General features: G+C 46.2%; 1 long non-coding RNA gene across 1 annotated transcript; it reads right to left on the bottom strand.

The window, feature by feature from the left end:
• Window positions 1-38,827: 38,827 nt before the first annotated feature.
• On the bottom strand, window positions 38,828-39,700 carry LOC138674124 (uncharacterized). The gene is made up of 3 exons (XR_011320497.1): window positions 39,539-39,700; window positions 38,972-39,044; window positions 38,828-38,892 (listed from the first exon to the last, which is right to left on the bottom strand). It is a non-coding gene; the product is annotated as an uncharacterized lncRNA (long non-coding RNA).
• Between the last annotated feature and the right edge of the window lie 32,389 nt (window positions 39,701-72,089).

Raw genomic sequence — 72,089 nt, 5'->3', positions numbered from 1 at the left:
AATCCTATACGGACCAATGAAACGAGGCTTAAACTTAGGAGAGGAAACTTTCATAGGAATATAACGAGACGACAACCAAACCAAATCCCCAACTGTTATGAAAGGCAATTCAGTACTACAATGGACATAGCGGTCAGAGCACATACAGTGATCTGACAATAACCCAAAATCATAGAACGAGCTCTGAGACGTGGTAACTCTGCAGACCGCAATCCCTAATCCTCTCCAAACAACACTAGAGGCAGCCGTGGATTGCGCCTAACTCTGCCTATGCAACTCGGCACAGCCTGAGAAACTAACTAGCCTGAAGATAGAAAATAAGCCTACCTTGCCTCAGAGAAATACCCCAAAGGAAAAGGCAGCCCCCCACATATAATGACTGAGTTAAGATGAAAAAACAAACGTAGAGATGAAATAAATTCAGCAAAGTGAGGCCCGACTTTCTTAACAGATCGAGGATAGAAAAGGTAACTTTGCGGTCTACACAAAACCCTAAAGAACACCACGCAAAGGGGGCAAAAAGACCCTCCGTACCGGACTAACGGCACGGAGGTACACCCTTTGCGTCCCAGAGCTTCCAGCAACAAATTAGACAAGCTGGACAGAAAAAATAGCAAACAAATAGCAAAGAAGAACTTAGCTATGCAGAGCAGCAGGCCACAGGAATGATCCAGGGAAAAGCAAGTCCAACACTGGAACATTGACAGGAAGCCAGGATCAAAGCATTAGGTGGAGTTAGGTAGAGAAGGACCTAACGACCTCACCAGATCACCTGAGGGAGGAAACTCAGAAGCCGCAGTACCACTTCCCTCCACCAACAGAAGCTCACAGAGAGAATCAGCCGAAGTACCACTTGTGACCACAGGAGGGAGCTCTGCCACAGAATTCACAACACCCAACACGAAGTCGGGGACCCACACAGCATCTGCGGTTAGCGAAACGTTGAGCCTTCTCCTGGGACAATGTCAAATTGTCCACTACATGAGTCCAAATCTGCTGCAACCTATCCACCACAGTATCCACACCAGGACAGTCTGAAGACTCAACCTGCCCTGAAGAGAAACGAGGATGGAAACCAGAATTGCAGAAAAAAGGCGAAACCAGAGTAGCCGAGCTGGCCCGATTATTAAGGGCGAACTCAGCCAAAGGCAAAAAGGGCACCCAATCATCCTGATCAGCAGAAACAAAACATCTCAGATATGTTTCCAAGGTCTGATTGGTTCGTTCAGTTTGGCCATTTGTCTGAGGATGGAAAGCCGAGGAAAAAGACAAATCAATGCCCATCCTAGCACAAAAGGCTCGCCAAAACCTCGAAACAAACTGGGAACCTCTGTCAGAAACGATGTTCTCCGGGAATGCCGTGTAAACGAACCACATGCTGGAAAAACAATGGCACCAAATCAGAGGAGGAAGGCAATTTAGACAAGGGTACCAAATGGACCATCTTAGAGAAGCGATCACGAACCACCCAAATGACCGACATCTTTTGAGAGATGGGGAGATCCGAAATAAAATCCATAGAGATATGTGTCCAGGGCCTCTTCGGGACCGGCAAGGGCAAAAGCAACCCACTGGCACGAGAACAGCAGGGCTTAGCCCGAGCACAAATCCCACAGGACTGCACAAACGAACGCACATCCCGCGACAGAGACGGCCACCAAAAGGATCTAGGCACCAAATCTCTGGTACCAAAGATTCCAGGATGACCAGCCAACACCGAACAATGAACCTCAGAGATAACTCTACTCGTCCATTTATCAGGGACAAACAGTTTCTCCGCTGGGCAACGGTCAGGTCTATTAGCCTGAAACTTTTGCAGCACCCGCCGCAAATCAGGGGAGATGGCAGACAAAATTACCCCCTCTTTGAGAATACCCGCCGGCTCAGGCAAACCCGGAGAGTCGGGCACAAAACTCCTAGACAGGGCATCCGCCTTCACATTTTTAGAGCCCGGAAGGTACAAAACCACAAAGTCAAAACGGGAGAAAAACAGCGACCAACGAGCCTGTCTAGGATTCAACCGTTTGGCAGACTCGAGATAAGTCAAGTTCTTGTGATCAGTCAAGACCACCACGTGATGCTTAGCTCCTTCAAGCCAATGACGCCACTCCTCGAATGCCCATTTCATGGCCAGCAACTCTCGATTGCCAACATCATAATTACGCTCAGCAGGCGAAAACTTCCTGGAAAAGAAGGCACATGGTTTCATCACCGAGCCATCAGAACTTCTTTGCGACAAAACAGCCCCTGCTCCAATCTCAGAAGCATCAACCTCGACCTGGAACGGGAGCGAAACATCTGGTTGGCACAACACAGGGGCAGAAGAAAAACGACGCTTCAACTCCTGAAAAGCTTCCACAGCAGCAGAAGACCAATTGACCACATCAGCACCCTTCTTGGTTAAATCAGTCAACGGTTTGGCAATACTAGAAAAATTATTGATGAAGCGACGATAAAAATTAGCAAAGCCCAGGAACTTTTGCAGACTCTTCAGAGATGTCGGCTGAGTCCAATCATAAATGGCCTGGACTTTAACAGGGTCCATCTCGATAGTAGAAGGGGAAAAAATGAAACCCAAAAATGAAACCTTCTGAACACCAAAGAGACACTTTGATCCCTTCACAAACAAAGAATTCGCACGCAGGACCTGGAACACCATTCTAACCTGCTTCACGTGAGACTCCCAATCATCCGAGAAGACCAAAATATCATCCAAGTATACAATCAGGAATTTATCCAGGTACTCTCGGAAGATGTCATGCATAAAGGACTGAAATACTGATGGAGCATTGGAAAGCCCGAATGGCATAACCAGGTATTCAAAATGGCCCTCGGGCGTATTAAATGCTGTTTTCCATTCATCGCCCTGTTTAATACGCACAAGATTATACGCACCACGAAGATCTATCTTGGTGAACCAACTAGCCCCCATAATCCGAGCAAACAAATCAGACAGCAGCGGCAAGGGGTACTGAAATTTGATTGTGATTTTATTTAGAAGGCGGTAATCAATACAAGGTCTCAACGAACCATCCTTCTTGGCCACAAAAAAGAACCCTGCTCCCAATGGCGACGACGACGGGCGAATATGACCCTTCTCCAAGGATTCCTTTACGTAACTCTGCATAGCGGCGTGCTCAGGCACAGACAAATTAAACAGTCGACCTTTAGGAAACTTACTACCAGGAATCAAATCGATAGCACAATCGCAATCCCTATGCGGAGGTAGGGCACTGGACTTGGGCTCATCAAATACATCCCGGTAATCCGACAAGAACTCTGGGACCTCAGAAGGGGTGGCTGATGAAATAGACAGAAATGGAACATCACCAGGTACCCCCTGACAACCCCAGCTGGACACAGACATAGACTTCCAATCCAATACTGGGTTATGGACTTGTAGCCATGGCAACCCCAACACGACCACATCATGCAGATTCTGCAACACCAGAAAGCGAATATCCTCCTGATGCGCAGGAGCCATGCACATGGTCAGTTGGGTCCAATACTGAGGCTTATTCTTGGCCAAAGGCGTAGCATCAATTCCTCTCAATGGAATAGGATACTGCAAGGGCTCCAAGAAAAACCCACAGCACCTAGCAAACTCCAAGTCCATCAAATTCAGGGCAGCGCCTGAATCCACAAATGCCATGACAGAATAGGATGACAAAGAGCAGATCAAAGTAACGGACAAAAGAGATTTCGACTGTACCGTACCAATGGTGGCAGACCTAGCGAACCGCTTAGTGCGCTTTGGACAATCGGAAATAGCATGAGTGGAATCACCACAGTAAAAACACAGCCCATTCCGACGTCTGTGTTCTTGCCGTTCAGCTCTGGTCAAAGTCCTATCACATTGCATAGGTTCAGGTTTATACTCAGATAATACCGTCAAATGGTGCACAGTTTTACGCTCACGTAAGCGTCGATCGATCTGAATGGCCAAAGACATAGACTCATTCAGACCAGCAGGCATAGGAAATCCCACCATGACATCCTTAAGGGCTTCAGAGAGACCCTTTCTGAAAATTGCTGCCAGCGCACATTCATTCCATTGAGTGAGCACAGACCACTTCCTAAACTTCTGACAAAATATCTCTACCTCATCCTGACCCTGACACAGAGCCAGCAAATTTTTCTCTGCCTGATCCACTGAATAAGGCCGGGGACACACACAACGTATAAAAAAACGGTCCGTTTTTGACGGACGAGAATCGCACAAATGTTACCAAAACAATGATCCGTGTGCAGTGCGAGGATGCGATTTTCTCGCATTAAATGATCCGTGTGACATCCGTGTGACATCCGTATGGCATCCGTATGGTGAGATTTTCTCACACACTTGCAAAATGAGCAAATAATGGCTGAGCCTTTCCTGTCACCTGCCCAATGCCTGAGAATTTCTCGCAAGTCACACTGATGGTCCGTGTGCTGTGCTATTTTTTCTCACCCCCATAGACTTTCATTGGCGATTCTCGGCCGAGAAACGCTGACAATCGCAGCATGCTGCGATTTCACTCGGATCCTGAATACGGCCGAGAAAATATCGGATGATGGGAGCTGCCCCATTGATTAACATTGGGACGAGTGCTATGCGATTTTTTATCGCCTTGCACTCGTCCGTATTACGGTCTAGTGTGACCCCGGCCTTAGGTTCATCATAAAGCAATCCGAGCGCCAGAAAAAAATGCATCAATATTACATAATGCAGGATCTCCTGGCGCAAGGGAAAATGCCCAGTCTTGAGGGTCGCCACGTAATAAAGAAATAATGATCTTAACTTGTTGTACTGGGTCACCAGAGGAGCGGGGTTTCAAAGCCAGAAACAGTTTGCAATTATTTTTGAAATTCAGAAACTTAGCTCTATCTCCAGAAAATAACTCAGGAATAGGAATTCTAGGTTCTAACATAGATTTCTGAACCATAATGTCTTGAATTTTTTGTACTCTTGCAGTGAGATTATCCACACAAGAAGACAGACCTTTAATGTCCATCACTACACCTGTGTCCTGAACCACCCAAATGTCTAGGGGAAAAGAAAGACAAAACACAGTGCAGAGAAGAAAAAAATGGTCTCAGAACTTCTCTTTTCCCTCTATTGAGAAGCATTAGTACTTTGGGCCTCCAGTACTGTTATGAACTGGTGATTCAGAAACACAATGAACCTGGTGGTTAAGAGCACACAAGTGACCTGATAGTTACTAATAACATAGGACAAGCTCTGAGACGTTGGAACTCTGCTGACCGCAATCCCTAATCCTATCACACCACACTAGAGGTAGCCGTGGAGCGCTCCTGACCAGACCTAGGCGCCTCGGGCACAGCCTGAGAAACTAGCTAGCCCTGAAGATAGAAAAATAAGCCTACCTTGCCTCAGAGAAATTCCCCAAAGGAAAAGGCAGCCCCCCACATATAATGACTGTGTTATGTTTGCTAATGACAGGTGTTATGAAGGCAATCCAGAAACACAGTGTGCTTAGCGATCAGAGCGCACACAGTGATCTGACAAATACCCAAAAATACAAGAACGAGCTCTGAGACGTGGAAACTCTGTAGACTGCACACCTGATCCTATCCTAAACACAACTAAAAGCGGCTGTGGATTGCGCCTAACAACTACCTAGGCAACTCGGCACAGCCTAAGAAACTAGCTAGCCTGAAGATAGAAAAATAGGCCTGACTTGCCCCAGAGAAATTCCCCAAAGGAAAAGGCAGCCCCCTGTTGTGAATTCTGTGGCTGAATTCACTCCTGTGGTCACAAGTGGTATTGCAGCCTCTGGGCTTCCTCCCTCAGGTGTTTTGGTGAGCTCGTTGGCTGCCTTGCTATTTAACTCCACCTGAGTCTGTCTTCCTTGCTCCTTGTCAATGTTCCAGTGTTGGATCTGAGCTACTGCATCTTTCCTGTGGCCTGCTGCTCTGCTAGATAAGTGTTACTTTGTTTTTGTTTCCGTTTTTTCTGTCCAGCTGTGCTATTCTCTTTTGCTGGAAGGTTTGAGACGCAAAGGGTGCACCGCCGTGCCGTTAGTTCGGCACGGTGGGTCTTTTTGCCCCCCTTTGCGTGGTTCTGCTTTAGGGTTTTTTGTAGACTGCATAGTTCTCTTTGCTATCCTTGCTCTGTCTAGAATATCGGGCCTCACTTTGCTGAATCTATTTCATTCCTACGTTTTGTCTTTTCATCTTGCTAACAGTCATTATATGTGGGGGGCTGCCTATTCCTTTGGGGTATTTCTCTGAGGCATGTCAGGCTTGTATTTCTATCTTCAGGCTAGTCAGCTCCTCAGGCAGTGCCGAGTTGCATAGGTAGTGTTAGGCGCAATCCACTGCTGCTTTTAGTTGTGTGAGGATAGGTTCAGGTATTGCAGTCTGCAGAGATTCCACGTCTCAGAGCTTGTTCTATTGTTTTTGGGTTATTGCCATATCACTGTATGTGCGCTGATTACTGCACACTGTGTTGCCTGATAGCACAGCATAACAGTACAAGGAGCCATAACCAATGATTCTCAATAGAGGGAAAAAAGAAGTCCTGACATCATTTTTTTTTTCCTCAGCTCTGTCTTCAGTTTTTTTTTTTTTTTCCCCTAGACATTAGAGTGCTTCAGGACACAGCTGTGGACATGGATATTCAGGCTCTGTGCTCCTCAATGGATAATCTCGTTATAAATGTACAAAAGATTCAAGATACAATTGATCAGAAATCTATGCTAGAACCAAGAATTCCTATTCCTGATTTGTTTTTTGGTGACAGAACTAAGTTCCTGAGCTTCAAAAATAATTGTAAGCTATTTCTGGCCTTGAAACCTCATTCTTCTGGTAATCCTATTCAACAGGTTTTGATTATTATTTCTTTTTTGCGCGGCGACCCACAGGACTGGGCGTTTTCTCTTGCGCCAGGAGACCCTGCATTGAGTAATGTTGATGCGTTTTTCCAGGCGCTTGGATTACTTTACGATGAGCCTAATTCAGTGGATCAGGCTGAGAAAAATTTGCTGGCTTTATGCCAGGGTCAGGATGATGTAGAAGTATATTGTCAGAAATTTAGGAAGTGGTCAGTACTCACTCTGTGGAATGAATCTGCACTGGCGGCTTGGTTCAGAAAGGGTCTCTCTGAAGCTCTTAAGGATGTCATGGTGGGATTTCCTATGCCTGCTGGTTTGAATGAGTCTATGTCCTTGGCTATTCAGATCGGTCGTCGCTTGCGCGAGCGTAAATCTGTGCACCATCTGGCGGTATTGTCTGAGAGTAAACCTGAGCCTATGCAGTGCGACAGGACTATGACTAAAGTTGAACGGCAAGAACACAGACGTCTGAACAGGCTGTGTTTCTACTGTGGTGATTCCACTCATGCTATTTCTAATTGTCCTAAGCGCACTAGGCGGTTCGATAGCTCTGCCGTCATTGGTACTGTACAGTCCAAATTCCTTCTGTCCATTACCTTGATATGCTCTTTGTCATCGTATTCTGTCATGGCGTTTGTGGATTCGGGCGCTGCCCTGAATCTGATGGATTTGGATTATGCTAAACGTTGTGGGTTTTTCTTGGAGCCTTTACGGTGTCCTATTCCGTTGAGAGGAATTGATGCTACACCTTTGGCCAAGAATAAACCTCAATACTGGGCCCAGCTGACCATGTGCATGGCTCCTGCACATCAGGAAGTTATTCGCTTTCTGGTACTGCATAATCTGCATGATGTGGTCGTGTTGGGGTTGCCATGGCTACAAACCCATAATCCAGTATTAGATTGGAACTCTATGTCGGTAACCAGCTGGGGTTGTCAGGGAGTACATGGTGATGTTCCATTTTTGTCTATTTCGTCATCCATTCCTTCTGATGTCCCAGAGTTCTTGTCTGATTATCAGGATGTATTTGAAGAGCCCAAGTCTGATGCCCTACCTCCGCATAGGGATTGTGATTGTGCTATCAATTTGATTCCTGGTAGTAAATTCCCTAAGGGTCGTTTATTTAATTTGTCCGTGCCTGAACACACCGCTATGCGCAGTTATGTGAAAGAATCCCTGGAGAAGGGACATATTCGCCCATCGTCATCACCATTGGGAGCAGGGTTCTTTTTTGTAGCCAAAAAGGATGGTTCGCTAAGACCGTGTATTGATTACCGCCTTCTTAATAAGATCACTGTTAAGTTTCAGTATCCCTTGCCATTGATATCTGACTTGTTTGCTCGGATTAAGGGGGCTAGTTGGTTTACTAAGATTGATCTTCGTGGTGCGTATAATCTGGTGAGAATCAGGCAAGGAGATGAATGGAAAACTGCATTCAATACGCCCGAGGGTCATTTTGAGTATCTGGTGATGCCGTTCGGACTTGCCAATGCTCCATCTGTTTTTCAGTCTTTTATGCATGACATTTTCCGTGAGTATCTGGATAAATTCCTGATTGTTTACTTGGATGACATTTTGATCTTCTCGGATGATTGGGAGTCTCATGTGAAGCAGGTCAGAATGGTTTTTCAGGTCCTGCGTGCTAATTCCTTGTTCGTGAAGGGATCAAAGTGTCTCTTCGGTGTGCAGAAAGTTTCATTTTTGGGGTTCATCTTTTCCCCTTCTACTATCGAGATGGATCCGGTTAAGGTCCAGGCCATCCAGGATTGGACTCAGCCGACATCTCTGAAAAGTCTGCAGAAATTCCTGGGCTTTGCTAATTTTTATCGTCGCTTCATCTGTAATTTTTCTAGCATTGCCAGACCATTGACCGATTTGACCAAGAAGGGTGCTGATTTGGTTAATTGGTCTTCTGCTGCCGTGGAAGCTTTTCAGGAGTTGAAGCGTCGTTTTTGCTGTGCCCCTGTGTTGTGTCAACCAGATGTTTCTCTTCCGTTCCAGGTCGAGGTTGATGCTTCTGAGATTGGAGCAGGGGCGGTTTTGTCACAGAGAGGTTCTGGTTGCTCAGTGTTGAAACCATGTGCTTTCTTTTCCAGGAAATTTTCTGCTGCTGAGCGTAATTATGATGTGGGCAACCGAGAGTTGCTGGCCATGAAGTGGGCATTCGAGGAGTGGCGTCATTGGCTTGAGGGAGCTAAGCATCGCGTGATGGTATTGACTGATCATAAGAATCTTACTTATCTCGAGTCTGCCAAGCGCTTGAATCCTAGACAGGCCCGTTGGTCATTATTTTTTGCTCGTTTTGATTTTGTGATTTCGTACCTTCCGGGCTCTAAAAATGTGAAGGCGGATGCTCTGTCTAGGAGTTTTGTGCCCGACTCTCCGGGGTTATCTGAGCCGGCGAGTATCCTCAAGGAAGGAGTCATTGTGTCTGCCATCTCTCCTGATTTGCGGAGAGTGTTGCAGAAATTTCAGGCTAATAAACCTGATCGTTGTCCGGCCGAGAAACTGTTCGTCCCTGATAGGTGGACTAGTAAAGTTATCTCTGAACTTCATTGTTCGGTGCTGGCTGGTCATCCAGGAATCTTTGGTACCACAGAGTTAGTGGCTAGATCCTTCTGGTGGCCATCTCTGTCACGGGATGTGCGTGCTTTTGTGCAGTCCTGTGGGATTTGTGCTAGGGCTAAGCCCTGCTGTTCACGTGCCAGTGGGTTGCTTTTGCCCTTGCCGGTCCCGAAGAGGCCTTGGACACATATTTCGATGGATTTCATTTCTGACCTTCCCGTTTCTCAAAAGATGTCGGTCATTTGGGTGGTCTGTGATCGCTTTTCTAAAATGGTCCATCTGGTGCCCTTGGTTAAATTGCCTTCCTCCTCTGATTTGGTGCCTTTGTTCTTCCAGCATGTGGTTCGTTTGCATGGCATTCCTGAGAATATTGTTTCTGACAGAGGTTCCCAGTTTGTCTCGAGGTTCTGGCGAGCCTTTTGTGGTAGGATGGGCATTGACCTATCTTTTTCCTCGGCCTTCCATCCTCAGACTAATGGCCAGACCGAACGAACCAATCAGACCTTGGAAACATATCTGAGATGTTTTGTTTCTGCTGACCAGGATGATTGGGTGTCATTTTTGCCGTTGGCTGAGTTCGCCCTTAATAATCGGGCCAGCTCGGCTACCTTGGTCTCTCCATTTTTCTGCAATTCTGGGTTCCATCCTCGTTTCTCTTCAGGACAGGTTGAGTCTTCGGACTGTCCTGGTGTGGATTTTGTGGTGGACAGGTTGCAGCAGATCTGGACTCAGGTAGTGGACAATTTGACCTTGTCCCAGGAGAAGGCTCAGCTTTTCGCTAATCGTAAACGCTGTGTGGGTCCCCGACTTCGTGTTGGGGATCTGGTTTGGTTATCTTCTCGTCATATTCCTATGAAGGTTTCCTCTCCTAAATTTAAACCTCGTTTTATTGGTCCGTATAGGATTTCTGAGATTCTCAATCCGGTGTCTTTTCGTCTGACCCTCCCAGACTCCTTTTCCATACATAATGTATTCCATAGGTCGTTGTTGAGAAGATACGTGGCACCTATGGTTCCATCTGTGGAGCCTCCTGCCCCTGTTTTGGTGGAGGGGGAATTGGAGTATATTGTGGAGAAAATTTTGGATTCTCGTGTCTCTAGACGGAAACTCCAGTATCTGGTCAAATGGAAGGGTTATGCTCAGGAGGATAATTCCTGGGTTTTTGCCTCTGATGTCCATGCCCCAGATCTTGTTCGTGCCTTTCATGTGGCTCATCCTGGTCGGCCTGGGGGTTCTGGTGAGGGTTCAGTGACCCCTCCTCAAGGGGGGGGTACTGTTGTGAATTCTGTGGCTGAATTCACTCCTGTGGTCACAAGTGGTATTGCAGCCTCTGGGCTTCCTCCCTCAGGTGTTTTGGTGAGCTCGTTGGCTGCCTTGCTATTTAACTCCACCTGAGTCTGTCTTCCTTGCTCCTTGTCAATGTTCCAGTGTTGGATCTGAGCTACTGCATCTTTCCTGTGGCCTGCTGCTCTGCTAGATAAGTGTTACTTTGTTTTTGTTTCCGTTTTTTCTGTCCAGCTGTGCTATTCTCTTTTGCTGGAAGCTCTGAGACGCAAAGGGTGCACCGCCGTGCCGTTAGTTCGGCACGGTGGGTCTTTTTGCCCCCCTTTGCGTGGTTCTGCTTTAGGGTTTTTTGTAGACTGCATAGTTCTCTTTGCTATCCTCGCTCTGTCTAGAATATCGGGCCTCACTTTGCTGAATCTATTTCATTCCTACGTTTTGTCTTTTCATCTTGCTAACAGTCATTATATGTGGGGGGCTGCCTATTCCTTTGGGGTATTTCTCTGAGGCAAGTCAGGCTTGTATTTCTATCTTCAGGCTAGTCAGCTCCTCAGGCAGTGCCGAGTTGCATAGGTAGTGTTAGGCGCAATCCACTGCTGCTTTTAGTTGTGTGAGGATAGGTTCAGGTATTGCAGTCTGCAGAGATTCCACGTCTCAGAGCTTGTTCTATTGTTTTTGGGTTATTGCCATATCACTGTATGTGCGCTGATTACTGCACACTGTGTTGCCTGATAGCACAGCATAACAGCCCCCCACATATAATGACTGTGAGTAAGATGAAAAGACAAAACGTAGGGATGAAATAGATTCAGCAAAGTGGGGCCCGATATTCTAGGACAGAGCGAGGACAGTAAAGCGAACTTTGCAGTCTGCAAAAAACCCTAAAGCAAAACCACGCAAAGGGGGCAAAAAAAAAAACCACCGTGCCGAACTAACGGCACGGCGGTACACCCTTTGCGTCTCAGAGCTTCCAGCAAAACAAAAGACAAGCTGGACAGAAAAAAGGCAACAAAAAAGCAAAAAGCACTTAGCTATACAGAGCAGCAGGTCACAGGAACAATCAGGAGAAGCTCAGATCCAACACTGAAACATAGACAAGGAGCAAGGATAGCAGCATCAGGCGGAGTTAAGTAATGAAGCAGTTAACGAGCTCACCAGAACACCTGAGGGAGGAAGGTCAGAAGCTGCAGTACCACTTGTGACCACAGGAGTGAATTCAGCCACAGAATTCACAACAGTACCCCCCCCTTGAGGAGGGGTCACCGAACCCTCACCAGAGCCCCCAGGCCGACCAGGATGAGCCGCATGAAAGGCACGAACAAGATCAGAAGCATGAACATCAGAGGCAAAAACCCAGGAATTATCTTCCTGAGCATAACCCTTCCATTTAACCAGATACTGGAGTTTCCGTCTAGAAACACGAGAATCCAAAATCTTCTCCACAATATACTCCAATTCCCCCTCCACCAAAACCGGGGCAGGAGGCTCAACAGATGGAACCATAGGTGCCACGTATCTCCGCAACAACGACCTATGGAATACATTATGTATGGAAAAGGAGTCTGGGAGGGTCAAACGAAAAGACACAGGATTGAGAACCTCAGAAATCCTATACGGACCAATAAAACGAGGTTTAAATTTAGGAGAGGAAACCTTCATAGGAATATGACGAGAAGATAACCAAACCAGATCCCCAACACGAAGTCGGGGACCCACACGGCGTCTGCGATTAGCGAAAAGTTGAGCTTTCTCCTGGGACAAGATCAAATTGTCCACTACCTGAGTCCAGATCTGCTGCAACCTATCCACCACAGAATCCACACCAGGACAGTCCGAAGACTCAACCTGTCCTGAAGAGAAACGAGGATGGAACCCAGAATTGCAAAAAAATGGAGAAACCAAGGTAGCCGAGCTGGCCCGATTATTAAGGGCGAACTCAGCCAACGGCAAAAAGGACACCCAATCATCCTGGTCTGCAGAAACAAAACATCTCAGATATGTTTCCAAGGTCTGATTGGTTCGTTCGGTCTGGCCATTAGTCTGAGGATGGAAAGCCGAGGAAAAGGATAGGTCAATGCCCATCCTACCACAAAAGGCTCGCCAAAACCTTGAAACAAACTGGGAACCTCTGTCAGAAACAATATTCTCAGGAATGCCATGCAACCGAACCACATGCTGAAAGAACAAAGGTACCAAATCAGAGGAGGAAGGCAATTTAGCCAAGGGCACCAGATGGACCATTTTAGAAAAGCGATCACAGACCACCCAAATGACTGACATCTTTTGAGAAACGGGAAGGTCAGAAATGAAATCCATCGAAATATGTGTCCAAGGCCTCTTTGGGACCGGCAAGGGCAAAAGCAACCCACTGGCACGAGAACAGCAGGGCTTAGCCCTAGCACAAATCCCACAGGACTGCACAAAAGTACGTACATCCCGTGACAGAGATGGCCACCAGAAGGATCTAGCCACTAACTCTCTGGTACCAAAGATTCCAGGATGACCAGCCAACACCGAACAATGAAGTTCAGAGATAAGTTTATTAGTCCACCTATCAGGGACGAACAGTTTCTCTGCTGGACAACGATCAGGTTTATTCGCCTGAAATTTTTGCAGCACCCGCCGCAAATCAGGGGAGATGGCAGACACAATGACTCCTTCCTTGAGGATACCCGCTGGCTCAGATAAACCCGGAGAGTCGGGCACAAAACTCCTAGACAGAGCATCCGCCTTCACATTTTTAGAGCCCGGAAGGTACGAAATCACAAAGTCGAAGCGGGCAAAAAATAACGACCAACGGGCCTGTCTAGGATTCAAGCGCTTAGCAGACTCGAGATAAGTCAAGTTCTTATGATCAGTCAATACCACCACGCGATGCTTAGCTCCTTCAAGCCAATGACGCCACTCCTCGAATGCCCACTTCATGGCCAGCAACTCTCGATTGCCCACATCATAATTACGCTCAGCGGGCGAAAACTTCCTGGAAAAGAAAGCACATGGTTTCATCACTGAGCAATCAGAACCTCTCTGTGACAAAACTGCCCCTGCTCCAATCTCAGAAGCATCAACCTCGACCTGGAACGGAAGAGAAACATCTGGCTGACACAACACAGGGGCAGAACAAAAACGACGCTTCAACTCCTGAAAAGCTTCCACAGCAGCAGAAGACCAATTAACCAAATCAGCACCCTTCTTGGTCAAATCGGTCAATGGTTTGGCAATGCTAGAAAAATTACAGATGAAGCGACGATAAAAATTAGCAAAGCCCAGGAACTTTTGCAGACTCTTCAGAGATGTCGGCTGAATCCAATCCTGGATGGCTTGGACCTTAACTGGATCCATCTCGATAGTAGAAGGGGTAAAGATGAACCCCAAAAATGAAACTTTCTGCACACCGAAGAGACACTTTGATCCCTTCACAAACAAAGAGTTAGCACGCAGGACCTGAAAAACCATTCTGACCTGCTTCACATGAGACTCCCAATCGTCTGAGAAGATCAAAATGTCATCCAAGTAAACAATCAGGAATTTATCCAGATACTCACGGAAGATGTCATGCATAAAAGACTGAAACACAGATGGAGCATTGGCAAGTCCGAACGGCATCACTAGATACTCAAAATGACCCTCGGGCGTATTGAATGCAGTTTTCCATTCATCTCCTTGCCTGATTCTCACCAGATTATACGCACCACGAAGATCTATCTTAGTGAACCAACTAGCCCCCTTAATCCGAGCAAACAAGTCAGATAACAATGGCAAGGGATACTGAAATTTAACAGTGATCTTATTAAGAAGGCGGTAATCAATACACGGTCTCAGCGAACCATCCTTCTTGGCTACAAAGAAGAACCCTGCTCCCAGTGGTGATGACGATGGGCGAATATGTCCCTTCTCCAGGGATTCCTTCACATAACTGCGCATAGCGGCGTGTTCGGGCACGGATAAATTAAATAATCGACCTTTAGGGAATTTACTACCAGGAATCAAATTGATAGCACAATCACAATCCCTATGCGGAGGTAGAGCATCGGACTTGGGCTCTTCAAATACATCCTGATAATCAGACAAGAACTCTGGGACCTCAGAAGGGGTGGATGACGAAATCGACAAAAATGGAACATCACCATGTACCCCCTGACAACCCCAGCTGGATACCGACATGGAATTCCAATCCAATACTGGATTATGGGTTTGTAGCCATGGCAACCCCAACACGACCACATCATGCAGATTATGCAACACCAGAAAGCGAATAACTTCCTGATGTGCAGGAGCCATGCACATGGTCAGCTGGGCCCAGTATTGAGGTTTATTCTTGGCCAAAGGTGTAGCATCAATTCCTCTCAATGGAATAGGACACCGCAAAGGCTCCAAGAAAAACCCACAACGTTTAGCATAATCCAAATCCATCAGATTCAGGGCAGCGCCCGAATCCACAAACGCCATGACAGAAAACGACGACAAAGAGCATATCAAGGTAATGGACAGAAGGAATTTGGACTGTACAGTACCAATGACGGCAGACCTAGCGGACCGCTTAGTGCGCTTAGGACAATCAGAAATAGCATGAGTGGAATCACCACAGTAGAAACACAGACCATTCAGACGTCTGTATTCCTGCCGTTCAACTCTAGTCATAGTCCTATCGCACTGCATAGGCTCAGGTTTAACCTCAGGCAGTACCGCCAAATGGTGCACAGATTTACGCTCGCGCAAGCGTCGACCGATCTGAATGGCCAAAGACAAAGACTCATTCAAACCAGTAGGCATAGGAAATCCCACCATGACATCCTTAAGAGCCTCAGAGAGACCCTTTCTGAACAAAGCTGCCAGCGCAGATTCATTCCACTGAGTGAGTACTGACCATTTCCTAAATTTCTGACAATATACTTCTATATCATCCTGACCCTGGCACAAAGCCAGCAAATTTTTCTCAGCCTGATCCACTGAATTAGGCTCATCGTACAGCAATCCGAGCGCCAGGAAAAACGCATCGACACTACTCAATGCAGGGTCTCCTGGCGCAAGAGAAAATGCCCAGTCTTGAGGGTCGCCGCGCAAAAAAGAAATAATAATCAAAACCTGTTGAATAGGATTACCAGAAGAATGAGGTTTCAAGGCCAGAAATAGCTTACAATTATTTTTGAAACTTAGAAACTTAGTTCTATCTCCAAAAAACAAATCAGGAATAGGAATTCTTGGTTCTAACATAGATTTCTGATCAATAGTATCTTGAATTTTTTGTACATTTATAACGAGATTATCCATTGAAGAGCACAGACCCTGAATATCCATGTCCACACCTGTGTCCAGAATCACCCAAATGTCTAGGGGGAAAAAAAAAAAGTGAACACAGAGCAGAAAAAAAAAAAAATGATGTCAGAACTTTTTCTTTCCCTCTATTGAGAATCATTAGTTGGGCTCCTTGTACTGTTATGTTTGCTAATGACAGGTGTTATGAAGGCAATCCAGAAACACAGTGTGCTTAGCAATCAGAGCGCACACAGTGATCTGACAAATACCCAAAAATACAAGAACGAGCTCTGAGACGTGGAAACTCTGTAGACTGCACACCTGATCCTATCCTAAACACAACTAAAAGCGGCTGTGGATTGCGCCTAACAACTACCTAGGCAACTCGGCACAGCCTAAGAAACTAGCTAGCCTGAAGATAGAAAAATAGGCCTGACTTGCCCCAGAGAAATTCCCCAAAGGAAAAGGCAGCCCCCCACATATAATGACTGTGAGTAAGATGAAAAGACAAAACGTAGGGATGAAATAGATTCAGCAAAGTGGGGCCCGATATTCTAGGACAGAGCGAGGACAGTAAAGCGAACTTTGCAGTCTGCAAAAAACCCTAAAGCAAAACCACGCAAAGGAGGCAAAAAAAAAACCCACCGTGCCGAACTAACGGCACGGCGGTACACCCTTTGCGTCTCAGAGCTTCCAGCAAAACAAAAGACAAGCTGGACAGAAAAAAGGCAACAAAAAAGCAAAAAGCACTTAGCTATACAGAGCAGCAGGTCACAGGAACAATCAGGAGAAGCTCAGATCCAACACTGAAACATAGACAAGGAGCAAGGATAGCAGCATCAGGCGGAGTTAAGTAATGAAGCAGTTAACGAGCTCACCAGAACACCTGAGGGAGGAAGGTCAGAAGCTGCAGTACCACTTGTGACCACAGGAGTGAATTCAGCCACAGAATTCACAACAGACTGTGAGTAAAGATGAAAACAGAAACACAGAGATGAAATAGGTTTTAGCAAAGTGAGGCCCGACTTACTGAATAGACCGAGGATAGGAAAGATAGCTTTGCGGACAGCACAAAAACCTACAAACAACCACGCAGAGGGCACAAAAAGACCCTCCGTACCGGCTAACGGCACAGAGGTGCTCCCTCTGCGTCCCAGAGCTTCCAGCAAGCAAGAAAAACCAATATAGCAAGCTGGACAGAAAAAATAGCAAACAAAAGTAACACAAGCAGAACTTAGCTTATGCAGGGCAGACAGGCCACAAGAACGATCCAGGAGAGAGCAAGACCAATACTGGAACATTGACTGGAGGCCAGGAACAAAGAACTAGGTGGAGTTAAATAGAGCAGCACCTAACGACTTAACCTCGTCACCTGAGGAAGGAAACTCAGAAGCCGCAGCCCCACTCACATCCACCAGAGGAAGCTCATAGACAGAACCAGCCGAAGTACCACTCATGACCACAGGAGGGAGCTTGACCACAGAATTCACAACACCTAACATGTTGATCCAGAGGAAGGCAAAAAAAACCCATGTGGCAAAGAGTAAGCTCCACATTGGGGAAAAAAATTCCTTCCCGACTCCACATACGGCAATCAGACTAGTTCCCTGGATTAACGCCCTATCAAGGAATCTAGTGTATATACCCTGTAACATTATACTTTTCCAGAAATGTATCCAGTCCCCTCTTAAATTTAAGTAATGAATCACTCATTACAACATCATACGGCAGAGAGTTCCATAGTCTCACTGCTCTTACAGTAAAGAATCCGCGTCTGTTATTATGCTTAAACCTTTTTTCCTCCAAACGTAGAGGATGCCCCCTTGTCCCTGTTTCAGGTCTATGATTAAAAAGATCATCAGAAAGGTCTTTGTACTGTCCCCTCATATATTTATACATTAACATAAGATCACCCCTTAGTCTTCGTTTTTCCAAACTAAATAGCCCCAAGTGTAATAACCTATCTTGGTATTGCAGATCCCCCAGTCCTCTAATAACCTTGGTCGCTCTTCTCTGCACCCGCTCCAGTTCAGCTATGTCTTTCTTATACACCGGAGACAAGAACTGTGCACAGTATTCTAAGTGTGGTCGAACAAGTGACTTGTATAGAGGTAAAATTATGTTCTCCTCATGAGCATCTATGCCTCTTTTAATGCATCCCATTATTTTATTTGCCTTTGTAGCAGCTGCCTGACACTGGCCACTAAATATGAGTTTGTCATCCACCCATACACCCAGGTCTTTTTCATTGACGGTTTTGCCCAGAGTTTTAGAATTAAGCACATAATTATACATCTTATTACTTCTACCCAAGTGCATGACCTTACATTTATCCCCATTAAAGCTCATTTGCCATTTATCAGCCCAAGCTTCTAGTTTACATAAATCATCCTGTAATATAAAATTGTCCTCCTCTGTATTGATTACCCTGCAGAGTTTAGTGTCATCTGCAAATATTGAAATTCTACTCTGAATGCCCCCTACAAGGTCATTAATAAATATGTTAAAAAGAAGAGGGCCCAATACTGACCCCTGTGGTACCCCACTGCTAACCGCTACCCAGTCCGAGCATGCTCCATTAATAACCACCCTTTGTTTCCTATCCCTGAGCCAGCTCTCAACCCACTTACACATATTTTCCCCTATCCCCATTATTCTCATTTTATGTATCAACCTTTTGTGTGGCACCGTATCAAAAGCTTTTGAAAAGTCCATATACACTACATCTACTGGGTTCCTTTGGTCCAGTCCGGAACTTACCTCTTCATAGAAACTGATCAAATTAGTCTGACATGAACGGTCCCTAGTAAACCCGTGCTGATCCTGGGTCATGAGGTTATTCCTCTTCAGATACTCCTGTATATCATCCCTTAGAATGTCCTCCAGGATTTTACCCACAGTAGAGGTTAAGCTTACTGGCCTATAGTTTCCGAGTTCAGTTTTTGTTCCCTTTTTGAATATTGGCACCACATTTGCTATACGCCAGTCCTGTGGTACAGACCCTGATATTATGGAGTCTTTAAAGATTAAAAATAATGGTCCATCAATGACTGTACTTAATTCCTGCAGTACTCGAGGGTGTATCCCATCCGGGCCCAGAGATTTGTCAATTTTAGTGATTTTTAGACGCCGCCGCACTTCCTGCTGGGTTAAGCAGGTGACATTTAATGGGGAATTTTTATCACTAGTCATTTTGTCTGCCATGGGATTTTCTTGTGTAAATACTGATGAAAAAAAGTCATTTAGCATATTGGCTTTTTCCTCATCCTCATCCACCATTTCACCCAGACTATTTTTAAGGGGGCCAACACTATCATTTTTTAGTTTCTTACTATTTATGTAGTTAAAGAATATTTTAGGATTATTTTTACTCTCTCTGGCAATGAGTCTCTGTGTCTCAATCTTTGCTGCCTTGATTTGCTTTTTACAGAATTTATTTAATTTTTTGTATTTATTTAATGCCTCATCACTACCTACTTCCGTTAATTCTCTAAATGCTTTCTTTTTGTCACTTATTGCGCCCCTTACAGCTCTATTTAGCCATATTGGTTTCCTCCTATTTCTAGTATGTTTATTCCCATACGGTATATACTGTGCACAGGTCCTATCCAGGATGCTAATAAATGTCTCCCATTTTCTTTGTGTATTTTTGTGTCTCAGGATATCGTCCCATTTAATTGCACCAAGATCCTCTCTCATCCGTTGGAAATTTGCCCTCCTGAAGTTTAGTGTCCTTGTAACCCCTCTATTACACATCTTTTTAAAGGATACATGAAAACTTATTATTTTGTGATCGCTATTTCCCAAGTAACCCCCAACCCTTATATTTGCTATGCGGTCTGGCCTGTTGGTTAATATTAGGTCTAGCAGTGCCCCCCTTCTTGTTGGGTCCTGAACCAGCTGTGAAAGGTAATTGTCTCTCACAGTTGTCAAAAACCGATTACCTTTGCTGGAACTGCAGATTTCTGTTCCCCAATCTATTTCAGGGTAGTTGAAGTCCCCCATAATAATGACTTCTCATTGAGTCGCAGTTTCATCTATTTGCTTTACGAGGATATTCTCCATTGCTTCCATTATTTTTGGAGATTTATAACAAACCCCTATCAGTAATTTATTATTTTTTCCCCCTCCCCTTATCTCCACCAACAGGGATTCTACATTTTCATTAAATTCACCTATATTATCACGCAGGATGGGTTTTAAGGATGATTTTACATATAGACACACCCCTCCCCCTCGCTTATCTGTACGGTCATTTCTGAACAGACTATAGCCCTGCAAGTTAACAGCCCAGTCATGGCTCTCATCCAGCCACGTTTCAGATATCCCCACCATGTCATAATTATGCTCCAACAACATTAGTTCTAATTCGTCCATTTTGTTGGCGAGGCTTCTGGCATTAGTATACATGCACTTGATGTTCCTCTCTGTACCTCTACTCTTTCTTAAATTAACTGTTCTAACCCCACCTCCCATGCCACCGCCACCCCCAACTTCCTTATTTGTGCCCAGGTCTCTGTCTGCACTATCTTGCCCTCCTATAAATTGAATACCCTCCCCCCAATCCCTAGTTTAAACACTCCTCCAACCTTCTAGCCATTTTCTCCCCCAGCACAGCTGCACCTTCCCCATTGAGGTGCAGTCCATCCCTAGCGTAGAGCCTGTAGCCAACTGAGAAGTCGGCCCAGTTCTGCAGGAACCCAAACCCCTCCTTCCCACACCAATTCTTGAGCCACTTATTAACCTCCCTAATCTCCCATTGCCTCTCTGGCGTGGCACGTGGTACCGGCAGTATTTCGGAGAATACCACGTTGGAGGTTCTTGCTTTCAGCTTGCAGCCTAATTCCCTGAAATCATCTTTAAGGACCTTCCACCTACCTCTAACTTTGTGATTTGTGCCAATGTGCACCATGACCGCTGGGTCCTCACCAGCCCCTCCCAGTAATCTGTCCACCCGATCAGCGATGTGTCGGACTCGAGCGCCAGGTAGGCAGCACACCGTTCGACGATCCCTGTCTTTGTGACAGATTGCCCTATCTGTTCCCCTAATAATTGAGTCCCCCACTACCAGCACCTGTCTGGCCTGCCCTGCTCTCCTATTTCCCTCCTTACTGGAGCAGTCACTCCCCCGGCTTTCAGAGGACATGCCTGGCTGCAGCAGTGCTACCCCTGTACTGGCACCCCCCTCATCTGCCAACTTAGCAAATTTATTGGGGTGTTCCAGATCAGGACTAGCCTCCCTGGCACTCTTCCCTCTACCCCGCTTCCTAACTGTCACCCAGCTTGCTACTTCACCGTCCTGCAGCTCCATCCCACCATCCCCCCCCTCATCTGTCCCATTGAGCGTCTGCTCCGTGAGCAGAAGACTCCTCTCCATATTGTCAATGGATCTCAGTGTTGCCAGCTGCACATTTAGAGTCAGAATCTGGGTTTCCAAATGCACAACGTGCTCACATCTCGCACAGCAGTATGCACCCTCGATCGGCTGCTCAAGGACTGCATACATGTGGAAAGATGTGCACTGGATGGCATTAACAATCGTGGAGCACATTTCCTAATGGGGATTGCACCAGACAGAAAATTTAAATTATAAAAAAAAAAAAAAATACAAAGTATTAATACAAAACAGACAGCAATTCAGTAATTCCTCCCTTGGAAACTCCCTGACTCCAAAGTCACTGAATCACAAGTCACATTTACCGCCGTCCACACTTACGCTCTGGTCACACTCAGCTCGCTCACACTCGCTATGCTGAAGATTTAAAGATTTTATTTTTTTTTAGTTCCCCTCAACAGCAATCAACCTTGCTGGTCAAATGCACTTCCAAAAAAAAAAGTGCCGTTGCTCCCAATAGAAGTCCTATTTGACTGGATTGCCATGGACCTTGTCAGGCCCTTTGGTTAAGTCTGCCATGGGGCACCAATACGTCCTGGTGGTGATGGACTATGCAACACAGAATCTGAAGGCGGTACCACTGAGAAACTCCTCCACCAGGAGTATAGCCCGAGAGCTAGTTCATATTTTTTCCTGGACTGGCCTCTCAAAGGAGATCCTGACAGACCAAGGAACTCCCTTTTTGTCTAGAGTGATGAGGGAGTTGTGTAAAGCTTTCCAGATTACTGGGTGGCTGTGCTGGACATTATATTGTCTGCAGTCTATGGAGAACATTATACTATGTTGATGGCTGTGGTAACCATCATACTGTATGGGATGCTTATGGGAAACATGATACTGTATGGGGGCTGTGCGGTCCTCATACTGTACAAGGGGCTTTGGTGGACATCACACTTTTTATAGGGACCTGTGGTGTACAGAGTGACAAAATTGAGCCGTCTGCTTTTCCGCTCATTGCACACATTTCTGTGATTGGATACTTACATTTACTATCCAATCACAGCTATCAGACAGGCATACAGGGATGGTGTCATTGATCCATACATCTCTTCACAATCTTTCAAATGTCACAACATCTGGAGGGTTCATCAGCTGGGGTCAGTGCTGGTATTGTCCCTGGCTGTTCCAGCACCGCCCCCGGCAATCACTGCAGGAGCTCAGCCACTAGCAGTGCCGAGCTCCTGCAGTGATCAGTTGTGCAGCACCTCCTGCACGATTATGCTGTGATTGGTCAGTCAAATTGACTGACCGATCACAGGGGCCTGAGTGCAGGGACCCATGCCATGGGGTGGGGCGAACTCGGCTTCAGGAAAATGGCCACCGCGATCTCCATCTGCGCACGCGTAGCATCCCGCGGCCATTTTCCTGAAGCCCCGGGCAGCAGAGGACTCCATCTGCGCATGCGCGGCCTCAGGAAGATGGCCGCCCCCACGATTACCAGGGAAATAGCGCCGATCGTGCGTTTTTTCTTCACCTGCGCAGTGGATTCAGCAGTTGGGCATGCGCAAACCACTATGCCACCAACGGAAAGATATGCAAGATCTGGGGGAAGAAACAGCGATGTCACCACGCCCATATGACCAGACCAGCCTGATTGACAGGCGATAACGGCGACTTTGGTAAGGTATTTCGGCACCATAGGTGGGGAATCAGGGTACACAAAATACACTATAGTAACGCACAGCTCAGGCCCTATTTAACAGTATTTTTATCTCATACTGAAAAAACGGGGTGACAGGTTCCCTTTAAAATATGGTACTTGTAAGTGAAATTAGTTGCCATACACATTGTGTCCACTAGATGTCACTCTGCTCCACAAATATCTTGTAGCTTTTCCACAGTAATGTCACTAATTTCATTTCTCTACCAGAAGAAAATATGTATTTATTTTGTAACTAAACACTTGAGTTAAAAAAAAAGACAAACTAAAGATCTTAAAAAATATAAATAAAGAGAAGTGTATCAAAATAGGTGGAAATGAAGTGGAGCAGTTATCCAAAGCTGCCAATCAGATTCTACCTCACGTACTATAGAAACCCTTAGAAAAATGAAAGCAGAAATGTGTTTCACTTTTATGGGAAATGTCTCCACTTTTCTCTTGCATCAGTTTTGATTCATCTTCTACATAACTCACTAAAGGAGTATTCTCGTAGTAGGTATAATAATAATAATAATATTAGCAAATACCTCCATTTAGAAATGTAGTAGAGTTTTTTCTGATTCTCTGTCTTTTTCCACATGTGCAGGCATTGCAGGACCTTAGGTATCCATGGTTACAGCCAAGAGCAACAAGCTAACTGCTACTATATCAGAGATCGTAACCATGGATACCTAAGGTCCTGCAATGCCTGCACATGAGGAAAGAGACAAAGAATCAGAAAAACTATACTACATTTCTAATTAAAGATATTTGCTGCTATTATTATTATTATTATTATTATTATTATTATTATTATACCTACTACATATTGGGATAGGATCTAGGGGATGGCAAAACCCCTTTAATGTACTACGACATACATCTTTATCTTATGTCACTAATCCTGGGTTCACATTGCGTTAACAGCATTAATGGGCTGCTGTTAACGCAAGTGCCGATTTGTCATCGCACTAGAGCAGATAGAGCTAGCAGATGATCTATCTGCGCTAGCAGTGATGGACCCAGAAATGCTGCAGCCCGCGTCCCAGGGTCCGTCACTCAATGACGGCACATCGCTAGCGCACGCCCATTGTGGGCGTGCGCTAGCGATGCGTTCGACATAGAACTCAATGGCGGCGTTAACGGACTGCGTTACACCGCGTTATGCCACGGCGTAACGTAGTCCGTCTAACGGATGCCTATAACGCAATGTGAACCCAGCCTAAGGAAGGTATGTAGATGGCTGTGGAGCTGAGGCTGCTTCACACCAGGCAGATGCCGCCTGTGCTGCAGAGCCAACATCTGCTTGTAACGGCAACAACTGAAGTGCGCGCAGATTGCTGCAGTTTAATCAATGAAATACTGCTGCCAATCTGACAACAGCTTTCAGTTGAATCTGTAAGGAGGTTTTTGCTATATAATCTAACAGCATCATAATACAGGGCAAGAAGGCATGTGATGGATCACTTAATGGACTGGTTGGTGTAGTTTTGATAAATTCCTTATTTTTTCTCTAGTAGATGTAGATCTGTGTATAACCCCACCCATACCCCTAATTGGCAGCTTCACATTTTAATGTTACGTAACTTTTGTAATTTTTGTTGAAAAAAAATATATATATAGTCCAGGAGAATCCCAGGGAACCCCCCAGTACCTGGGGCTGGTACAACTGAGATAAAAGGATATATCAGGAGGGCTGGACCTCATTAAAGACAGCACTCCACTCATAATCCCGAAAGGGTGCAGATTACCTAGAAAAACTGAACATAAAGGGATTAATTCTAATGGCCAAAAAGTGCTGACCAGGCCATGCTCTACTTAGCTTCTAAAGGTACCTTCACACATAACGATATTGTTAACGATATCATTGCTATTTGTGACGTAGCAACGATATCGTTAATGAAATCGTTATGTGTGACAGCGACCAACGATCAGGCCCCTGCTGGGAGATCGTTGGTCGCTGAAGAAAGTCCAGAACTTTATTTCGTCGCTGGACTCCCTGGAGACATCGCTGGATCGGCGTGTGTGACACCGATCCAGCGATATCTTCACTGGTAACCAGGGTAAACATCGGGTAACTAAGCGCAGGGCCGCGCTTAGTAACCCGATGTTTACCCTGGTTAGCATGCTAAAAGTAAAAAAAAACAAACACTAGATACTTACCTACAGCCGTCTGTCCTCCAGCGCTGTGCTCTGCACTCCTCCTGTACTGGCTGTGAGCCGGAAAGCAGAGCGGTGACGTCACCGCTCTGCTTTCCGGCTCACAGACAGTACAGGAGGAGAGCAGAGAAGCAGAGCGCAGCGCTGGAGGACAGACAGCTGTAGGTAAGTATCTAGTGTTTGTTTTTTTTTACTTTTAGCATGGTAACCAGGGTAAACATCGGGTTACTAAGCGCGGCCCTGCGCTTAGTTAACCGATGTTTACCCTGGTTATCGGCATCGTTAGTCGCTGGAGAGCGGTCTGTGTGACAGCTCTCCAGCGACCAAACAGCGACGCTGCAGCGATCCGGATCGTTGTCAGTATCGCTGCAGCGTCGCTTAATGTGAAGGGGCCTTAAGATCAGATGTGTTCAGGGTGATGTGGCCATAAATAAAACATATACATAGAATGTTTTGAAGTCAGTAAACTTTCAAAAAGAACATTTTCTTGTATAAGGTGAGCCCTCAGAACAATAATAATTTTACTTCTATAGTGCCAACATATTCCGCAGCACTTTGCATTATAGAGGGGACTTGTACAGGCAATAGAAATTACAGCATCAGGGCCACCATCAGGGCATTACAGCCATTACTACAGTATGGGGCCCGGTGATGAGGAGCAAAAAGGGTGGCCCGGGCACGCTGGCAGCCCGGTCCGCACTCCGCTCGGGCCCCCTGACATTTTATTCAGGCTGCCGAACGCCAACAACACTGTGGTGTAACAGAGACACCCACAGTGCTGTAAATGCAGCGGAAATGAGCGCTGTAGCTTTAAGCCGCCGCCTGCAGCCCGGGCCCGATGCATTATGGTCCAGTTCGTGACGTCACATGCTGCCCTGCTCCACTTCCTCATTCCGGAGCAGAGTAGCGTGCGGTGTGCCACGTGGCTGCGCACGGCGGAGCAGAAGTGGCAGCGGGGGACCACCCGGGGGAGGAAGAATGCTGGAGACATGGGGGAGGGTATGAGGAAGAATGCTGGAGACACGGAGGGGGAGGAAGAATTCTGGAGACACGGGGGGTATGAGGAAGAATGCTGGAGACACGGAGGGGGAGTAAGAATGCTGGAGACGCTGGGGGCAGAATCCTGGAGACACTGGGGCAGAATCCTGGAGACACTGGGGGCAGAATGCTGGAGACACTGGGGGCAGAATGCTGGAGACACTGGGGGCAGAATGCTGGAGACACTGGGGGCAGAATGCTGGGGGCAGAATCCTGGAGATGCTGGGGGCAGAATCCTGGAGACACTGGGGGCAGAATTCTGGAGATGCTGGGGGCAGAATCCTGGAGACACTGGGGGCAGAATGCTGGAGACACTGGGGGCAGAATACTGGGGGCAGAATCCTGGAGATGCTGGGGGCAGAATCCTGGAGACACTGGGGGCAGAATCCTGGAGACACTGGGGGGCAGAATCCTGGAGACACTGGGGGCAGAATGCTGGAGACACTGGGGGCAGAATTCTGGGGCAGAATGCTGGAGACACTGGGGCAGAATGCTGGAGACACTGGGGGCAGAATGCTGGAGACACTGGGAGCAGAATAGAAATACGGGCATGATTGGAGAAACGGGGCAAGATGAAAGACATGGTGGCAGGATTGGAAACACTGGGGGCAGGATTGGAGACAGATCGTACAGGATCATGGGGCAGGATGGATATTATGGAGACAGATGGGGCAGGATGGCTACTCATGAGGGCAGGATGTGAAAACATATGGCTGAGCCAGAGATGAGACACACAGGGGCCAGGATGGGGAATATTGTTACCATAGGGGCTAATTAAAGGGATATTATTACTGCAGGGACGTATTTACTTTATTTTTTGAAGATATGGGGGGGGCGGTCCTGTTACTGTGCAGAGTGATACTATGTTGTCTTTTTTTCATGTGGTGTAATGTAGAAGTTGGGAAAAATTAAGTAATGTGTTCTGCAAGCGGAGCTTGAGATAACTGTTATTTCCTACAGAGACTAGCCCTGGCTGGAAGAAGTGACGGCGGTCTGTGCTGGATGAAAGTTGAAAGATTGAAGACTTCACCTAGTTACGTCACTGGTGAGTCAGTGTGTTACCTATACACTGACACTATACACTGTAAACTACATACAGAGCTCCTGTGTAAAATGTCACCAGTGATCACTGTATTACCTATACATTATATACAGAGCTCCTGTATATAAAACCACCAGTGATCACTATTATATGTACACAGACACTGCATACTAAGTACAGATCTCCTGTGTATAATGGCACTTATGGTGATAGTATTGTGGTTTTTTTTTTATTACTGAACAGTATTGTAGTATTCAGTCACTATGTGGTGGTAATATGTGGTCTGGACATGGTGTTGCAGTATTTGTCCCTTGTATGTGCTATTTGGTCACTTTGTGGTGGTAATATGTGGTCTGGTCATAGTGTAGCGGTATTTGTTCCTTGTATGTGATATTATTTGATCACTGTGGTGGTAATATGGTGTCTGATCATGGTGCGGTGGTATTTGTTCTTTGTATGTGATATTATTCGGTCACTGGTGGTAATATGTGGTCTGGACATGGTGTAGCGGTATTTGTTCCTTGTATGTGAGATTATTGGTCATTTTAAAAATTGAAAAATAAATAAAAATATACCTAAACTGTATTGCATATTTTAACAAATATTTAATAGGTTACAGCAGAGTAGGGCCCGGCCAAAAGGGTCTACTGTGTTATGGTAGCGGCTTAAAAAATCTTTTGGCCAAAACAAAAGCTGCCGGCTATATGTGTGATCTGGTGATGGGAACTGTTAATGTGCGATAGATGAGAAGTGGAGTTTTTCCAAGAGAGAGCGGGGGTACTGTGGACAGTTCGAGGGGTGGAGGCGGGGCTGGGGTGGAGCCTGGGCGGACTCTCAAGGGGGCCCCAAAAAATTTGCCTGTATAGTGCCCCGAAATTTCTAGTCGCAGCCCTGTACAGTATAACAATAAACACAATTCAAAACAGATTCCAAGAGGAATGAGGGCCCTGCTCACAAGCTTACAATCTATGAGGAAAAGGGGAGACACACGAGAGGTGGATGGTAACAATTGCTTTCATTGTTTGGACCAGCCATAATTTAAGAATCGGGTGTTCATGTAATGCTGCATGAACCAGTTAAGGCTGGTTTCACATTGGCGTTTTTTGGGGTGCGTTTTTGCGGTAAAAAACGCAAAAAAAACGCATGGTGAAAAAACACATGTAAACGCGTGTAAACGCTGCGTTTTTTTGACGCATGCGTTTTTGCATGTGGTGAAAAAAACGCGGTGTTTTGACGCGTTTACATGCGTTTTTACATGCGTTTGCGTTTTTTAAACGCATGCTGAGAAATGTGTGACAGCTGCCAATCATCAAAATAAAGTAAAAAACCCACTATAAACAGAAATAGTTAGGGTTAGGGTTAGGGGTAGGGTTAGGGGTAGGGATCATAACCCTAACCCTAACCCTAAAGGGATCCTACCCCTAACCCTACCCCTAACCCTAAGGGATCCTAACCCTAACCCTACCCCTAACCCTACCCCTAACCCTAACCCTAAGGGATCCTAACCCTAACCCTACCCCTAACCCTACCCCTAACCCTAAGGGATCCTAACCCTAACCCTACCCCTAACGCTAACCCTACCCCTAACCCTAACCCTAAGGGATCCTAACCCTAACCCTACCCCTAACCCTACCCCTACCCCTAACCCTAACCATAAAGGGATTAGGGTTAGGGTTAGGATCCCTTAGGGTTAGGGGTAGGGTTAGGGGTAGGGTTAGGGGTAGGGTTAGGGGTAGCATCCCTTAGGGTTAGGGGTAGGGTTAGGGTTAGGGGTAGGGTTAGGATCCCTTAGGGTTAGGGGTAGGGTTAGGGTTAGGGGTAGGGTTAGGGGTAGGGTTAGGTTCCCTTTATCACCTGTTATGAAAGGTAATTCAGTACTACAATGGACATAGCGGTCAGAGCACAAACAGTGATCTGACAATAACCCAAAATCATAGAACGAGCTCTGAGACGTGGGAACTCTGCAGACCGCAATCCCTAATCCTCTCCAAACAACACTAGAGGCAGCCGTGGATTGCGCCTAACTCTGCCTAGGCAACTCGGCACAGCCTGAGAAACTAACTAGCCTGAAGATAGAAAATAAGCCTACCTTGCCTCAGAGAAATACCCCAAAGGAAAAGGCAGCCCCCCACATATAATGACTGTGAGTTAAGATGAAAAGACAAACGTAGAGATGAAATAGATTCAGCAAAGTGAGGCCCGACTTTCTTAACAGATCGAGGATAGAAAAGGTAACTTTGCGGTCTACACAAAACCCTAAAGAAAACCACGCAAAGGGGGCAAAAAGACCCTCCGTACCGAACTAACGGCACGGAGGTACACCCTTTGCGTCCCAGAGCTTCCAGCAACAAATTAGACAAGCTGGACAGAAAAAATAGCAAACAAATAGCAAAGAAGAACTTAGCTATGCAGAGCAGCAGGCCACAGGAATGATCCAGGGAAAAGCAAGTCCAACACTGGAACATTGACAGGAAGCCAGGATCAAAGCACTAGGTGGAGTTAAGTAGAGAAGCACCTAACGACCTCACCAGATCACCTGAGGGAGGAAACTCAGAAGCCGCAGTACCACTTCCCTCCACCAACAGAAGCTCACAGAGAGAATCAGCAGAAGTACCACTTGTGACCACAGGAGGGAGCTCTGCCACAGAATTCACAACAGTACCCCCCCTTGAGGAGGGGTCACCGAACCCTCACCAGAGCCCCCAGGCCGACCAGGATGAGCCACATGAAAGGCACGAACAAGATCGGGAGCATGGACATCAGAGGCAAAAACCCAGGAATTATCTTCCTGAGCATAACCCTTCCATTTAACCAGATACTGGAGTTTCCGTCTAGAAACACGAGAATTCAAAATCTTCTCCACAATATACTCCAATTCCCCCTCCACCAAAACCGGGGCAGGAGGATCAACAGATGGAACCATAGGTGCCACGTATCTCCGCAACAATGACCTATGGAATACGTTATGTATGGAAAAAGAATCTGGAAGGGTCAGACGAAAAGACACAGGATTAAGAACCTCAGAAATCCTATACGGACCAATGAAACGAGGTTTAAACTTAGGAGAGGAAACCTTCATAGGAATATGACGAGAAGATAACCAAACCAGATCCCCAACACGAAGTCGGGGACCCACACGGCGTCTGCGATTAGCGAAACGTTGAGCCTTCTCCTGGGACAAGGTCAAATTGTCCACTACATGAGTCCAAATCTGCTACAACCTGTCCACCACAGTATCCACACCAGGACAATCTGAAGACTCAACCTGTCCTGAAGAGAAACGAGGATGGAACCCAGAATTGCAGAAAAATGGCGAAACCAAGGTAGCCGAGCTGGCCCGATTATTAAGGGCGAACTCAGCCAAAGGCAAAAAGGATACCCAGTCATCCTGATCGGCAGAAGCAAAGCATCTCAGATATGTTTCCAAGGTCTGATTGGTTCGTTCGGTCTGGCCATTAGTCTGAGGATGGAAAGCCGAGGAAAAAGACAAGTCAATGCCCATCCTACCACAAAAGGCTCGCCAAAACCTTGAAACAAACTGGGAACCTCTGTCAGAAACGATATTCTCTGGAATGCCATGTAAACGAACCACATGCTGGAAGAACAATGGCACCAAATCAGAGGAGGAAGGCAATTTAGACAAGGGTACCAGATGGACCATCTTAGAAAAGCGATCACAGACCACCCAAATGACTGACATCTTTTGAGAAACGGGAAGATCAGAAATAAAATCCATAGAGATATGTGTCCAAGGCCTCTTCGGGACCGGCAAGGGCAAAAGCAACCCACTGGCACGAGAACAGCAGGGCTTAGACCGAGCACAAATCCCACAGGACTGCACAAAAACACGCACATCCCGCGACAGAGACGGCCACCAAAAGGATCTAGCCACTAACTCTCTGGTACCAAAGATTCCAGGATGACCAGCCAACACCGAACAATGAACCTCAGAGATAACTTTATTGGTCCACCTATCAGGGACAAACAGTCTCTCCGCTGGACAACGATCAGGTTTATTAGCCTGAAATTTTTGCAGCACCCGCCGCAAATCAGGGGAGATGGCAGACACAATTACTCCTTCCTTGAGGATACCCGCCGGCTCAGACAAACCAGGAGAGTCGGGCACAAAACTCCTAGACAGAGCATCCACCTTCACATTTTTAGAGCCCGGAAGGTACGAAATCACAAAGTCAAAACGGGCAAAAAACAGCGACCAACGAGCCTGTCTAGGATTCAACCGCTTAGCAGACTCAAGATAAGTCAAGTTCTTATGATCAGTCAATACCACCACGCGATGCTTAGCTCCTTCAAGCCAATGACGCCACTCCTCGAATGCCCACTTCATGGCCAGCAACTCTCGGTTGCCCACATCATAATTTCGCTCAGCAGGCGAAAACTTCCTGGAAAAAAAAGCGCATGGTTTCATCACTGAGCAATCAGAACCTCTCTGCGACAAAACAGCCCCTGCTCCAATCTCAGAAGCATCAACCTCGACCTGGACCGGAAGAGAAACATCTGGTTGACACAACACAGGGGCAGAAGAAAAACGACGCTTCAAGTCTTGAAAAGCTTCCACAGCAGCAGAAGACCAATTGACCAAATCAGCACCCTTCTTGGTCAAATCGGTCAATGATTTGGCAATACTAGAAAAATTGCAGATGAAGCGACGATAAAAATTAGCAAAGCCCAGGAACTTTTGCAGACTTTTCAGAGATGTCGGCTGAGTCCAATCATGGATGGCTTGGACCTTAACAGGATCCATCTCGATAGTAGAAGGGGAAAAGATGAACCCCAAAAATGAAACCTTCTGCACACCAAAGAGACACTTTGATCCCTTCACAAACAAAGAATTAGCACGCAGGACCTGAAAAACTGTTCTGACCTGCTTCACATGAGACTCCCAATCATCCGAGAAGATCAAAATGTCATCCAAGTACACAATCAGGAATTTATCCAGGTACTCTCGGAAGATGTCATGCATAAAGGACTGAAACACTGATGGAGCATTGGCAAGTCCGAATGGCATCACTAGATACTCAAAATGACCCTCGGGCGTATTAAATGCAGTTTTCCATTCATCTCCTCGCCTGATTCGCACCAGATTATACGCACCACGAAGATCTATCTTGGTGAACCAACTAGCCCCCTTAATCCGAGCAAACAAATCAGATCACAATGGCAAGGGGTACTGAAATTTAACCGTAATCTTATTTAGAAGGCGGTAATCTATACAAGGTCTCAGCGAACCATCCTTCTTGGCTACAAAAAAGAACCCTGCTCCTAATGGTGACGATGACGGGCGAATATGCCCCTTCTCCAGGGATTCCTTCACATAACTGCGCATAGCGGCGTGCTCAGGCACGGATAAATTAAACAGTCGACCTTTTGGGAATTTACTACCAGGAATCAAATTGATAGCACAATCACAATCCCTATGCGGAGGTAGGGCATCGGACTTGGGCTCATCAAATACATCCCGGTAATCAGACAAGAACTCTGGAACCTCAGAAGGGGTGGATGACGAAATTGACAGAAATGGAACATCACCATGTACCCCCTGACAACCCCAGCTGGACACCGACATGGATTTCCAATCTAATACTGGATTATGGGCTTGTAGCCATGGCAACCCCAACACGACCACATCATGCAGATTATGCAACACCAGAAAGCGAATAACCTCCTGATGTGCAGGAGCCATTCACATGGTCAGCTGGGTCCAGTATTGAGGCTTATTCTTGGCCAAAGGCGTGGCATCAATTCCTCTCAATGGAATAGGACACTGCAAGGGCTCTAAGAGAAACCCACAACGCTTAGCATACTCCAAGTCCATCAAATTCAGGGCAGCGCCTGAATCCACAAATGCCATGACAGAATACGATGACAAAGAGCAGATCAAGGTAACGGACAGAAGAAATTTTGACTGTACCGTACCAATGGTGGCAGACCTAGCGAACCGCTTAGTGCGCTTAGGACAATCAGAGATAGCATGAGTGGAATCACCACAGTAGAAACACAGCCCATTCAGACGTCTGTGTTCTTGCCGTTTAACTCTGGTCAAAGTCCTATCGCACTGCATTGGCTCAGGTTTAAGCTCAGGTAATACCGCCAAATGGTGCACAGATTTACGCTCACGCAAGCGTCGACCGATCTGAATGGCCAAAGACATAGACTCATTCAAACCAGCAGGCATAGGAAATCCCACCATGACATCCTTAAGGGCTTCAGAGAGACCCTTTCTGAACATAGCTGCCAGCGCAGATTCATTCCATTGAGTGAGCACGGACCACTTTCTAAATTTCTGACAATATACCTCTATCTCATCCTGACCCTGACAAAGAGCCAGCAAATTTTTCTCTGCCTGATCCACTGAATTAGGTTCATCGTACAGCAATCCGAGCGCCAGGAAAAACACATCGATATTACTCAATGCAGGATCTCCTGGCGCAAGAGAAAATGCCCAGTCCTGTTGAACTGGATCACCAGAGGAGCGAGGTTTCAAGGCCAGAAATAATTTACAATTATTTTTGAAACTCAGAAACTTAGTTCTATCTCCAAAAAACAAATCAGGAATAGGAATTCTTGGTTCCAACATAGCTTTCTGATCAATAGTGTCTTGAATCTTTTGTACTCTTGCCGAGAGCTGATCCACAAATGAAGACAGACTTCTAATGTCCATCGCTACACCTGTGTACTGAACCACCCAAATGTCTAGGGGAAAAAAAAGGCAAAACACAGTGCAAAGAGAAAAAAAAAAGGGTCTCAGAACTTCTTTTTTCCCTCTATTGAGAATCATTAGTACTTTGGGCTTCCTGTACTGTTATGAAAGGCAATTCAGTACTACAATGGACATAGCGGTCAGAGCACAAACAGTGATCTGACAATAACCCAAAATCATAGAACGAGCTCTGAGACGTGGGAACTCTGCAGACCGCAATCCCTAATCCTCTCCAAACAACACTAAAGGCAGCCGTGGATTGCGCCTAACTCTGCCTAGGCAACTCGGCACAGCCTGAGAAACTAACTAGCCTGAAGATAGAAAATAAGCCTACCTTGCCTCAGAGAAATACCCCAAAGGAAAAGGCAGCCCCCCACATATAATGACTGTGAGTTAAGATGAAAAGACAAACGTAGAGATGAAATAGATTCAGCAAAGTGAGGCCCGACTTTCTTAACAGATCGAGGATAGAAAAGGTAACTTTGCGGTCTACACAAAACCTTCAAGAAAACCACGCAAAGGGGGCAAAAAGACCCTCCGTACCGAACTAACGGCACGGAGGTACACCCTTTGCGTCCCAGAGCTTCCAGCAACAAATTAGACAAGCTGGACAGAAAAAATAGCAAACAAATAGCAAAGAAGAACTTAGCTATGCAGAGCAGCAGGCCACAGGAATGATCCAGGGAAAAGCAAGTCCAACACTACTAAAAAGGATTGAGGTATCTAGGTGAGGGGGTGCTCTCTCCCTAACTCACCCTACCTTACCACGGAGGTTGGCACCCTAAAGTCGACATGGCGCCCCCACTCGACGATGGCTCTCCCTTGAGACCCTAATGGGGACTACTAAAGAAAACACCACCACAAACAATAATTAAAGTGCTAATGTGCTAAAGTGCTTAAATAACACCTGCAAGGTATATATCAGTGTTTGTCATATACCAAATAATGGTTTCAGGATTGTATTAGTGTGAATCCTAATGCCTGGTAACTAGGGTGCAAGCTGTGAGCAGAGATATCGATAAAGTTCTACTCTATATCTGATGTTTAAGACATAAGTTCATACATCAAGGCTGATGTGTCTTATCCCATAGATATTTCAAAAGAGAAAAAAAATACATGATGCAGAGTGGTAGTATTGTTTTCTTTAGTAGTCCCCATTAGGGTCTCAAGGGAGAACCGTCGTCGAGTGGGGGCGCCATGTCGACTTTAGGGTGCCAACCTCCGCGGTAAGGTAGGGTGAGTTAGGGAGAGAGCACCCCCTCTCCTAGATACCTCTATGCTTTTTAGTATTAAGTTATATGGAAGTAGTTGTGCAAATAAGGGAATAGATAGAGTAGACAGAGAAAGTGAGACAGTAAGTGTTAGAAAAATATTTAGAATTGAGAGTCCACAGTGGTTGATACCTTTTAATGGCAAACTGAAAAGATGGTAACAAATTGCAAGCTTTCGAGACTACACAGGCCTCTTCATCAGGCAAAGACTAAAAGAAATTCTGGATTTGTCTTTTTACATCAACTAAGGAACTTGCCCCTCAGACTATGAGGGGTCATCACAACAGAACCAGACCCCAATTAGAGGACAATAAAACATTCCTTATCTAAGAACTGGTCCAATATCTATGGACATAACTGTTTATCACTCATGGTAATTCTGCTTGATGTCACCTGTCTTATCCATGGTTGTTGTTTTTTTTTTCTCTGTGCTATGTTGTGCATAAATTTGTGATTCTTCAGAATTTCTTTTAGTCTTTGCCTGATGAAGAGACCTGTGTAGTCTCGAAAGCTTGCAATTTGTTACCATCTTTTCAGTTAGCTATTAAAAAGGTATCAACTACTGAGGACTGTCAATTCTAAATATTTTTCTATCTACTGGCTAACACGGTACCAAGATATATTTCTTTCCTGTAACAGTAAAGGTACTGTCACACTAGACGATATCGCTAGCGATCCGTGACGTTGCAGCGTCCTCGCTAGCGATATCGTCCAGTGTGACAGGCAGCAGCGATCAGGCCCCTGCTGGGAGATCGCTGGTCGGGGAAGAAAGTCCAGAACTTTATTTCGTCGCTGGACTCCCCGTAGACATCGCTGAATCGGCGTGTGTGACACCGATTCAGCGATGTCTTTGCTGGTAACCAGGGTAAACATCGGGTAACTAAGCGCAGGGCCGCGCTTAGTAACCCTATGTTTACCCTGGTTACCATCCTAAAAGTAAAAAAACAAACACTACATACTTACCTACCGCTGTCTGTCCTCCAGCGCTGTGCTCTGCACTCCTCCTGCTCTGGCTGTGAGTGTCGGTCAGCCGGAAAGCAGAGCGGTGACGTCACCGCTCTGCTTTCTGGCTGCCCGGCGCTCACAGCCAGACCAGAGAAGCAGAGCGCCGAGGACAGACAGCGGTAGGTAAGTATGTAGCGTTTGTTTTTTTACTTTTTAGGATGGTAACCAGGGTAAACATCGGGTTACTAAGCGCGGCCCTGCGCTTAGTTACCCGATGTTTACCCTGGTTACCGGGGACCTCGGGATCGTTGGTCGCTGGAGAGCTGTCTGTGTGACAGCTCTCCAGCGACCAAACAGCGACGCTGCAGCGATCCGGATGGTTGTCGGTATCGCTGCAGCGTCGCTATGTGTGACGGTACCTTAAGTGTTAATAATTTATGTAAGGAAAGTAGGGTGATGTGTAGGAGCAATAAATGTGCTAATTGCATTAAATGTCTGCTGACAAATGCAAAAAGTCTTGCAAACAAAGTGAATGAATTGGAGACTTTAATGTTAGTCACAGATTACGATGTTGTGTGCATTACGGAAACCTGGCTGGATGAAAGCAATGACAGGGTGATAAACGTAGAGGGTTAGATCCGGTTTAATACCTGTGCTAAATGACAACATTGGGGGGGAACTGCTTCAATGTATACATTACATGGGATTTTTGTAAATTTATTAAAAGAGAAAAACTGAAATATCACATAATAATAATAATAATAATTTTTATTTATATAGCGCCAACATATTCCGCAGCACTTTACAATTAAGTGGGGACATGTACAGACAATAAATTCAGTACAAGTTAAGACAATTTAAACAGTGACATTAGGGGTGAGGTCCCTGCTCGCAAGCTTACAATCTACAAGGAAATGGGGGGACACAATAGGTGAAAAGTGCTTGTTATTTCAGGTCTGGCAATTATAATAAATAGAGATTTTCATATAAAGCTGCATGATCCGGTCATCAGCCCGTGTGTTTAAGTGCAATAGTCAAGTATCAAGTGCAGTTATCGTGTGCATGGAGGGTGTGGAGACAGATGAATAGTAGGGTGCAGATTCACATGCAGATAATATTTGGAAGGAGGGAACAGGACAAAGTTAGTTTACTGAGTAGTTGATGTGGTAGGCTTGTTTAAAGAGATGTGTTTTTAAAGCGCACTTGAATAGGTCTGGGCTAGGTATCAGTCTGATCGTCTGGGGAAGTGCATTCCAGAGAGCTGGCGCAGCACGAGAGAAGTATTGGAGACGGAGGTGCGAGGTTCGGATCACATGGTCATAATTATTCAGACCCTTTACTCAGTATTGGGTAGAAGCACCCTTTTGAGCTAGTACAGCCATGAGTCTTCTTGGGAATGATGCAACAAGTTTTCCACACCTGGATTTGGGGATCCTCTTCTATTCTTCCTTGCAGATCCTCTCCAGTTCCGTCAGGTTGGATGGTGAATGTTGGTGGACAGCCATTTTCAGGTCTCTCCAGAAATGCTCAATTGGGTTTAGGTCAGGTCAGGGCTCTGTCTGGACCAGTCAAGAATGGTCACAGAGTTGTTCTGAAGCCACTTCTTTGTTATTTTAGCTGTGTGCTTAGGGTCATTCTCTTGTTGGAAGGTGAACCTTTGGCCACGTCTGAGGTCCAGAGCACTCTGGAAGAGGTTTTCATCCAGGATACCTGTGTACTTGGCCACATTCATGTTTCCTGCGATGGCAACCAGTCGTCCTGTCCCTGCAGCTGAAAATCACCCCCATAGCATGATGTTGCCACCACCATGTTTCACTGTTGCGATTGTATTGGGCAGGTGATGAGCAGTGCCTGGTTTTCTCCACATGTACCGCTTAGAATTATTGCCAAAAACGTCTATCTTCATCCCTTCAGACCAGAGAATCTCATTTCTCATAGTCTGGGAATCGTTCATGTGTATTTTTTTAGCAAACTATGTGGGCTTTCATATGTTTTGCACTGAGGAAAGGCTTCCGTTGGGCCACTCTGCCATAAAGGCCCGACTGGTGGAGGGCTGCAGTAATAGTTGACTTTGTGGAACTTTCTCCCATCTCCCTACTGCAACTCTGGACTTCAGCCACAGTGATTTTGGGGTTCTTCTTTACCTCTCTCACCAAGGCTCTTCTCCCAACGACTGCTCAGACTTCTGGTGGTCTCAAACTTCTTCCATTTAAGGATTATGTGCTCTTAGGAACCTTGACTACTGCAGAAATTCTGCTGTAACCTTGGTCAGATGTGTGCATTTGACCTCATGATTCTCATTTGGTCTGACATGCACTGTGAGGTCTTATATAGGCAGGTGTGTGCCTTTCCAAATCAAGTCCTATCAGTTTAATTAAACACAGCTGGACTCCAATGAAGGAGTTGAACCATCTCAAGGAGGATCACAAGAAAATGGACAGCGTGTGACTTAAACATGGGTGTCTGAGCAAAGGGTCTGAATACGTATGACCATGTGATATTTCAGGTTTTCTTTTTTAATAGATATGCAAAAATGTCTGCATTCCTGTTTTTTTTCCATCAAGATGGGTTGCAGAGTGTACATTAATGAGAAAAAAATTAACTTTTTTGAATTTACCAAATGGCTGCAATGAAACAAAGAGTGAAAAGTATAGAATGTATATACACTGGCGCTTAATCACCTGGAAGGATAAGATGGAGGGGCCACAAAAGCTGCAGGTGGTTAAAACAGGTTCTGTGCAAAACTCTGTTGAAAAAATAAATCCACTAAATAATAATACTATTAACCACCGCGCTAACCGAGGCTAGAATATCGCTATACTTACTTATAATATAGCTGTTTCTGTGTTGTGTGGGGATCCTTATGCATAGAAGGGTGCACCCAGTTATAGTAGTTTACTGAAAGGTAAATATACAAAAGAACAATATATTATTTTATTTTATTTCATTTGGACCATGCAAATTTATTTATCAGGGGTGTAGATAGAATGCACTTACTCCTTTTGAGAGGCTGTACAATCTACACCTGAGGTGTTCCTATATGGGTTTGAATGTTTCTCTTTTCACATTGTGGTAAGTTAATACTGAAAAGTACATTGTATAGAAAAAACAATATGTTATTTGGAACGTCCAAATGAGTAATCAAGGGAATTACCAAGGGTATTAATTGGATCCACTTTCTCTTTGTATAAAAATGTATAGGTTGCACCTGAAGTGTTCCTATTTGGGATTTCTTTTTTCTTTTACTTTCTTTACACTGTGTGGCAGACTGATACTGATAAACGGAAAAAAAAAAAAAAAAAAAAAGGTAGAGCTATGCTGCAAGCAGCACTCTGAACCATTCAGTGCTGCGATTGTTACAGTGGTGTTAATGACCATAAACGGGCACTCACCATATCCTGCTTGGAAGGATTCCTGCGATGAAGGTGACCAGGTAATCCGCTGGATGCGGTGCTAATTGTACCGCTAACTCTGCTTGGTGAGTTATAGTGCGGTTCAGAGGCTGAGGTACCTGGACAGTAACGTCCCAGTAAGTGGAAGGGGGGCACCAGCACCTCGCGTGCTCCGGCCGGAAGCAGACGCTGAGGACGCGACGCCGAAAAGGGGGCGGAGCTAGTGTGACTTCACAACAAGCAGGGACGGGTGCACGAGAGAGACAAGCTGCCAACGCGTTTCGAGGGGTGGCTCCCCTCTTCATCAGGGCTATGTCTCCATAGTGAATACCCTTCCTTAAATAGCCTCTAGGCACTTCACTGATTAGTCACACACAGGAACCATTGAATTGTTAATTAGCTACCTGTGAATGGGGCTGATTAGTCACACACAGGAACCATTGAATTGATAATTAGCTATCTGTGAATGGGGCTGTGAGTGCCAAGTTGTAATTGTTTTGATTGTTTTCTAGCTGTCTGCCTAATCAGATTAATTTGCATGCAGACCCAAAGGTAGCACCGATATTTGTTATCACTGGCTTGGGCTGGTGTGCATACCAAAACAAGCTAACTGCAAGTAATGTAATTATCACGGAGATACCTCAGTTGTAACTATGACTAAAGGTACCTTCACATTAAACAACTTCACAACGATATCGCTAGCGATCCGTGACGTTGCAGCGTCCTGGCTAGAGATATCGTTGTGTTTGACACGCAGCAGCGATCAGGCCCCTGCTGGGAGATCGTTGGTCGCTGCAGAAAGTCCAGAACTTTATTTCGTCGCTGGACTCCCTGCAGACATCGCTGAATCGGCGTGTGTGACGCCGATTCAGCGATGTCTTCACTGGTAACCAGGGTAAACATTGGGTTACTAAGCGCAGGGCCGCGCTTAGTAACCCGATGTTTACCCTGGTCACCATCGTAAAAGTAAAAAAAAACTAACACTACATACTTACCTTCTGCTGTCTGTCCCCCGGCGCTCTGCCTCTCTGCACTCCTCCTGCATCCTGTGTCAGCGTCGGCCAGCCGGAAAGCACAGCGGTGACGTCACCGCTCTGCTTTCCGGCCGCTGTGCTCACAGTCAGTGCAGGAAAGCAGAGCGCCGGGGACAGACAGCTGAAGGTAAGTATGTAGTGTTTGTTTTTTTTACTTTTACGATGGTAACCATGATAAACATCGGGTTACTAAGCGCGGCCCTGCGCTTAGTAACCCGATGTTTACTCTGGTTACCGGCATCGTTGGTCGCTAGAGAGCTGTCTGTGTGACAGCTCTCCAGCGACCAAACAGCGACGCTGCAGCGATCGACATCGTTGTCGGTATCGCTGCAGCGTCGCTTAGTGTCAGGGGCGGATTATCAGAGGGTCAATATGGGCGGTAGCCCAGGGCCCAGTGGTCTGGGGGGGCCCTGGGCTACCGCACAGATTGACCCTCTGATGATCATCTGTGAATGCCGCCGCCGCCGGCATTTATGTGACCCTGCCGTAACGGTGGGCAGAGAGAGGGGGCCCGCATCGGGCCCCGTCTCATCTGCTCACCGGGCCCCTTCCGGCGCTGCGGCGGTTTCCTATTGATGTGCGGGCGTGCGCCCGCACGTCAATAGTTAACAACAGCCGCCAGCCAATTGGAGGCTGGCGGCTGATGTCGGCCGCAGGCGCACACGTCGCCGGCGTCTGACGTCATTGTCAGTCGCCGGCGAGTGTGCTCTGTTGGAGGGAGCTCGTCGCTGGAGCGAGGACAGGTGAGGAGTTTTTTTTTTTTTTTATAACGGTGGACACACACTGAGGGCAATGCTGGAGGACACTGGGGCAGATTGCTGGAGGACACTGGGGCAGATTGCTGGAGGACACTGGGGCAATGCTGGAGGACACGGGCAATGCTGGAGGACACTGGGGCAGATTGCTGGAGGACACTGGGGCAATGCTGGAGGACACTGGGGCAATGCTGGAGGACACTGGGGCAATGCTGGAGGACACTTGGGCAATGCTAGAGGACACTGGAGCAGATGGCTGGAGGACACTGGGGCAGATGGCTGGAGGACACTGGGGCAGATGGCTGGAGGACACTGGGGCAGATGGCTGGAGGACACTGGGGCAATGCTGGAGGACACTGGGGCAATGCTGGAGGACACTGGGGCAGATTGCTGGAGGACACTGGGGCAGATTGCTGGAGGACACTGGGGCAATGCTGGAGGACACGGGCAATGCTGGAGGACACTGGGGCAGATTGCTGGAGGACACTGGGGCAGATTGCTGGAGGACACTGGGGCAATGCTGGAGGACACTGGGGCAATGCTGGAGGACACTGGGGCAGATTGCTGGAGGACACTGGGGCAATGCTGGAGGACACTGGGGCAGATTGCTGGAGGACACTGGGGCAATGCTGGAGGACACTGGGGCAATGCTGGAGGACACTGGGGCAATGCTGGAGGACACTGGGGCAGATGGCTGGAGGACACTGGGGCAGATGGCTGGAGGACACTGGGGCAGATGGCTGGAGGACACTGGGGCAGATGGCTGGAGGACACTGGGGCAATGCTGGAGGACACTGGGGCAATGCTGGAGGACACTGGGGCAGATTGCTGGAGGACACTGGGGCAGATTGCTGGAGGACACTGGGGCAATGCTGGAGGACACGGGCAATGCTGGAGGACACTGGGGCAGATTGCTGGAGGACACTGGGGCAGATTGCTGGAGGACACTGGGGCAATGCTGGAGGACACTGGGGCAATGCTGGAGGACACTGGGGCAGATTGCTGGAGGACACTGGGGCAATGCTGGAGGACACTGGGGCAGATTGCTGGAGGACACTGGGGCAATGCTGGAGGACACTGGGGCAATGCTGGAGGACACTGGGGCAATGCTGGAGGACACTGGGGCAGATGGCTGGAGGACACTGGGGCAGATGGCTGGAGGACACTGGGGCAGATGGCTGGAGGACACTGGGGCAATGCTGGAGGACACTGGGGCAATGCTGGAGGACACTGGGGCAATGCTGGAGGACACTGGCAGATGGCTGGAGGACACTGGGGCAGATGGCTGGAGGACACTGGGGCAGATGGCTGGAGGACACTGGGGCAGATGGCTGGAGGACACTGGGGCAGATGGCTGGAGGACACTGGGGCAGACGGCTGGAGGACACTGGGGCAATGCTGGAGGACACTGAGGCAGATTGCTGGAGACACTGGGGCAATGCTGGATGACACTGGGGCAGATTGCTGGAGGACACTGGGGCAATGCTGGAGGACACTGGGGCAATACTGTAGGACACTGGGGCAGATTGCTGGAGGACACTGGGGCAATGCTGGAGACACTGGGGGAAATGCTGGACATACTGGGGGAAATGCTGGACATACTGGGGCAGATTGCTGGACACACTGGTGGTAGTATTCTGGACACACTGGCTGGGGGCAATGCTGGATGCACTGGGGCAGATTGCTGGACACACTGGGGGCAATATGCTGGACACACTGGGGGTAATATGCTGGACACACTGGGGCAGATTGCTGGACACACTGGGGCAGACTGCTGGACACACTGTCTGGGGGCAATGCTGGACACACTGGGGGCAATATGCTGGAGACACTGGGGCAGATTGCTGGACACTGGGGCAATATGCTGGACATACTGGGGCAGATTGCTGGACACAATGGGGGCAGGACTGGAGGCATGGGCAGAATGTAGACACGGGGCATGATTGGAGACACGGGGCAGAATTAAAGACATGGGGCAGGATTGGATCATGGGGCAGGATGGATACGATGGAGACATATGGGGCAGGATGTGGAGATCATATGGGGTAGAATGGATACTCATGAGGGCAGGATGCGAGAGCATATGGCTGGAGCCAGGAATGAGACACACAGGGCCAGGATGTGGAATATTATTACCATAGGGGCTAATTAAGGGATATTATTACTGCAGTGATGTATTTATTTTATTTCTTGAGTATACTGTTTTAAATGGGGGTCGGTCCTGTTACTGTGCAGAGTGACACTATATCGCCTTTTTTTCTTCATGTGGTGTAATGTAGAAGTTGTGAAAAATTAAGTAATGTGTTCTGCAAGCGGAGCTCGAGATAACTGTGTTATTTCCTGCAGAAACGAGTCCTGGCTGGAAGAAATGATGGCGGTCTGTGCTGGCTGAAAGATGAAGGACTTCACCTAGAGACGTCACTGGTGAGTCAGTGTTACCTATACACTGACACTATACACTGTATACTATATAGAGCTCCTGTGTATAATACCACCAGTGATCTCTGTATTACCTCTACACAGACACTGCATACTAAGTACATATCTCCTGTGAATACTGGCACTTATGGTGATATTATTGTGTTGTTATTTTTTACTGGTCAGTATTGTAGTATTCAGTCACTATGTGGTGGTAATATGTGGTCTGGAAATGGTGTTGTGGTATTTGTCCCTTGTATGTGCTATTTGGTCACCAAGTGGTGGTAATATGTGGTCTTGACATGGTGCGGTGGTATTTGTTCCTTGTATGTGATATTATTCGATCACTGTGGTTGTAATTTGTGGTCTGGTCATGGCGCGGTGGTATTTGTTCCTTGTATGTGATATTATTCGATCACTGTGGTTGTAATTTGTGGTCTGGTCATGGTGCGGTGGTATTTGTTCCTTGTATGTGATATTGGTCAAATTATACCTAAATTGTATTGCAGATTCTAACAAATATTTAATAGGTTACAGTAGAGTAGGGCCCGGCCATTTTTCTGGAATAATCTGGTTCGGGTATATCATGACCCCCGTCACATGACCCCCGTCACATGACCCCCGTCACATGACCCCCGTCACATGACCCCCGTCACATGACCCGGGGGGGGGGGCCCACAGTGTCTGAACAGCCCAGGGCCCTGGCTACCCTTAATCCACCCCTGCTTAGTGTGAAGGTACCTTAACAGTATGCTGGCCTCAATTTATAGATTTTTAAGGTGTGGACCCTTTAAATAGCTCATCACAGATCCTCTATATTTATGCTGGAGTAAATGAATGGATAGATTAGTTAGAGATACTTGGTGTGCCAATTGTTATTTATTTGTAAATAAAAATGTAAATAAAAATAAAAAATAAAATAAAAATAAAACACTTTATTAATGATAAAACCATCTTTTATTGGTGAGTGCATTAAAAACCATTACGCTTGGAAGCTGAATTAAAAATATTACGCTTAAAGGGTAAATTAAAAATACCTATTCTATAAGTCTCCCTGTATTTTCGTGTACTAAAAAGTGGAAAAATTGAACCAAAATATGGGAGATTGAAAAAACTTTTAAAAGGTATAAAGATAGAACATAAAAAAGGGGAAATGATTAAAATTAAAAATGTTGATTACAAAGTGATAAATAAAAACATGTTATATATTCCGAAACGGAATTAAACTGATAAGAAGTCCTCATAGCGCACAAGAAGATTGCTTGCAAATTTGTTTAGGTTGCTCTGCGTTATATTGTCACTTTTTAAAAAAATTTTGATACCCCGTTTCTTTCTGGTGAAGTTGCGTACTAAATATAAATATATATATGTATATACCCATATACATATATAAATGCACTACATATAAGCTACTACACCTGTTGCCCTTGGTTGGTCTACTTTCTCCTATTGACCAATTGGACTATGGGGGTTCATGTATGTGTAGTCGCTGCTCTCCATTTGTGGCCAGCTGACCACGTATTGCTGCGTTGGTCAATTTAGATAATGCAATTACAGAAGGAAGGGGCGGCTATGCATAAGGATCCCCACACAACACAGAAACAGCTATATTATAAGTAAGTATAGCGATATTCTAGCCTCGGTTAGCGCGGTGGTTAATAGTATTATTATAAAGAGTGAAAAGTTTAAAGGAGTCTGAATACTTTCCATACCCACTGTAAATCATCATTGTTGCTGCTATCAGTAGTATAATACAAAATAAAGAAGCCTGGACATTGTTAAAGTAGCTGCATGCTAAGGAAGAAACTCTACAATGACTACATTCTCATACGCGAGTTTGCACTGTATACTCCTTGTCTGTAGGAAGTTATTTTTCTAAATGCAATAGTCTGTTAAAACATATAACCCATAAATCAGAAAGGCGTGTGTCCTTTTTTCTGTGTGGTGTGAGAGCATGATGAGTTTAGCCGTGCAAACAAAGGTTGGTCAAGGATTTCAATTTACCAAATGGCTGCAATGAAACAAAGAGTGAAAAATTTAAAGGGGTCTGAATACTTTACGCACTGTAGCGTGGCTAAAGGTCATGTGATTAATGGACGGTATGTATCGCAGAGGTGGGTGGCCCTGTGATGGAAGCCTGGGTATGTTTTGCTCAAGCAGATCTACTGCTGAGGGATTTGTTTACATTGGGAAGGCTTCCAGGTGATTGGAGAGATGGGTGGGTTCAGTCACCTACAAACCCACCCTAAGAGGCGTGTTTGAATACCTAAGATGGTTTTGTGTTGAAGTACCTGTGGTGATGTCACACTCACCTGACTGGCCATGTGACAGGTATCTGGGTGTGGTTACACTTATGTAAAGAGGTGTGTGTAGCCCATGTGGTGAGTGTGTTTGGGAGTCTGCAAGAGTGGACAGACTTCCATGTGTCCTGGCTGGACACTGCAGAGTGGCCTGTGTGTTGGACGGTTCCAAGTGGGGACAGACGTCCTGAACAGCACACAGAGACCATATTTAGGCTGGAGAGCCTACGTGCTGGACATGGCACAGCCTGTATGCCTACAGGTCTGAGAGAGAGCGGAGCTCTACTATGAACATTGAGGATTCATCTGTCGGACGTAAGACTGTTTACCTGTTGTTCCTGTTGCTATGGGGTTTATGGAGCAATAAACCTGTGAACTTTTAATGAAATGTGCCTCCAGAGTGTCATCCGCCACACCTGAGCGAGTACAATCCCTACAATTGGTGTTTCGAATGCGGGCAGCGATCCAAGGAGCACATGTTGCAGCGATGGCTGGTCTGCGCCAGAAGAGTGGACGGTCTTGACAACCGTGAGTAATGCTGATCGGGATCAGTGAGAACTGCTGTATATGGGATACCTCTGTGGAGAAGAGGGATCCGGGAACCTGTGTGTCTGCCACCAACAGGTAACGGATGCTGATTGGGATCAGTGAGAAAATGTGTTTGGGCTGTAAAGCTGAGAACGGATGGAGATCCGTGTTGTGCTGACCGGGGTCAGTGTGAAACAAAGAAAGAGACATTGTGTCTGGGGCACCTCTGAGGCCAAGAGGTGTCCAGGAACCCGTGCAGGTTGCCAGCGGGTAACGGTCTGAAAACCGTGTATTGTGCTGATTGGGATCAGTGATTTTTTTTTGTAACAGACAGAAGTCTGTGCTATGCTGACCAGAGGTCACTGAGAGACTGTTTTTTTTTCTATAAGCACATGTGCAAGTGCTTGCTGTGGACCGGCGAGTCCATGTATTTCTTTTTTTTCTTCTTCAGTGATCGACTTGCTGTGGCTCGGCGGGGCCACGAAGACTGAAGGCGTCTGGTGGTAACTCGGCGGGGTTATGAAGTTTTGCTGTGGATCGGCGGGTCCACGAAGTCCGCGGTGCAGAGCCTTGTGAAGTGCAGTTGCAGCAAAGAAAAAAAAAAAGAGCTGGTTTAGAGTGTGCAGACTCTTAAAGGGCCAGAGTCACATTGGTGTGCTGTGCAAACTGGGGCCTGAGAGTACTGTGGGAAGTCCACAGGGTGTACCCCAGAGTGGGGTGGTGTCACTAAAAAGTGGGTGGAGTCCCCAAAAAACGGAGCGATGCCCAAATAATTATGGTTGGCCAAAAAGGGGCTGCATCTCAAAAGGGGGTAGTTGCCCAAAAGGGGGTGGAGTCCCTAAAAGGGGCGGTGGCCCTAAAGAAGAAATTGGTCCACAAGGGGGCGGTAACCCAAAAGGGGGTGGAGTCTAAAAAGGGGCGGCGGCGAATGTGCTGATGGACTGTTGCCGGGTTCAGTGTTCGAACAGCACATGTTCAGAATATTGTACTGACTTTTCATCTGGCAAGATGACACAGAGCTGTTCTGTAGAAGTCAATGGAGTGTGCGTGACTGGATCTCTGGACTCGGGGAGCCTGGTGACGCTGGTGAGCGCCACACTCCCTGTCTATCTGATTCCCGGAAGGAAGATGGAAGTCGCTAGGGATTATCCGGTGTCCAGGGTAATCATTGAGACGCCCACGTTTATTGCCAGCCATGATGTACCTGTAGTCCCAGACTTGCCATTCCCTGTTGTAATAGGCCAGGACTTTGAAAGGTTTTGGGACTTGTGGAAGGAAAGGGGAATGTCTGATTGCTCAGAACGGAGTCGGAATGACTAAGGGAGCCCCACCACAACAGGCGGCTGTAGTGATTCCGGATTGTGTGATGTGTGAAAAGGAGATAGCGACACCTAAGGTCGATAGTCCAGAGTTCCGGGTGACTGGAAGAAAGTGTGGGTCTGACACGTGTTTAAATGGGGAATTGCTGTTCCAGGATGACAGAGTGAGAGGGGGTGACTCCTATTCAGACTGTGACTCGAGCACAAAGGGAAAGGAGTGCAGTAAGGAGGAGCCGAGTAGAAATCACAGATCTTCATCACGTCGCGGGGGCCGCAGAAAGGCGGGACAAGTTATACCCTCTGAGAAGAAAAATGATGAGGAAGAGACAGGGTCAGGTGCAGATAACGTTATTGTCCTTGATGAGGGGGTCACTTTATCTCTGACAAACCCTAGCACTGAGGTGGTTAGTGATGGGCTGGGGTTAGAACAGACCTGTAGTAGACCCACATCTGCAATGCCCGCAAAGAGTGAAGTGGCTCAGTATGATGAAGTACCTGATGCTGAAGAAACAGGTGGAACTCTGAAGACGCAGAGTGTGGGTGGGCAAGAGACCGCATCTGAAAATCTAATTAAAGAGGTGATGGTGCGACATGTGCTGGCCAAAAGAGAGCAGGACCATGAGATAGAGCTGCTTAAAGAAATAGTTGAGCGAGAAAGGGTCCTGAGAGAGGTGATTGAGCACAGAGTGGGTGAGCTGGAAAAGGAAGTCGCTGAGCTCAGAGGTCACCTGTCAGCATGTCAAACCATAAATAAGGCCGTATTAAAAGATATGGAGGTGCTCAGAGAGGCCCAAGAGAAGAATCAGCAGGAGCTTCTCCAGAGAGAGGATGAGCATCGCTGCTTGGTAGAAGAGCAAGATAAAGTTCTCCAAGAGCTCAAGACAAAGGAGACTAATCAACAGCTCCAAAAATCCACAGATGACCAGGAAATCGAACTGTTGCGCTCTCCCGATCTGATCGCGGTGAATGAGAGTAAGCTGGAGAGGCTGACCAAAGAACAGGCCTCCAAGGAGGAAGAAATCCAGCAAGGGAAGGGCCACGCAGATGGCCAAACAAAGGACATCGAGGTCTTAGAAAACTGCGCTGACGCTAAGGACGAGGAGGTCCAACAATATGACCAAGAAGGTGAGACTTCGATTTTCAAGTGCGTAATAGACGTATCCAAAGACATGCAAGCGTGGCTAAAGGTCATGTAATTAATGGACGGTATGTATCGCAGAGGTGGGTGGCCCTGTGATGGAAGCCTGGGTATGTTTTGCTCAAGCAGATCTACTGCTGAGGGATTTGTTTACATTGGGAAGGCTTCCAGGTGATTGGAGAGATGGGTGGTTTCAGTCACCTACAAACCCACCCTAAGAGGCGTGTTTGAATACCTAAGATGGTTTTGTGTTGAAGGACCTGTGGTGATGTCACACTCACCTGACTGGCCATGTGACAGGTATCTGGGTGTGGTTACACTTATGTAAAGAGGTGTGTGTAGCCCATGTGGTGAGTGTGTTTGGGAGTCTGCAAGAGTGGACAGACTTCCATGTGTCCTGGCTGGACACTGCAGAGTGGCCTGTGTGTTGGACAGTTCCAAGTGGGGACAGACATCCTGAACAGCACACAGAGATCATATTTAGGCTGGAGAGCCTACGTGCTGGACATGGCACAGCCTGTATGCCTACAGGTCTGAGAGAGAGCGGAGCTCTAATATGGACATTGAGGATTCAACTGTATGAAGTAAGACTGTTTACCTGTTGTTCCTGTTGCTATGTGGTTTATGGAGCAATAAACCTGTGAACTTTTAATGAAACGTGCCTCCAGAGTGTCATCCGCCGCACCTGAGTGAGTACAATCCCTACAGCACCCACTGTAAGTTTGCATGTAATATTCAATAAAACATTTCAAAGAGGAAATCCAAAAACTTAGAATGTTAGGAAAGACGATTTCAACAAATTTAGGGAAGAGCTTAATTGTGTAGACTGGGACCATGTCATGGTAACTGGTAATACTGAACTTAAATGGAAAATGTTTAAGGATATACTACAAGAATCCTGTAGAAAACTTATAGCCTCTGTTAATAAAATGTCTAACAATAAAAATAAATCATTATGGATAAATAAGACAGTACAAAGTTTAAAAAAACAAAGGGCATTCACCGACACATACTTGGTTAGTGCGTACTGTGCATTATTGTCTGTATTTTATTTCATATCTACTTCCATTATTCCTATATATCATATGGTTTTGCTATAGTCCTTCATATCACCCCACATGTGGATCCCCTAGTGACTTTTGACGTGCCTCTCTCTACCATCTCGGATCACTTTGTCCAGGTATAGTGTCACATAGTTTTATCGTATTACGTATAGGTTCTTTTATTTTCCCTCAGGCGCGGTTTCGATTCTTTTTCAGTTTGTGTATATATATATATATATATATATATATATATATATATATATATATAGGTGCGTTCGCAACCCGGGGTCCACCGTGCAGGAGAGGAGCCTGCTGCTGGCAAATGGCGGCGCTTTATGGTGGTATAAGCGAACTCTGTTAACTCCATAGAGTCGCTAGAAATAAGATGCTGTGCCCTGTTAGCGTCACAGGGGAACACAGCTAACTGCTGAGCTGGAGGCAGTCAGTGGTCACACACCCAGAAAAGCATACAAACAGTCCTCACCGTAGGAGCCGGTATTCTAGGGGCTTATTTCAGCTGGGTCCCTGAATACATTCATGCAATACTCCTCACCAGAGGTGCCGATATTCTAGGGGCTTATTTCAGCCGGGTCCCTGAACACACACATACAGGCGCAACCACAATTAACAAGCTTATGACATGAGGTGATACCTTTTATAGCTGCAGCATGTACAGGACCTTCCAAGAAGGACCACTAGAAGGCTGCCACAGAACTGGTACAGGGCCTTCCTGGAGGACCAATGGAAGTCGCTGCAGTACCTGAGCATGTGACCCTAGACCTCCACTGAGAGATCTTACCCTGGGCATGCTCAGTGTGTGCAATGCAGGACTTAGTCCCAGAAAAGCCTGCTCGCTGCAGACCAGTGCAGGGTACAATAGCAGAACCTGAAAAGGCAGCAGTAACCCTTTGCACGGTATCAGTCTGAGTGAGACACTGGGACCGACGTCTCCGCTGAGCAGGCTCCATTGCGGCTGATGCGGAATGGGAGACCGCAGCAGACACGGCTCGAGATTCCCCCTGTGCAGCGGCGGGAACTCGACTCCTTACACTGGGTAACAAAGATATAATCCGGTTACTTCATATAATAATTCCGGTACATTCTCTATATGGGATATAGTCAGCAGTGGGGTACCGCAAGGATCTGTACCTATTCTTTTTAATCTCTTTATTAATGACTTTGTGGATGGAATTGAGAGTAAACAGTCAGTCTTTGCAGATGACACCAAACTATGTAGGATATTCAAATCTAACCTTGACATTAAAATATTACAAAACAATTTGGATAAGATGACTGAATGGGAAAACACTTGGCAAATGAGATTTAATATTGATAAATGCAGGGTAATGCACCTAGGACGGAGTAATCCTACTGCTGCACATAGATTAAATGGGATTATACTCTGGACTACACAACAGCAGAAGCACTTGGGTATTTTGGTTACTAGTAAACTGAGCAAAAGTACTCAAGGTCAAGCAAATGTGACAAAAGCAAACAGGATATTAGGGTGTATAAAAACAGCAATCAAATCCTTTGTTCCCAACATATTGCTTCCCCTCTATAAATTACTTGTGAGTCCATATCTGCAATATGGAATCCAGTTTTGGGCAACACCTTTTAAAAAGGATATCCAGAAGTTAAAGTCAGTTCAATGGCGGGCAACTAGATATTCATGAGTGGTTGGAATAGGGCTTATTTAGCTTAGAAACAGTCATTACAAACCGAGTGATCCATTTCAAGTGTTTATTTCTGTTAATATTGATGATCGTGGCTTACAGCCAATGAAAACCCAAAAGTCATTATCTCAGTAAATTAGAATAATGAACAAAAACCACCTGCAAAGGCTTCCTAAGCATTTAAAAAGGTCCCTTACTCTGTTTTAGTATGCTCCGCAATCATGGGGAGATTGCTGACTTGACAGATGTGCAGAAGGCAGTCATTGACACACTCCACAAGGAGGGTAAGCCACAAAAGGTCATTGCTAAAGAAGCTGGCTGTTTAGAGTGCTGCATCCAAACATACTCGGGCTCCACCTATTCAGCAAACCTTCTCAGCTCTCAGAGGTTCTCCTGCATTACTCTGCATTCTTCTCCTGCCTGCTGGGACATGTAAGCTCATCCTGCTACAGCTTATCTTGTTTGGTTTCCACTGCTAGTTTATTTGACTGTTTGTGGACTTGAAGCTCTGCACTGCTTCTGGACTCTTTTCTAGTACTGCCAGCCCTGGTTTGAACTGTGTCTTATAATCTGCATTTCCCCAGAAAGTACTACGCCCATAAGACTTTGCCTGCAGCAGAACTGCTAACAAACTATTCCTAAGAAGAACCGTTAACTAGAACTGTTGTGCACATACTGCACCCACATTTGTGCATTTGAATATTGACTTTGCCTGCAGCAGAGCTGCAAGGAACTTATCCTGTTTTCACCATATTTGCTGTGTTTTGAACTTGCTCACGCATTGCACCAGTTTTGTTTTGAATAATACAGACTTATCACTATACTTGGTTCTGCTGCTTATTTGTCTCAAGCCAAGAGATTCCTGAGTGTTCCACTATAATTGTTACAGATGGCCAACACACTGGACCTCATCTTCACCCACCTCTGCTACCTATCTAACCTCTCTAACTCACCTCTTCCTCTTTCTAACCACAACCTACTCCCATTCTCTTCCCTCTCCACTACTTGTCTACAATCCCCACTCCACAAACTTGCACACCCTCGCAGAAAACTTAAACACCTCGATCTACGCTCACTCTCTTAATCCCTCCTCCCTCTTACAGGCATAAGTTCCCTACACAATGCGGATGCTGCTGCCGCTCTATATAAAGCACACAGACACAAAAAGAGGACTTAAAAAATCCTCCAAAAATTTGAAAAAGTCACAGAGAAAAAAGCAGAGATGATCATACCTAACAGACCGTCCATTCAGAGTCTCCCACTCGCACACCACCTTCTCACCTCGCCCCCTATCTGTTGGAGTCCCGCAAAGTTCAGTCCCAGTGCCCCTGCTCTTCTCCATTTACACCTTCGGCCTGGGACAGCTCATAGAATCCCATGGCTTTCAGTATCACCTCTATGCTGGTGACACACAGATCTACATCTCTGGACCAGATATCACCACCCTACTAACCAGAATCCCTCAGTGTCTGTCCGCTATTTCATCCTTCTTCTCCGCTAGAGTTCTAAAACTTAACATGGACAAAACAGAATTCATCATCTTTCCCCCATCTCACGTGACCCCCCCAACAGACCTATCCATTAAAGTAAACGGCTGCCCACTCTCCCCAGTTCCACAATCTTGTCGCCCTGGGGTAACCCTTGACACTGATCTCTCTTTCAAACCACATATGCAAGCCCTTTCCACTTCCTGCCGACTTCAACTAAAAAATATTTCACTGATCCGTACATTTCTAAACCAAGAATCTGCAAAAACCCTAGTCAATGCCCTCATCATCTCCTGCCTTGACTACTGCAACCTCCTGCTCTGTGGCCTCCCCTTGAACACTCTCGCACCCCTCCAATCTATTCTAAACTCTGCTGTCCGACTAATCCACCTGTCCCCCCCCCCTCGCTATTCCCCAGCCTCTCCCCTCTGTCAATCCCTTCACTGGCTCCCCATTACCCAGAGACTCCAGTACAAAACCCTAACCATGACATACAAAGCCATCCAAAACCTGTGTCCTCTGTATATCTGTGACCTCGTCTCCTGGTACTTACCTGCACGCAACCTCCGATCCTCACAAGATCTCCTTCTCTACTCCCCTCTTGTCTCCTCTTCCCACAATCGCATACATTTCTCTTGCACATCACCCCTACTCTGGAACTCTTTACCACAACATATCAGACTCTCACCTACCATCGAAACCTTCAAAAAAGAACCTGAAGACCTACCTCTTCCAACAAGCCTACAACCTGCAGTTACCACCGATCGACCAAACCGATGCACAACCAGTTCTACCCTCACCTACTGTATCCTCACCCATCCCTTGTAGATTGTGAGCCCTCGCAGGCAGGGTCCTCTCTCCTCCTGTACCAGTCATTACTTGTGTAAGATTATTGTACTTGTTTTTATTATGTATACCTCTCTTCACATGTAAAGCGCCATGGAATAAATGGTGTTATAATAGTAAATAATAATAATAATAATAATAATAATAATATATATGAGATTCACTTTTTGTATTGAAGACCTGAAATAAATTAACTTTTTGATGATATTCTAATTTTGTGAGAAGCAGCTGTATGTGATTTGTCTACATGTTTAATAAAGTTAGTGTTGTTCACCAAAAACACGGCCAAAATGTTTAAACAGCCGTCACTCAAGTCTTCTTGGCGCCAGTCGCCGCCTCCCCAGCGCTGTTTGTTTTGAAATCTGCTGGCGCCTGCGCTCTTTTGTCTTGCCTGGGGCAGGCGCCTGTGCGACCGCCCTGCTTGTGAATCCCAGCCCCTCAGTGTCTTATGATTTATTCACACTGCGGGGCTGGGATTCCTGGGCATGCGCATTGCGACCTGGGTGAGTGGGTTAGACACGAAGTGCGCATGCCCAGGAATCCCAGCCCCGCAGTGTGAATCATAAGACACTGAGGGGCTGGGCTTCACAAGCAGGGCGGCCGCACAGGCGCAGTCAGCGAGACTGCATATGAGGACAGACGGGCAGCGCTCACTGCGCCTGCCCCAGGCAAGACCAAGAAGACTTGAGTGACGGCTGTGAGGCGTCTGCAGCGGGGGGGGGGGGACTCCAGGACTGAAGACAGGTATTTCGGGCAAATTAAAAAACGGATTATTTCTGCATTTACAGCACCAATGACTAAAAAAGCCACCTTGTCAGAATGCAGCATTACTGCTGCTCAAGGTAGCTCTTTTAGTTTCAAACGCCTGGGGGGGGTTGACAGGTTCCCTTTAATGTGCTTTTTACATCATTTTTTTGCATTCTGCTTTCTATGGGTGAAAAAATGCTGCAAGAACGCTGAAAGAATTCACATGCTGCAGATTTCAAAAGCGCTGAAGTTCTCAAATGCAGTCTGAAAAAAACAAGTGTGTGCGTGAGATGTCTGAAATCTCAGTTTTTGCTGGTCCTGTAAAAATAAGCTTTTAATTTGCATAACAAAATGCAGTAAAAAAAACCGCTGTATATCTTGATGCATATGAACATGAACACAGCCTTACAAGTACTACTATATCTTCGTTAGTACAGCAACTAATCAAGTGTTGAAAATTATAATCTTACGTTCCGGTATATTCATTCCATTTGAGTAACACAACCTCCCTTTCGTCACATCAGCTTTACTTGGAAAGCGAGGTTTCAACACAGAACAGTCATGTCTGTATGTAGAACTAACTGAATTAGTAATAATTTTCAGGTCCGGCCACTGATCTCAGTGCTTACAGGGTTAAAGATACAAAAATATTCTGTTTAGTAATGAGTTAAAAAGCATAACCATTTCAAAAATTTAATTGACATAGAAAAATAGAAAATTTGCATTTTTATGACAGATGGTTTTTATGAAGCAATAATAAAAACAAATCATGAAAATTTTCCGGTGAAACTACAGAATGTCTCATAAGGCCAAATTACAGGGCAATCATTGTATCTCATAATGTTGTAATGGTTGCAATTTCAGAAGAACATTTATTAAACAAAGGAATCGGAAATGTTCTTACTTTAATTGTAGAGTATGCCTTGCATCCTTCTTTCTAAAGAAATGATAAGGGCTGGAAATATGTTAGTTATCTTATTATAGGATGTAATGATATGATTGGAAAAATTGTAAAAGAAATAAACCATGAATGGTGACCACGGTCAGGTGTTGCTATTATTAAACTTTAAATGGAAACGATACAATGATACAGATGCAATTGTGTCTGCATCAAGAATGGAGAACCATATACATTGTGGACACCATTTAAAGGGAGTCTGTCACCAATTTTTCACTACCCCATCTGAGAGCAGCATGATTCCTCTATCTCTAACATTATGTCCTCCCTGTATCTAAGACCGGTTTCACACATCCTGATATTTCCAGTACTGGAAAAAACGGTACCGGAGATATCCGTGTCCCTGTGTGTAATACGTGCGGCAATTATGTGCCACCTGTGTGCCGCATCAGTACCACACGGACGGCAGCAGGGAAAGAAGTGCTACAGTAAGCGCTATTCCCCGGCGGTTGGTGCTGAAGATGGCTCTCATCATTCTCCCCTGCTCTGCCGGCGATTGGCGCGAGCAGAGGAGAATGATGAGAGTTATCTTAAAGTCTGAAAGATGACAGCAGGTGGGGGCTTTTGAGACTTTTACCCCCATCATCCGACACCTGCTGCCGCTAATCACAATGACAGCAGGAGCGGATAATTGGGGTATTCCACAGCCACCTGCGATCTAATGAAATAAATGAATGAAAAACCCGATGTGGGTTCCCCCCTATTTTCTTGAACCAACCAGGCAAAACTCACAGCAGGGGGTGGCAACCCTCAGCTGTCAGCTGCAGCAAGGTTGGCTATCAAGAATAGAGGGGTCCTCATTCTGTTTTTTAAATTATGTCCTATATGATGCATGTACATTGGTCCCAGCTTATCCTATGTAATGTATATACTTCGACCCCAGTGTATCCTATATGATATATACGGTATACATTGGCCCCAGCGCATCCTATGAAATCGGTATGCAGTAAAAGAGAAGAAACTAATGCGGCACTCACCCCGAATTTGCTGTGAAGATTGTGATCTTTAATGGAGAAAGATGAAAATTACATCCATCAGGACATCAGGTACATATGAGGGTGCGGTATAGGAGCACGGACGACGGCCGTTTCGCACACACAGGTGCTTCTACGGGTCACCTGTAATTTTCATCTTTCTCCATTAAAGATCACAATCTTCACAGCAAATTCGGGGTGAGTGCCGCATTAGTTTCTTCTCTTTTACTGCATACCGATTACTCTCTGGACATTCATGCAGAGCACCATTACCCTTTACGATTGTGACGCCTGAATACACAGCTGTCCATTAACAGTCCTGCATGCTTGGAAACATTCTGCTCTAGTGCCGTTCTGCTCCCTATACTATTACGCATCCTATGAAATGTATATACACTGGCCCCAATGTATGCTATGTAATATACAGTGGGTATGGAAAGTATTCAGACCCCTTTACATTTTTCACTTTGTTTCATTGCAGCCATTTGGTAAATTCAAAAATGTTCATTTTTTCACATTAATGTACATTCTGCACCCCATCTTGACTGAAAAAAAACAGAAATGTAGAAATTTTTGCACATTTAATAAAAAAAGAAAAACTGAAATATCTCATGGTCATAAGTATTCAGACCCTTTATCTCAGTATTGAGTAGAAGCACCCTTTTGAGCTAGTACAGTCATGAGTCTTCTTGGGAATGATGCACCAAGTTTTCACACATGGATTTGGGGATCTTCTGCCATTCTTCCTTGCAGATCCTCTCCAGTTCTATCAGGTTGGATGGTGAACGTTTGTGGACAGCCATTTTCAGGTCTCTCCAGAGATGCTCAATTGGGTTTAGGTCAGGACTCTGGCTGAGCCAGTCAAGAGTGGTCACAGAGTTGTTCTGAAGCCACTCGCTTGCCACAGGTGAAGCGGGGTCCCCAGGGCTCCCAGTGTGCTGGGCAGGGATGGTGTATGCATGCAAATAAACAGAGGACACAGAGTTGTAACTTCTTTACCTGATTTACTGGTGGTAGCAGGCCACAGTCCAGGGTACCAGGAACAGGTGGTGATATGGTCCGGCCTGCCTGGAGGCAAAGGTGATCCCTCTCCCAGGTGAGGTCCGTAAGCCTTCCTACTCGCTCTCGTATGCGAGGTCCTTGCTGCCTGTCGCTTCTTTACAAAGTCCTCTCTCTCCTGTCCTGGGGCAGTTACCCGTATGGTGATTAGTGTGAGCCTTTTTATAGAGTCTCTATCACGACCTGGGCTCTTAGTGTACTGCTGCACCTTCAGGTGTGGGTGCGGGCAAATTACATAAAGTCCTATGCCCTCCGGTTCTGCCGTGTGACCTGGAGTACAATACAGCCCAGTTTCTGCTCTTCGGCTCTGGGGGTGCCCGGTCACAGTTCCTCTCTAAGCCCCTTTCCTTCTCCTGTGCTTCTTTCCTCTCCCATTTCCCTACTGCATCTCTGGAGCTCAGTCACAGTGATCTTCGGGTTTTTCTTTACCTCTCTCACCAAGACTCATCTCCCACGATTGCTCAGTTTGGCTGGACGGCCAGGTCTAGGAAGACTTCTGGTGGTCCCGAACTTCTTCCATTTAAGGATTATGGAGGCCACTGTGCTCTTAGGAACCTTGAGTACTGCAGAAATTCTGTTGTAACCTTGGCCAGATCTATGTCTTGTCACAATTCTGTCTCTGAGCTCCTTGGCCAGTTCCTTTGACCTCATGATTCTCATTTGGTCTGGCATGCACTGTGAGGTCTTATATAGACAGGTGTGTGCCTTTGCAAATCAAGTCCTATTAGCTTAATTAAACACAGCTGGCCTCCAATGAAGGAGTAGAACAATCTCAAGGAGGATCACAAGGAAATGGACAGCATATGACTTCAACATGAGTGTTTGACCAAAGGGTCTGAATACTTATGACCATGTGATATTTCAGCTTTTCTTTTTTATTAAATTTGCTAAAAATTCTACATTTCTGTTTTTTTTTCAGTCAAGATGGGGTGCAGAGTGTACATTAATGTGAAAAAAATTAACTTTTTTGAATTTACCAAATGGCAGCAATGAAACAAAGAGTGAAAAATTCAAAGGGCTCTGAATACTTCCTGTACCCACTGTATATACATTGGCCCCAGTGTATCCTATGCTATGAATACTTTAATGTACTGTATATTTTACTTCCCCTTGAGAAAGCAACTATGAGAAACGTGTGTCAGGGCGGCATAGAGGATCAATCATTCCCTATATATCATGGGTGAGCAATGCATTTGGCAATCATTTTTCCATCATTCTCTGTAATATATAAGGATATAGGTACTTAGGTGCAACAGCTACAAAGGTTGTACTATCTCAATGGACTTTAGGTGTTTCCCCTTAGCATTACTGCCAAAACCAAGCTTGATGCGCTTCATGCTTTATCTATGTACACTAATGGATATTGGTGTTCCTCCATCACTATTTCCTCCTAATTTGTCCATTATGTTTGTAGTACATTATGTACATAGTGTAAATTTTAAATATGTTCTAATAAAAATTATTTTATACCATTTGGTTGGTGGTTGTGGCTACCCCAACAATGGTCTCTTTTTGTGGTTATCAAGTATATAGGACTACTCCACTGTATAACTTTATCCCACTTTTGACTTAATGGGGGGATCTTTAACTATTATGTTCACAACCTGCATATGCATTATGTGCGATATGAAAGTTGTTGTAGTCCTTTGTAATGTATGTACACCAACCCCAGGGTATCCTATGTAATGTATGTACATCGAACCCAACGCATTCTATATAATGTATGTACATCGACCCCAGCGTATCTTATGTAATGTATGTACATCAGCTCCAGCGTATCCTATGTAATGTATGCACATGAGCCCTAGCGTGTCCTATGTAATGTTTGTACATCAGCCCCAGTGTATCCTATGTAATGTATGTACATCGAACCCAACGTATTCTATGTAATGTATGTACATCGGCCCAAGCGTATCCTATGTAATGTATATACAATGGCACCAGTGCACCCTATGTAATGTATATGCATCGGCCTCAGCACCTCCTATATAAAGTATTTGTATTGGCCCCAGCGTATCCTATGTAATGCACATACATCAGCATCAGAATATCCTATGTAAAGCATATACATCGGCTTCAGCTTACCCTATGTGATGTATATATCGGCCCCGGTGTATCTTGTGGGATGTGTATATGTTGCCCCCAGCATAGCCTATATGATGTAATGGATTTGTTAGACTATAAGATGGACTTTTTCCTCAAAAAAATTGGGGGGAGGGGGGGGAACATGAGGGTGCGTCTTACAGTTTGAATGTAGCTCACTGTGGAGCGGCAACAGCAGGAGCAGGTTGATACAGCGGGCCTTGTCTTGGGAAGAGTGGCTGTCGGAGGTGCGACAATGTGGGTCGATGCTGCAAGCCCCAGGCTGGGAGGAGGTGGTGTTTGGTGGTGCCGGGGCTCCGCTGACATTTCGTGAATGCCTGGAGCCTCTGCACTTCCATGGTTTCAACGCGATGTACTCTGGGAAAATGGCCGCTGTAGTCGGGGCATGCACAGATTGAGATCTCGACACCGAGATCTCAGCTCCCAAGATTTCAGCTCCGGAGATCGAAATTTACGCATGCGCTGCATCTAGTGCCATTTTCCCAGAGTCCACCAGATTGAAACCATGGAAGCACAGTGTCTCCATTCTTCACAAAACGTTGCTGGCACTCCCGCACCGGTGAACACCCCTTTCTATAAGATTAGGATGGGACTCGCAGCTTCACTCCTCAGTGTCAAACTTCCAAACACCTCCTGTCCACCAAAGATGATGCTCCCACGCTGAATTCGGACTGTAAGACGGACCCCCATTTGACACATTACAGTTTTTTTTTTATTGGCACCACATAGTCCTCCATACAGTATTGTGGGCACTACATAGTGCTCCATACAGTATTATGGGCACCATGTAGTCCTCCATACAGTATTATGGGCACCACACAGTCCACTATACAGTATGATGGGCACCAAATAGGCATCCTGTAACAACTCTGCTGGCATCACAGCATGGCCTCTCATCTCTCACACTAGCTTACCCACTGCTCCAGGTCATGATGTGGTTTCTGTTTCTTGCCAGCTCTATATTCTGTGCCTCTGCTCTCTGCATGCTTCCTGGCTGTGTGCATAGGGGGGCAGCGCCAGAACTCTCTGGTTCTTATAGGAATCAGGTGCATCTGTCTAATCTGTTCCTGGTCAATTACCAAGAGGCCTCCAGTATGTAGTGCAGCTCCACCCAGTGGACTGGGTCTGTGCAATGCGTTAGCTCAATTTGTGTTTAGCTTCTGAGTTGCCAGGCCTTGCTCTGTGTTACTCTCTCTCTAGAGGCTTTTCTCCTTGCCTTGATCTTGTTTGTCTGCCCTCCAGGAGGCAGAATATCCTGGTCCCTGTCTCTTTGTTCTTGTTCCTTGTCTTGATCCATTACCTTGCCTAAACTTAGTCCTATCTTTGTCTCCTTGTCTGTGGCTTCCTTCCCTGCTGTGTCTTTCCTTGTGTTCTCAGTCTGCTTATGCTCCACACTCTTGCGGTTCTGGCTGCTCTGAACCCTTGTGACTTTGCCTGGGCTCCGCTCTCTTGCAGCTTTGCCTCTGCTCTGCACTCCTGCGGTTCTGCTCCGTTCTACTCTGCTCTGCTGCTGCAGAGACCTCTTACTGCTGCTCCTCTCCGCATTCCTTGCGGTTCTGCTCTGCTTAGCTTCTGTTGCTGCTCCATCTCCTACTGCTCTACCATTCCTATCTGCAGCCTTGCGGTTCTCTTTCTGTGTGAACAGGTCCCAACCTGTTCATTCTCCTTTCCTTCTGGCTTGTTTCCGTACCTGCACCTCCAGTGTGAACAGGTCCCTACCTGTTCCTTCATACTACATATCTGTACCTGCACCTCCTGTGTGAACAGGTCCCTTCATACACCACACCAACCAGCCTTGTGTCTCTGCCGTGCCTGCCAGCTCTGTGTCTCTGCCGTGCCCGCCAGCCCTGTGTCTCTGCCGTGCCTGCCAGCCCTGTGTCTCTGCCGTGCCCGCCAGCCCTGTGTCTCTGCTGTGCCAGCCAGCCCTGTGTCTCTGCCGTTCCCACCAGCCCTGTGTCTCTGCCATTCGCACCAGCCCTGTGTCTCTGCCATTCGCGCCAGCCCTGTGTCTCTGCCAGCCCTGTGTCCCAGCCGTGCCAGTCTACTCATCTGAGTTTCATATGTGCTCATCTGCTAGTCCTGCCTGATGCCCACACCTGTCCTAGTGTTCCTGTTCTCCAAGTGGGATCACAAGCTACAGCCAGACACCACCCTGGAGTAGCACCTGGCAGCTGCCTGCCGCACAAGCCTGACCTTACCATCAGAGGCTCCAGTGAAGACCTAGGCAGCTGTTATAGTCACACCCCTTCCAGGGTAGTCTGGTTTGTGGCACAGTAGGGCCACAAACCCCCTGAGCTCTCGTCCATCAGTCAAGGCGTGAGCATGACACATCCAAACAGTATAATGGGTCCCATATATTGCTCCATGCAGTATAATGGGTACCAGACAATCCTCCATATAGTATTATGGGCACCTCATAGTCCTCCATACAGTATAATGGGCCCCATATATTGTTCCATACAGTATAATTGGCACCACACACCGGTCTATACAGTATAATGGGCCCAATATGTTGCTCCATACAGTATAATGGGCCTCATATGTTAATCCATGCAGAATAATCAACCCTTTATATTACTCTATACAGAATAATAGGCCCCACATATTGATCTATACAGTATAATGGGCCCCATATATTGCTTCATACAAAATAATGGGCCCCTTATATTACTCCATGCAGAATAATAGGACAGTATAATGGGCAAAATACAAAGGTACATACAGTATAATGGCACCAGATAATCCTCCATACAGTATTATGGGTACCACATAGTCCTCCATACAGTATTATGGGCCCTCTTAGTCCTCCATACAGTATAATGGGCCTCATATATTGCTCCATACAGTATAATGGGCATCACATACTGCTCTATACAGTATAATGGGCCCCATATAATGCTCCATTCAAAATATTGGCCCCACATAATGCTCCATACAGAATAATGGGCCCCATATTTTCCTTCTGGGATGGAATCACTGACTGGGTGGACCCAGGAAGTGCAGTAGATATCAAAGCATTTTATAAAGTATCTCATACTATCCTTATTGCAAAAATGACCAAATATTGGATTGACAAGGCTACAGTTACGATGGATTCATAACTGGCTCAGTAATTGTACTCAAAGAGTGATAATAAATGGTTGCACATCCAATTGAAAGAGTGTTTCAAGTGGGGTACCTGTTGTGAATTCTGTTGTCAAGCTCCCTCCTGTGGTCATGAATGGTACTTCGGCTGGTTCTGTCCATGGGCTTCCTCTGGTGGTGGTGAGTGGGGCTGCGGCTTCTGAGGTTCCTTCCACAGGTGACGAGGTTAATTCGTTAGCTGGCTGCTCTATTTAACTCCACCTAGATCATTGCTCCATGCCACCTGTCAATGTTCCAGTATTGGTCTAGTTCACTCCTGGATCGTTCTTGTGACCTGTCTTCCCAGCAGAAGCTAAGCTCCTGCTTGTTTATCTCTGGTTTGCTATTTTTCTGTCCAGCTTGCTATTTTGATTGTTGTCTTGCTTGCTGGAAGCTCTGGGACGCAGAGGGAGCGCCTCCGCACCGTGAGTCGGTGCGGAGGGTCTTTTTGCGCCCTCTGCGTGGTCTTTTTGTAGTTTTTTGTGCTGACCGCAAAGCTACCTTTCCTATCCTCTGTCTGTTCAGTAAGTCGGGCCTCACTTTGCTAAATCTATTTCATCTCTGTGTTTGTAATTTTCATCTTTACTCACAGTCATTATATGTGGGGGGCTGCCTTTTCCTTTGGGGAATTTGTCTATGGCAAGGTAGGCTTTGTTTTTCTATCTTTAGGGCTAGCTAGTTCCTTAGGCTGTGTCGAGTTGCATAGGGAGCGTTAGGAGCAATCCATGGCTATTTCTAGTGTGTGATAGGATTAGGGATTGCGGTCAGCAGAGTTCCCACGTCTCAGAGTTCGTCCTATCAGTAACTATCAGGTCATTCCGTGGGCTCTTAACCACCAGGTCCATTATTGTCCTGACCACCAGGTCATAACAGTACAGGTGGCCCAAAGTACTAATGCATCTCAATAGAGGGATAAGAGAAGTTCTGAGACCATTTTTTTTTCTTTGCAGTGTGTTTTGTCTCTCTTTTCCCCTTTACCTCTGGGTGGTTCAGGATACAGGTGTAGATATGGACATTCAAGGTCTGTCCTCTTGTATGGATAATCTCACTGCAAGGGTACAAAACATTCAAGATTTTGTGGTTCAGAATCCAATGTTAGAGCCTAGGATTCCAATTCCTGATTTGTTTTTTGGGGATAGATCTAAGTTTCTGAATTTCAAAAATAATTGTAAATTGTTTCTTGCTTTGAAACCTCGCTCCTCAGGTGACCCTGTTCAACAAGTGAAAATCATTATTTCTTTGTTGCGTGGTGACCCTCAAGACTGGGCATTTTCCCTTGCGCCAGGAGATCCAGCATTGCGTGATGTTGATGCGTTTTTTCTGGCGCTCGGATTGCTTTATGATGAACCTAATTCAGTGGATCAGGCAGAGAAAATCTTGCTGGCTCTGTGTCAGGGTCAGGATGAGGTAGAGATATATTGTCAGAAGTTTAGGAAGTGGTCTGTACTCACTCAGTGGAATGAATGTGCCCTGGCAGCAATTTTCAGAAAGGGTCTCTCTGAAGCCCTTAAGGATGTCATGGTGGGATTTCCCATGCCTGCTGGTCTGAATGAGTCTATGTCTTTGGCCATTCAGATCGATAGACGCTTGCGTGAGCGTAAAGCTGTGCACCATTTGGCGGTATTATCTGAGCATAGACCAGAGCCTATGCAATGTGATAGGACTTTGACCAGAGCTGAACGGCAAGAACACAGACGTCGGAATGGGCTGTGTTTTTACTGTGGTGATTCCACTCATGCTATCTCCGATTGTCCTAAGCGCACTAAGCGTTACGCTAGGTCTGCCACCATTGGTACGGTACAGTCGAAATTTCTTTTGTCCGTTACTCTGATCTGCTCTTTGTCATCCTATTCTGTTATGGCATTTGTGGATTCAGGCGCTGCCCTGAATTTGATGGACTTGGAGTTTGCTAGGCGCTGTGGTTTTTTCTTGGAGCCCTTGCAGTATCCTATTCCATTGAGAGGAATTGATGCTACACCTTTGGCCAAGAATAAGCCTCAGTACTGGACCCAATTGACCATGTGCATGGCTCCTGCACATCAGGAGGATATTCGCTTTTTGGTGTTGCATAATCTGCATGATGTGGTCGTTTTGGGGTTGCCATGGCTACAGGTCCATAATCCAGTATTGGATTGGAAATCTATGTCTGTGTCCAGCTGGGGTTGTCAGGGAGTACATGGTGATGTTCCATTTTTGTCTATTTCGTCATCCACCCCTTCTGAAGTCCCGGAGTTTTTGTCGGATTACCGAGATGTATTTGATGAGCCCAAATCCAGTGCCCTACCTCCTCATAGGGATTGCGATTGTGCTATCAATTTGATTCCTGGTAGTAAGTTTCCTAAGGGCCGACTGTTCAATTTATCTGTGCCAGAGCACGCCGCTATGCGGAGTTATGTAAAGGAATCCTTGGAGAAGGGTCATATTCGCCCGTCGTCGTCACCATTGGGAGCAGGGTTCTTTTTTGTGGCCAAGAAGGATGGTTCTTTGAGACCTTGTATTGATTACCGCCTTCTTAATAAGATCACAGTCCAATTTCAGTACCCTTTGCCGCTGCTGTCTGATTTATTTGCTCGTATTAAGGGGGCTAGTTGGTTCACCAAGATAGATCTTCGTGGTGCGTATAATCTTGTGCGTATTAAACAGGGCGATGAATGGAAAACAGCATTTAATACGCCCGAGGGCCATTTTGAGTACCTGGTTATGCCATTCGGGCTTTCCAATGCTCCATCAGTATTTTAGTCCTTTATGCATGACATCTTCCGAGAGTACCTGGATAAATTCCTGATTGTATATTTGGATGATATTTTGGTCTTCTCGGATGATTGGGAGTCTCATGTGAAGCAGGTCAGAATGGTGTTCCAGGTCCTTCGTGCGAATTCTTTGTTTGTGAAGGGGTCAAAGTGTCTCTTTGGAGTTCAGAAGGTTTCATTTTTGGGTTTCATTTTTTCCCCTTCTACTATCGAGATGGACCCTGATAAAGTCCAGGCCATTTATGATTGGACTCAACCGACATCTGTGAAGAGTCTGCAAAAGTTCTTGGGCTTTGCTAATTTTTATCGTCGCTTCATCAGTAATTTTTCTAGTGTTGCTAAACCGTTGACTGATTTGACCAAGAAGGGTGCTGATGTGGTCAATTGGTCTTCTGCGGCTGTGGAAGCTTTTCAGGAGTTGAAGCGTCGTTTTTCTTCTGCCCCTGTGTTGTGCCAGCCAGATGTTTCGCTTCTGTTTCAGGTCGAGGTTGATGCTTCTGAGATTGGAGCAGGGGCTGTTTTGTCGCAAAGAAGTTCTGATGGCTCGGTGATGAAACCATGTGCCTTCTTTTCTAGAAAGTTTTCACCTGCTGAGCGCAATTATGATGTTGGCAATCGAGAGTTGTTGGCCATGAAGTGGGCATTCGAGGAGTGGCGTCATTGGCTTGAAGGAGCCAAGCATCGCGTGGTGGTCTTGACGGATCACAAGAATTTGACTTATCTCGAGTCTGCCAAACGGTTGAATCTTAGACAGGCTCGTTGGTCGCTATTTTTCTCCCGTTTTGATTTTGTGGTTTCGTACCTTCCAGGCTCTAAGAATGTGAAGGCTGATGCCCTGTCAAGGAGTTTTGTGCCCGACTCTCCGGGTGTTCCTGAGCAGGCGGGTATTCTCAAAGAGGGGGTAATTTTGTCTGCCATCTCCCCTGATTTGCGGCTGGTGCTGCAAAAATTTCAGGCTGATAGACCTGACCGTTGCCCAGCAGAGAAACTGTTTGTCCCTGATAAATGGACTAGTAGAGTTATCTCTGAGGTTCATTGTTCGGTGTTGGCTGGTCATCCGGGAATCTTTGGTACCAGAGATTTGGTGGCTAGATCCTTTTGGTGGCCGTCTTTGTCGCGGGATGTGCGTTCTTTTGTGCAGTCCTGTGGGACTTGTGCTCGGGCTAAGCCCTGCTGTTCTCGTGCCAGTGGGTTGCTTTTGCCCTTGCCGGTCCCGAAGAGGCCCTGGACGCATATCTCTATGGATTTTATTTCGGATCTCCCTGTCTCTCAAAAGATGTCGGTCATTTGGGTGGTTTGTGATCGCTTCTCTAAGATGGTCCATTTGGTACCCTTGTCTAAATTGCCTTCCTCCTCTGATTTGGTGCCATTGTTTTTCCAGCATGTGGTTCGTTTACATGGCATTCCGGAGAACATCGTTTCGGACAGAGGTTCCCAGTTTGTTTCGAGGTTTTGGTGAGCCTTTTGTGCTAGGATGGGCATTGATTTGTCTTTTTCCTCGGCTTTCCATCCTCAGACAAATGGCCAAACCGAACGAACTAATCAGACTTTGGAAACATATCTGAGATGCTTTGTTTCTGCTGATCAGGATGATTGGGTGTCCTTTTTGCCTTTGGCTGAGTTCGCCCTTAATAATCGGGCCAGCTCGGCTACTTTGGTTTCGCCGTTTTTCTGCAATTCTGGTTTCCATCCTCGTTTCTCTTCAGGGCAGGTTGAGTCTTTGGACTGTCCTGGTGTAGATACTGTGGTGGATAGGTTGCAGCAGATTTGGACTCATGTGGTGGACAATTTGACATTGTCCCAGGAGAAGGCTCAACGTTTCGCCAACCGCCGGTGCTGTGTGGGTCCCCGACTTCGTGTTGGGGATTTGGTTTGGTTGTCGTCTCGTTATGTTCCTATGAAGGTTTCCTCTCCTAAGTTTAAGCCTCGTTTCATTGGTCCGTATAAGATTTCTGAGGTTCTCAATCCTGTGTCGTTTCGTTTGACCCTTCCAGCTTCTTTTGCCATCCATAATGTATTCCATAGGTCATTGTTGCAGAGATACATGGCGCCTGTGGTTCCATCCGTTGATCCTCCTGCCCCGGTGTTGGTTGAGGGGTGAGTTGGAGTATGTGGTGGAGAAGATTTTGGGTTCTCGTATTTCGAGACGGAAACTCCAGTACCTGGTCAAATGGAAGGGTTATGGTCAGGAAGATAATTCCTGGGTCTTTGCCTCCGATGTTCATGCTGCCGATCTGGTTCGTGTTCATTTGGCTCGTCCTGGTCAGCCTGGGGGCTCTGGTGAGGGTTCGGTGACCCCTCCTCAAGGGGGGGGTACTGTTGTGAATTCTGTTGTCAAGCTCCCTCCTGTGGTCATGAATGGTACTTCGGCTGGTTCTGTCCATGGGCTTCCTCTGGTGGTGGTGAGTGGGGCTGCGGCTTCTGAGGTTCCTTCCACAGGTGATGAGGTTAATTCGTTAGCTGGCTGCTCTATTTAACTCCACCTAGATCATTGCTCCATGCCACCTGTCAATGTTCCAGTATTGGTCTAGTTCACTCCTGGATCGTTCTTGTGACCTGTCTTCCCAGCAGAAGCTAAGTTCCTGCTTGTTTATCTCTGGTTTGCTATTTTTCTGTCCAGCTTGCTATTTTGATTGTTGTCTTGCTTGCTGGAAGCTCTGGGACGCAGAGGGAGCGCCTCCGCACCGTGAGTCGGTGCGGAGGGTCTTTTTGCGCCCTCTGCGTGGTCTTTTTGTAGTTTTTTGTGCTGACCGCAAAGCTACCTTTCCTATCCTCTGTCTGTTCAGTAAGTCGGGCCTCACTTTGCTAAATCTATTTCATCTCTGTGTTTGTAATTTTCATCTTTACTCACAGTCATTATATGTGGGGGGCTGCCTTTTCCTTTAGGGAATTTCTCTGAGGCAAGGTAGGCTTTGTTTTTCTATCTTTAGGGCTAGCTAGTTCCTTAGGCTGTGTCGAGTTGCATAGGGAGCGTTAGGCGCAATCCACGGCTATTTCTAGTGTGTTTGATAGGATTAGGGATTGCGGACAGCAGAGTTCCCACGTCTCAGAGCTCATCCTATATTATCAGTAACTATCAGGTCATTCCGTGTGCTCTTAACCACCAGGTCCATTATTGTCCTGACCAACAGGTCAAAACAGGTACCACAAGGCTCTGTCCTGGTTCCAGTGTTGTTCAACATTTTTATAAATGATCTAGAAAAGAGAACTGAAGGTAAACTAATCAAATTTACAATGGATGGATAGCTACCACTAGAAAATACATTACAGGATTCAGAAGTATTTAGATAAGCTTGAAGAATGGATAGCGACTAATAGAACGATATTAACAGGAAGAAATGCAAGTTTCTACATTTCTCAAGAAAAACGAATATCACTTCTACAGAATGGGTTGAATAGAACTAAGCAACAGCATGTTGTGAAAAAGACTTGGGTATACTAATACTGTAGATCACAGAATGCACATGAGTCAATAGTATGATACAGCAGAAAAAAAGGTAAACACAGTTCTAGGATGTATTAAGGGAAGCATAGAGAGTCTAGATTACATGAAGTAATTATCCCCCTCCAGGGCTGCCACTAGGAATTTTGGGGCCCCATACTGGCAACATTTTCGGGGCCCCTTGAGACTCCGCCCAGGTACCACCCCAGCCCCGCCTCCACCCCTCGAACCTTCCACAGTCTCACCCGTCTCTCTTGGAAAAACTCCACTTCTGCACTATGTCCTCGACAATCACACATTTACAGTTCCCATCACCATATACATAACCAGCAGCTTTTGTTTTGGCCAAAAGATTTTTTAGTCTGTCACCATGACAAGGCCGACTCCTTTTGCCGAGCCCTACTCTGCTGTAACTTACTAAACATTTGTGAAAATATCCAATACAATTTAGGTATATTTGTATTTATTTTTCTGTGTTTAAAATGACCAATAATATCACATTCAAAGGACAAATACCACCGCACCATGACCAGACACCATATTACCAACACAGTGACCTATAATACCACATACAAGGGACAAATACCGCCACACCATGTCCAGACCACACATTACCACCACAGTGACCGAACAATATCACATACAAGGGCCAAATACCACCGCACCATGTCCAGATCAGATATTACCACCACATAGTGACCTGTAATACCACATACAAGGGACAAATACCAACACAACATGACCAGACCACATATTACCACCACATAGTGACTGAATAATAGCACATACAAGGAACAAATACCGCCACACCATGGCTGGACAACATATCACCACACAGTGACTAAATAATAGCACATACAAGGAACAAATACCACGGCACTATGACTGAATCACATATTACCACCACAGTGACTGAATAATAGAACATGCAAGGAACAAATACTGCCACCGATCAATACATAATTCTATGTGTCCATTATTTCTCATCTACAAGGGAAGCCCGTAATCACCTTTCCTCTATTAATGAGATGGTTGTGTATATAGTCCTCCTTGTATGTAAGGTGCTGGCCCCTCTTGTCTCCTCCCTCCTCATTTCTTACTTATTATCAGAATCCCTTTATATATAGTGTATCGTTTCATCATATATAATTTATATTTGTTTTTGTTATAAGTCCTTGTACCGGGGAATACCTGAAAGCTCGGGGGGACAGTATAGAGAATCAGGGAGGACTGCGAGGAGTTTGGGGGCATCACGTGATCGGTTATATTGCCCAGTCACGTAGTATATTGCCCAGTCATGTAGTATATTGCACAGCGACGTAGTATATTGCCCAGTCACGTAGTATATTGCCCAGTCACGTAGTATATTGCCCAGTCACGTAGTATATTGCCCAGTCATGTAGTAAATTGCCCAGTCACGTAGTATATTGCACAGCAACGTAGTGTACAGCACGGAGCCACGTAGTATATTGCCCAGTGACGTAGTATACAGCACAGAGCCACGTAGCATATTGCCCAGTGACGTAGTATACAGCATGGAGCCACGTAGTATATTGCCCAGTGACGTAGTATATTGCCCAGTGACGTAGTATACAGCACAGAGCCACGTGGTATATTGCCCAGTGACGTAGTATACTATTATTATTATTATTATTTATTATTATAGCGCCATTTATTCCATGGCGCTTTACATGTGAGGAGGGGTATACATAATAAAACAAGTACAATAATCTTGAAAAATACAAGTCACAACTGGTACAGGAGGAGAGAGGACCCTGCCCGCGAGGGCTCACAATCTACAAGGGATGGGTGAGGATACAGTAGGTGAGGGTAGAGCTGGCCGTGCAGCGGTTTGGTCAATCGGTGGTTACTGCAGGTTGTAGGCTTGTCGGAAGAGGTGGGTCTTCAGGTTCTTTTTGAAGGTTTCGATGGTAGGCGAGAGTCTGATATGTTGTGGTAGAGCATTCCAGAGTAGGGGGGATGCACGAGAGAAATCTTGTATGCGATTGTGGGAAGAGGAGATAATAGGGGAGTAGAGAAGGAGATCTTGTGAGGATCGGAGGTTGCGTGCAGGAAAGTACCGGGAGACGAGGTCACAGATGTATGGAGGAGACAGGTTGTGGATGGCTTTATATGTCATGGTTAGGCTTTTGTACTGGAGTCTCTGGGTGATGGGGAGCCAGTGCAGGGATTGACAGAGGGGAGAGGCCGGGGAATAGCGGGGGGACAGGTGGATTAGTCGGGCAGCAGAGTTTAGAATAGATTGGAGGGGTGCAAGAGTGTTAGAGGGGAGGCCACAGAGCAGGAGGTTACAGTAGTCAAGGCGGGAGATGATGAAGGCATGGACTAGGGTTTTTGCAGATTCTTGGTTTAGGAATGTGCGGATCCGTGAAATATTTTTGAGTTGGAGGCGGCAGGAAGTGGAAAGGGTTTGGATATGTGGTTTAAAGGAGAGATCAGTGTCAAGGATTACCCCAAGACAGCGGGCTTGTGGGACTGGGGAGAGTGGGCAGCCGTTTACTGTAATGGATAGGTTCGTTGGGGAGATCGCGTGAGATGGGGGAAAGATGATGAATTCTGTTTTGTCCATGTTAAGTTTTAGAAATCTAGTGGAGAAGAAGGATGAAATAGCAGACAGACATTGAGGGATTCTGGTTAGTAGGGAGGTGATATCTGGTCCAGAGATGTAGATCTGTGTGTCGTCAGCATAGAGATGATACTGAAAGCCGTGAGATTCTATGAGCTGTCCCAGGCCAAAGGTGTAGATGGAGAAGAGCAGGGGTCCTAGAACTGAACCTTGCGGGACTCCGACAGATAGGGGGCGAGGTGAGGAGGTGGTGTGTGAGTGGGA

The sequence above is a fragment of the Ranitomeya imitator genome, chromosome 4 (assembly GCF_032444005.1).
Source record: "Ranitomeya imitator isolate aRanImi1 chromosome 4, aRanImi1.pri, whole genome shotgun sequence".
NCBI classification, from domain to species: domain Eukaryota; kingdom Metazoa; phylum Chordata; class Amphibia; order Anura; family Dendrobatidae; genus Ranitomeya; species Ranitomeya imitator.
This window is presented reverse-complemented; position numbering and strand designations above follow the sequence as displayed.